Raw genomic sequence first — 72,089 nt, 5'->3', positions numbered from 1 at the left:
ATCAGGTACAATTTTCACCAAGAAAAAGTAAGGAGGGGAAGGGGAAATGCTTTTCCTTCTCTGTTTATTGAAAAATAAGGTACTGTCCAGCTTCCAAGATTCAGTAATCTAACGCTTCTCATTTCAGCATATCTGTCAAATGAGACTGAGAATTTCATTTTTTGTAGCACTGATTCATTTATCACTATGGCCCATTGGCAGCTTTGGAAAAAATATATGCAATGTCTATCCAGTTTTCAAATGGAAAAAAGCTATTTAAAATAATAATGATAATTTTAATGGATTTTTTGCATATAATCTGATCATCCTCCAGAACACAACCCACCATGCAACAATCACGGCAAAGAAAAGAGCATGTTTGTAGATGTGACAATTCCATGGACAAGAAAAAATAAACTTTAAAAATGGAAGATATTTAAGAATGTGATAATTCTGATAATGTGACATGATTAGAATTTAGCTGGGATAGAAAGGGGAAAAAATTAAATAAAGAATGTTATTATTAAAATCTAGAATGAGTTATAGAAACTAAGAGAAGGGGAAATATTAGTGTATACAACGTCATATAATAAAATAAAATAAGAAGAGAAAACATGGAATAATGAATAATGACAGATTGCAACCTAATATAAATGTGTATCATTATTAGAAATATATAAAGTGATTGAATGTAATAGTTATGATTAACTTTATTAATTGTATTTGCATTAGAAGATATGACACCCAGGTGCCACACTGTTCACACATTGATTTGATATCTTTGTAAAAAATAAAAACTTGGAAAAAAAAGAATGTGGTAATTAAAGTGTTTAGATTTGGGAGCAGGGGTGGGTTTCAGCCGGTTCGCACCGATACGCTAGAACCCGTTCGTGAAATTTAGCATACCTTTTGGAACCCGTTTGTCGGGTTTGCTCCCCCTGCCTGTCCAGCAACCGCTCGCTCGCTCACTCCCCCCATCCATCCAACCGCTGCTCTCTGGCTTACTCACCCCGCTTATCTGCATCATGCTTTCCCTGCCCGCCGTTCACTGATTGGCTGGCTCGCCAATCGCCCCACCTCTGAGAGGCAGTGGGGAGGCTTTCTCACACGCCTTCTTTCTTTCTTTGAAGGTGTGCGAGAAAGCCCCTCCATTGCCTGAACATGTGAAGGAAGGAAGCTGCAGGCTCCTTTGCCTTAGCTACATGACCTCCTTTCATTCTCCGTCTCCCTACTTCACTCGCTCGGGCAGCAGAGAACGAAAGGAAATCACATAGCCAAGGGCAAATGAGTCTGCAGCTTCCTTCCTTCACACATTCGGACAATGCCTTTCTCGCATGCCTTCGGAGAAAGAAAGCATGCGAGAAATCCCCCCCACTGCCCGAACGTGTGAAGGAAGGAAGCTGCAGACTCAGTTGCCTTGGCTACATGACCTCCTTTCATTCTCTGTCGTGACCTCCTTTCACTCTCTGTCTCCCTACTTCATTCGTTCGAGCAGCAGAGAATGAAAGGAGGTTGTGTAGCTGAGGCAAAGGAGCCTGCAGCCTCCTTCATTCCTTCCTTCCCTCAGCGCCCACAAAAGCGATGCCCTCGCTCGGCTGCCGTCACTGCTGCCACACCACCTCCGTGGACCCAGCCTGAGTGGTAGTGAGCGATAGCGGGATGGGGCAGCTGGCAGCGGCAGTGGCTACTGCTCCTGGGCTAGCTGTGGGTTGCGCTGTTTGGTGGGCAGCGCCCCGACTCCTCTACCGCCATCACTGTGCCACCTCAGCAGCAGCACCTCTTGCCCACAGAACCAAGGTGGGGAAGAAGATCAAGAGACTTGGAGCCACAGGCCACACCTACGGAATAGGTCTAACTTTTTTTGAAATCCACCACTGTTTGGGAGAGTAGATCTTGGAAAATCTTCCCTATAACTATACAAATATTATTGTACATATTATACATTATGCAAAAATTCAAACATATCAAACTTTTATTTTACATTTCGAAATAACTAAATATAAACCTAGGGTTCCTTGCTAGAACTGGAATTTCCAAAGAATTCTTTGATTTTTTTTTTTAGCCTGTATTGTGTTATTCTTGAATCACCAAGGTCATCGTCTAAGTCTGCTAACAAAGGAGACAAATCTGAAATTATCTTGAGCATATGTTCCCCATAATATATGAAGAACAACTCACCATAAAGAATATAGGTATTCGGCAATTAAAGCACCAACACCACAGAAAATCAGGGATTGTCTAGGAGATTAATTGCTTGGTAGATGACCAGAAGTCTGGGGAGACACATAATGGAACCCATTCCCTCCATTTAATAAATTATTGCTCCTGATCCTTCAGTTCCTTTAAATTATTAATAACTTAATAATTAGCCACTGTTTTCCCCTTCTACTATTTTCCTTACTTTGTTCTGCTTTTATAGAGTCCACATTTACAAGTATACATGTGGGCTTTGCAATAAACTCTTGTGTAGTGTTGTGTAAGCAGTAAGTAATTTACATCAAAACCATTTTGTGATTATGTGGGGGGGGGAATTCTTCATAAATTTTTTTTTTAAGTTTGAATTGTATTATTTTTGTAGAGTTTTACAATAAGAGCAGGACACAGATTATTGTTCCTTGTTTAATTGTTAGCTCATAATCTCTTGGCAAGAGGCACAGGGAAGAAAATATATCCCATAACAGACTTGCAGTCATGGTGATTGTAGCAGTTTTCCAAAATGTTCGGAACACCCCTATTTTTAGAAATGGACCATTCCGGTTGCAAATAGCTTTTGTTTTCCTACCAATAAGAGTGTGTGCAGCATCACACTTGTGTCAGTTATTTGGTGTTTTCTATAGAGGCATTTGAATTTGAGTTTTGGTCATTTTGACTGCAGATCTTTGTGAACATATTTTTTTTATAATGTTGGGGTCATGTTTTCCACCAAAAGGAGTGTGACTTGATGATCCAAACTTTGAATAACCTGTTCTAAAATGGTATAGAGAAGCAGAGAGTGATCTGAGTGAAGTGGAATCTGATTATGATGAAAATTTTGTAATGGATAAAGTGACCAGATTTTAAGATGGGTAAAGTGGGACACCATTGACCGGGGGGGGGGGATCAGAGCTGTAAAAAAAAAGAGGGCTGTAAATGGTACTTTTACAGCCCTCTTTGAACAGTTTACAGGATGGAAAGGGGAGGGAGGCGAAGGAAGAAAGAAAGGAAGGAGAGAGGGAGGGAAGGAAAGAGGGGAGGGAGGCGAAAGGGAGGAAGAGAAGAGAAGGGAGGGAGGGAGGAAGAACCCGGTTTTCCCGAGAACGGTCTGCTCTGGGCTGGGGAGGGCGAACCAATAAGTTTAGATGGGACTTTGCTGGCGGTTGCAAAGCAGCCTTCCCCAATTGCCTTCCCCCAATGCCCCCCAACCCTTTCAAAAGCCACCCCCATTGCCAGCCTTTCCCAACTGGATCCCTGCCTGCCTCCCCTCGGCTCACCTGGACCAGGTTGCTGATGGCAGCTTGCATGGCATGGCTGCAGGGAGAGCGGCACCCGAGAGAAGCAGGAAAAAAAAAACTTCTGACGGAAAGCTCCCCCCTGCCTGAGGCCGCCAGACAGCCATCGCAAAAATGGTGTGCGTCGGCGCGTGCATGCGCAGGAGGGGAGGGAGCCTTGCCCCTCGTCGGGCGCTGCAAGTGAGCCAAGCAGAGGGAGGGAAACCACTGCCCTCTAAAGGCCACATCGGGAACGACACTTCAGAGAAATAAAATCTTTTTTTTAATGGCGTCCTTTTTAAAATTGATGATTTGGCATCTTTTCTTTCTTTTGGAAAATCAGAACTTTTTTAACATGCCGCGGGATATGGGACAAATTTTGAAAAATCGTGAGTGTCCCGCCAAAAGCAGGACATCTGGTCACCTTAGTAATGGATGAGGAGGAGCCTACCGCCTTCACCGATTCTTACAACAGCAATGATGAAGCTCTCAATAAAGTTGATGACTAGGTACAATCTATGTCATGTAATAATTTATATGGCAAGAACAAATTCAAACGGTCTTCTGCACCTTTGGAAGCAATAGATCCAGAACCGCTAGTCACAATATTGTTATGCAATTACTTGGACTATGGCCAAAAGCTAGATATCTCGGAAATTCACCTACTCCTCTAGAGATTTGGAAATTATTATTTTCTAAAGAAATTATTAGTACCATCATTCAGTGGACCAATGTAAAAATTAGAAGAAAAAGATTGAAGTTCAAGGATGAAGAAACAAAAAGTGATGTGTGTGATGTGGATTTGATAGAGTTCAATACATTTTTTTTAATTACTGCTCCATACATCAATGTTTAGATCCAACCATGAAAACATCAAATGTCTTTTTGCTACTGTGGTCATTATGAACTCATGTCTGTAATAGTGTAGCTGAAATAGTACAACTGTGGTTAAGTATGTATGTGAATTAATATGTTGGGAGAGAAAAATGGTTTATTCTTCATGTATGAGAAAGAATCAAGAATGAAGATGATTTTTTTTAAAGGAAGCAGATTATTTGACACAATGGGATAACCTTACACCTCACTTACTTGACCAAATATTAATTATTTTAGGTCTGATTAGTAGCATGAACAGATGCCTGTAATATATTACTTCTCTCTCAATATTGACACATTCCAAATGTGAGTAATTCAATTCCCGGGATTCTGAGTAATGTCCATGATAGATGGAGAATTTTAAATCCACAGATATGGACATTGGAAAATGCTGTTACATTTTTCATAAGTAAATGCAAATCTTTGGTGGAACATGTCCAACCATGGCATCCTAAACCTGGTTACAAAATGAAGAGGAGATGTTTTTCTGACTAGTAGATAAAAAGTCATATTTGCCTGACCTTAAAACTCAGTGGCAAATTTAAAATGTCTATGTTGCATGCTGTTTATAGCATTACCTAGCTTAAACCTCATTATACCTGAGGTTTGTGACAGCAATGTACTGTAGATAAACACATGGCAGAGGTTCACCTGAGGAGATGCAAGAGGAAGAGTGGAGATGAACAGTCAAGGAGATAGAAAGACTACTGAAAAATTGCTGCTCCTGGCTGTTTTTCCGAGTCTTACTGATTTCCCATTGGGTGTGAAAACAGCATTGAATATTGGTAGCCTACTTGAGGCAAATTCAGTGGCTATATAAGGAAGCCAGCTCCCAAGAGAATAGGCAAAGAAGTATTTGGCATGGGAAGCATAATTTTTCTTGTGGCTCTTGTTTGATGTTCAGAGGAATGTAAAGGCAGAAATGGAACTATTCTTGTAACATACAAAGAATATGCCATGTTTGTTTTCTTCTCTGTAGTATTTCTTATTGGGTTCTTTTGAGAAATGGCACAAACCACCCCCCAAAAAAACCAAATTATTATCATCCCCATGCTACCTGGAAAGCTTTTGTTACACAAAACATATAACAAACTAAATTATTCCCCAACTTCTAATTTAACACATTACCAAATCTATCATACCTGTCTGTCTGTCTGTCTGTCCGTCTGTCCGTCCGTCCGTCCGTCCGTCTATCCATCCATCCATCCATCCATCCCATCATCTATCTTTTCCATCTGTTGGAATAGATAAATGTTTATGTCTGCATCTAAGTTCTGAATAAGCCCTTTTATTCTTAGGACCCTCTGGTCCTAAGAAATCATTTGTTGCTGTGTTTTAATAAAGTCTTTAGCCCCCAGTTAGCCACCTTCAAATTAGTCACATTTTGGTGTTTTGAACAGCTGCCAAAGAGTTAGCTTTGTACAGTGTCTGGGTAGGCTGTAGGTTCTCAAACAGGAGTGGTGCAGCTGTTGGGCTCTACTTGTTAATTTCATATTGTATTTTTTTGTCCTCCTCCATTATCAATAAACTGCACTTTATGTTAATAATAGCTCCATCCCTCAGCTACAAAGTACTCCCCTATTCAGCTACAAATTACCTCCTATCATACAATCTTTGCCCATTCTACACTCACCCTTAAGTGCTAATGGGAAATGAAGTGTGACCCATACTCTACAGCAGGGGTGTCAAACTGGATTTCATTGAAGCCACATCAAGGTTGTGTTTGACCTCAGGAGGCCAGGGTGGGCATGGCCAGCTCTATGTCACTTGTGTTGGGGGCGCCTGTGGTGGCCTGAGTGCCCTTCCAGCAAAAATGGAATTTGGCTCTCCTGAGCTCCACTTTTGCTGGCAGAAGCACCACAGGCCAGTCCTTCGCTGTTCCCATGGGCCAGATCTAAGCACCTTGTGGGCCAAATCCAGCCTGCAGGCCTTGAGTTTGACACCCCTGATCTACAGGCTACGTTAATGTTCCAGGGTGGAAAAGAAACCAAGGACATGGCTTATGCTGGCCACTGAAAGGTTTTATTTCCCCGGTGTACATACAACAAGCGCAGGTCAATTGCTCTCTTCAAAGAGCAGTTGAAATGTTTAGAGGCAAAACCCTCTATTGCCACCATGGCAATCACTGCACACCAGTTTATTGGGGAAAATAGGGATTTCTTGAATTTGGCTCGGAAAGTTCTAGCATAGTTACAACAGCACAAAATGTCTTCCAGAAGACAAGAAGTAAGCAAAGCGAAAGGCATCAAGAGATGGAGGAATATGACACAAACGTCCAAGCTGATGATGAGCATCTGCAACTTCAGAATTCATTTCTAGCCTTCCGCCACTGTTGATACTTTTGAAACCTTGAAAGAAAAGCACCTGTCACAAACCTGAGGGACTGAGGTCTAGAGAGTCTGAAATGGGAAGATCTCTTGTCACTTCCCTGAAGAGAAGGAAACAACAAGGGATTATGATCAGAGACACCATACTGAGAAAGACCGAATGTGTCAGCCAGAAAACCTATTAAAGAAAAGGATGATGCCTTCCTGGACATACATTTAAGATGCGAAGAAAAACAAATCCTCAAGTCTCTTTAAGTTGACTAAAAATATTCCTTCTTATTGATCCACATGGGGACAAGTGACACAATCAAATCTAACCTTGAAAATACTTCAGGAAATGTTAAAATATCGGGCAAAAGAGATGAGGAACTGAAGGCAGTGGTAGTATTTTCCTTAATCTTTCCTTCTGAAAGATACGGTCTAGAAAGAAAGAGAATGGTGAATGTGAATAATTTGTTTTGTAAATGGTGCCAATGGGAAACGTTTGGCTTTGATAGTGTTTCCATGATGAGGAGCTTCTAATGAGAGATGGACCTCATGAGAATTTGGAAGAAGGTATTTAAAAAGTGTTCTACTGATCCAAGGGGCTTTAAACTGAATCTTATGAGGTAAGGAGAAAAGAAATAGAGAAAATAGTGTGATATCAAGAATGGGACCCAGGACACCTATTAATACATTTTCCTATACAGAAAGGAATAAAACAAGTCTCTTGATTCGGGTATTCGGGAGTTAGGGTTTTTCCACCTTATTATATTGAAAACAAACCAAAGAAAAAGAACGAAGTTCTTAATAGGAATAGCATCTACACTTACTGTATACACCATCCTGTAGCAATTTGTAGCACTTTCTGGACAGTTTACAAGGTAAGCATTATTTGCATATTGCCCTGATAATCTGGATTCTCATTTTACCAGCCTTCGAAGGATGGAACTGTCAGGGTTCCAAATAGCATCCTCAATCAAATAAGAATCCAAGGCTAGAAGTTCTAAAAAAATTCAAATTTAATAAAGAAACCATGTTGGATCTGGGAAAATCCAAATCTGAAAGCTTCCAGGTTTTCCCCACTTAGTTGAAAGTTCAAGACCCTGCCCCAGCACCCACATGTCCATCACATGGCCCAATCAGCCACTGTCAAGAAGGAAAATTCCTCCCATCCACGTCAGTCCAGGTGTAGGGACAAAATGACTTTGACTTTCTGAGAAGGGATGTTATTATGGCTACATATTTCCCATGCTCCATACAATCTCCCCTCCCAATTTCCCACAGTAGAATATGTTTAAATATGTGGCAGGCTTGAGGCCTGCCACATATTTAAACATATTCTACAAAGATGGCTTCCAAGCCAGACAGGAAGGCTGAATCAACCTTGAGCCCCATCAGGATCAGACTTCAAGCTGTGAGCAGAGATTACCTGATAGATGAAGGTGAATATATGTGTCCCAGGATAATGTTTCCAGATCCAGTCTGGGTCAGTCACCGGGACCAGAGGTTTTGTCTTCTTAGTGTTCAGATTTGTGCTGGAGTCCATCTTCAGGGTACTTCTCTGTGTTGGACCATGTCTCAGTAACAACAACTAGCCACTCAAACTGTCAAAAAACCAAAACCAGATATGACTCAGAAGGACCCAAATAATAACTCTAATTATAATCTCCATCATACTGTACTTAACTACAGCCCAGCACCAACAGCTAGCCAATCAAACAGTATGAAATCAGACCATGATTCAGAAATATCCAAACAAACAACCTTCAGACGAATTTGCATCTCATAAAAAGGTATTTAAAAACCTGTGTTTTGACAGACGAGCACACTTCAAAACTCACTGATGATGTCTCCTCGAACTGTGATGAAGTGTTTGTAACCAAATTGCCAAGCTCGGAGCTCAAACTAACAGCCTAAGTGGTCTGTGTGCTTTGGGCTGTTCTCTGTGTGGTATTTATACGGTACCTGTTATGTATAGCTTTTTAAAGTTTGCCTGCAATACCACACTTAACCACTGTGGCCACCAGGGTTCATAGAACAGGAGGACAAATATAATTTATTAGTAATTTAGTAATTTAATAAATTTACATGCCACCCAATCCCGTAGGACTCTGGGCGGCATTATTGAAACTAATAGGATGAAATTAACAAGCAGAATGCAAGGAGTGAAGCAATCAACAGTAATAATAGGCCAACAGGATGGGGAAAGGAGTGGCATTGTTTATCGAAAGTAATAACATATGCCATGAGAAATGTTAGTTGGGTGAGATGTTAACAAAATAATTATCACGTTTGCAGATGGCACTGACGGCTGGGGCTGTAAACCCCTTAAGGGACAGTATCACATGTCAGGAGACCTTGACAATCTGGAACAGTCAGATCAACTTCAAAATGAACAATTGCCAAGTTTTAGGAAAAAACAAATATAGGATGGTGGAAATACATGCAGAAGGGATGTAGGTGTCTTGGTGCATGGTTAAAATGAACATGAGTGAAATGTAGCTGCAAAACAAAACAAAAATGCTGTCAGTACAAACATTGCAGTCTACTTTTACTTGAGCAGAAGTATGGTGTTAAGGCCACCAGTTCCTCTCTATTCTGAATTGGTCAGATCATATCTAATATACAATGGTGGGTTCCTACCAGTTCAGAACAGTTCAGCTGAACCGGTAGTAGTTTGGCGGCCTGGGTGGCTGGAACCGGCAGTGAGCCAGGCCTGCCACACCCCTGAACTGGTTCTCCAGGCAGCACCATAGGTGCCCCCAACTTTTTTCCAGTTCTGCACCTATGCAGAACAATTTTCATTGTAGTGTGCATGAGCGCCCACTGTGCATCAAGCGGGCACAGCATGCCCACGAGCAAACCCACAGTAGTGCCTGCCAGAACCCGCCCCTGCTAGTATACTATTTAAAGTACTTTCAGAAGAGAGAAAAAGAAATAACTGGTTATAATTACAAGGAAGTTGATTTTGGTTCAACATCAGAATAAATCTCTTTGATCCTTTATCTAGAAATAATTGTTCAATGATAGAACAGTCATTCCAGGAATTAGTTGGCTCACCTCTGCTGTAAAGTCAATGCAAACACTGTGTCCTGTTGGGTTTGTTGTAATAGTGCACTCCTACCTTGCATGGGAATGGTGGATCAGATGACTTCCAAGATACCATCCAGTTATTTCACTCTATGATTTACTTACTACCTATCTAACTAGCCATCATCATCTTATCTTCATTGATTTTAAATTGATTTTAAATCCCACTTAAAAAAAAAGAAAATGTTTCCCTACGTTCTGGGATCTCCCAGCTGTTCACACTCAGTTAAACACAATAATCACTTTACTACAATATTCACCATTCTCCAGTTCTTCAACAGTCATTCAATTGCCATATTTTCCCACAATTTCCCTGTTGACCAAGCAAACTTTCAAAATAATTGTTCAGTGTCTCGTAACAATTATATTTGTCAACTGCTGCATTTTATGCATTACGAAGAAAGTTAGAGGGGCCCATTCGGTTGTCTGTTTAAGACTGCAGCTTCCCCAAACAAGAGTTAAGAATTAAATACCCTTAATTATGACTGTGTTTGTAATCTCATCTTCCCAGGAGGGCCATTTTACATGTTTTTAAAGTATTATTTAAGCTTAAATATTTGAACCCTTAAGAACAGAATAACATCTACGCAGATTGGCCATGATTGAGAAACGCTCCTGTAAAATGGTCTCTGATGACATCCTCCATAAATATATGACTTAGATAATAAGAATCTACAGCTTCTAGCAAACAGCTCAAAGAACAATCCTCATCATGTAGCAATTCAATGCTATCATGTTTATTGCTTTATTATTTAAATATTATTGTGTATGCCATCTCAATAACCAGAATAATTGTTGAGTTCCCAACAGTGCAGTCATAAACATCACATCAAATGATTATTTAAATGTGTTCTCCATAGAACGGTCCTTGAAAAATCCAGAAGTTGAAACTGGAATAAAGTGCATCAGCTAAACTGTTAATTGCTACAGTATAGGGTGCAAAGATGTGGAACTGAATGATCTGTACCTTTTGCCAATTGCCTGCTGGGTAAAGTGTATTGATACTGACATTTAAAGCCTGAAATGATTTAGGATCTGCCTATCTTGCATTCAGCAGAGAAGATGCTATTCTTTAAAGATAGCATATTAGTCAGAGAAATCTCTCTCACACATGTGTAACAGCCTCATCCCATGTTGCTCACAGATTATGTTGCTCTTATTCTCTCACCATCAAAGACATCTATAGAGAAACATCCTTTTTATCCAATTTTTAATCAAAGATTTACACCATTTGGCATGGGCCTAGGAAGCCAAAGCATAGGGACTACCAATTCTGCCCCTCCTTTCAAATCTTCTTCTTCTAGCATATTCCTAGACTTCCCCAAAAGCACGAGGCACAGTCCTGGCCCCTACAAAACTCCTTTTATTAAATGAATGTGAATTCCTCTCATACACATTCCGCAAGGCCTGGCAAACAGTCTTTCAAAGGAATATTTAAGACTACAGACCTTATCTACCTTGGAAAGCTCCCATGTAAATATTTTCCAAATGAGGTGCAGTGCAAGGAAAGACTGGGCACAGAGTCTCTGTGATTCATGGACAGATCTTCACACTCCTGAAATGAATGAACAAATTGTTTCCCGCAAAAGCCCACTTCCCTTTCATTCCTCTTTTATTTCCTATGGGAGGGGCCAATCACCTGCCATCTGTGACTTTATTCCCATGTCTACCCTGATTTCTGAGTTGTTCTTTTCTTCTGACAGTTCTACGCATGCACACACTGGGAACAGGCTCTAGCTGTTCCTCTGCCTCACTGCTGTCTAGCTCCATATGCACCTGATCACTGCCAGATGGCCACGGCCTTGTTTCTACCTCTGACGTAGAGCCCTCTTCTGAGCCTTTCCCAACCTCCACAACTGGCCCATGCTCCTCCCCATCCTCTTCACTGTCCAACTCTGCTACCAGCTCTGCTGGCTGCTGGCTGCTGGCAGGCCATAACAGTATAGGGTCCATTTTTTTGATCATTGAGCATCACTTTGCATGATCAGCTGCATCTCCAGGGTGCAGAAACATGGCTTGCATAACTTTGTTGATGGTGTTTGTTGATGGTCTTGCCATCTTTGTTTGGGATGCCCACAAGGTCACTGGCCATTGACTTCTAGTTGGTAGGCAGTCTTGGCAAAGGTGGAAAGTGCTGCTCTCTGGACATGTCCATACCAGCGGAGGTGGCCTTCTTTCATCTCCTCTAAAATTGGTGCCACACCCAAATGCTGATGAATGGTGTCATTTGTGATGTGGTTAAGAAGGGAGAGGCCCAGTATCCAATGGAACATTTGCATTTCCATGGCATGGAGAGAGCTTTTGATCCCTTTTGTTGCTGCTCAGCATTCAGTGCCATACAATGCAACAGGGTGGATGGCTGTTTTGTAAATCTTTTGCAAAGCCCCTCCTTCAAAATCATTCTTAAAAAATTAAATCTTCACATCTGCAAGAGGTGGTGCCATCAATCAATGTGGCCAAGAGGAGTTGCTTTTAATTACCAATACATTCAATCCAATGGGGGCAGCATTGTGGCTCAGTGTTATGATCCTGGGCTTCTCAGCTGGAAAGCCTGCAACCTAGGCTTAAAATTCAAGTGCCATGTGATGCGGTGAGTTCCCAATGTCACCCCAGCTCCTGCCAACCCAGCAGTTTGAATGTATGCAAATGCAACTAGATAAATAGGTACCACATTGCTGGGATGGTAACAGCACCCTATGATGTCATGCTGGCCATGTAACCTCAGAAATGTCTTTGAAGAGCACAGGCACAAGGAGCTTGAAATGGAGATGAGCACTGCCCCCTACAGTCAGCAACAACTAGTGGAGTAAAATCTGCAGGAACTCCTTACTTTACCTATCAAGCCAATAAATCAAATTAAATCACATACAGTTACATAGATTATAATCCCTTTGTACACTTGCAAGCACTATAGAACTCAGTAGACCAACTATGAGTAAATGTGAATAAAATGTCATGCTGGCATTTATCTATTTATATATTTGCATGTCAAACCCCAACTGTGAACCTTTTAAATTGGGTCAAGGCCTATTGAACACAGTCTCACTTTTCAATAGGGATGTGTAGGGTTGAGTTTAATTGCATTTCAGTTCTCAGAGCAGTGAAGAATTCATCAATTTATTGACAGTTTTCAACCATTTCATATAGAAAAGGAATTATATTTATTTAGCTTTGAGACATGCATGCCTTTTTAAGAACATTTTTCAAATCACAATGCTTCTAATTTTGGTGGCAATGTTGTATTTGTTGTCTGACTTCAACTTCAGTTCCCCTGTAGCTGATTATAAGTCACTTCAAGGCATCATTGTAGAAGTGTCAATGAGTAAATCTATATGCTGATCAGAATGGATTTCAGTATGGTCCAAATCAAGCTCCATTTCTAGGATCATAGGAGTTTGGGCCAACACATACTATTGTCAACATGTACCATCTACTCATGTGCCACCATCTGCTCTGTTCTAGCAATCTTCCTGTTGATCCTTTTGGGATTCATAATGCAGTCTGCTTGCTCCAAGCATAGCTGCTGCCATTTTGGATCTCACCATCTCACTTGGCTTCACAGAAGAAAGCAACTCCATGATTGATAGTGTGAGAACTGTAGGTCTGCAGAGAATTCTCACATTCTGTCAGGAGCCTCTGTTGTCAGAAGCAAAAGGTCTTATTCTAACTGCTACTGGCAGAAATGCATTTATTAAATATTGTAATCCTCTGAAAATAAACAGATGGCTCCTATTCACGCAGGGCGAAGGAGTGATTACACACATCTGCACAACACCAATAAACACTAATATACCCAGAAGCAATTGGCTGCTCTTTCAGAGAAAAATCAAGCTTGTTCATTACAAATTTTGCTTTGTTTTTTTGTTTTTACATTTGATTAATTTTCCGTAACAACTATAATGACAAACAGAAGGGATTTGGCTATCTGTGGTGCTTGTAAAATGCTGCTTAGGCATGAAAGTATCTATTGTAGTCCATCACTTAACCAGTATATTTTATTCTCCCTAGGTTTTGTGTCAACATTTATCCACTTCTTCATAAAACGGTTGTCATAGTAGCAGTGGCTGCTTCTCAAAAGAACACCTGCCACATGGGGTAAGATATAAATCCTCATCTGGCTACCCGGAAGTAGAAGTGACACACCGAAAATAGAATAGCATTCCCTGGAGCTTTCATCTCATTTCCAGATCTTCATGCACTGCTATCTTGGTAAATTCCAAAGTGTGGATTTCATGCCCCTTTGGCACCCAGACAACAGTTTATCCAGATGGTCCGTGGCATTTCTAACTTTTAACAATCCATTCCATCTCACCAATCTTTTCCAAACATAAGAAATCGTACCCAAACTTTTTATCTGCCACATTTTCACTCCAAGAAGGTACAATGAAGAAAGTGGTGGAAATCTGTCTGACAGTCCAGTGACTTATTACTTTGTAGCTGCCAGCCACCAGGGATGTAAAAGATTTCCTCTAGATCAAAATGCAACAGTCTGCCAAAAAAAGCTGCACAGAAATGCAGAGAGCAGCAATAAATAGAACCCGTTTCTCAGTTAGAAAAGTACATAAAACCTGGCACATCTTTGGAAGAATTGTGTAAAAATAAGAAGACATTTGGGTTTTATATTATTATCGCAACAACAAAATTGTATCACAGCGGCCAGTTGTTTTGCCGGATTTGGCATTGATCACTAGTCGGGCCCCACCCAGGGACCTAGGACATCATAACGTATTTTCGTAATATGCATGCAGATCCAAGCAGTGCAGCTTTTTGCATTTGACTGATGGTGATTTTGTCAAATTTTAACTGTTTTAAATGTAATTCCAGTGCTTTTGGAATAGCACCCAGTGTGCCAATTACCACTGGAATTCCCACTGCTGGTTTGTGCCATAGTCGTTGAATTTCGATTTTTAAGTCCTGGTATTTTGCGATTTTTTCATGTTCCTTCTCGGCGACCCTGTTATCACCTGGTATTGCAATGTCTATGATTGTGACCTTATTTTTCTCAACCAGTGTGATGTCTGGTGTATTATGCACCAGTATTTTGTTCGTTTGTATACGGAAATCCCACAAGATCTTGACCATCTGATTTTCGGTGACTTTTTCAGGCTGATGTTCCCACCAGTTTGTTGCTGTTTTAATATTATAATTTTTGCACAAATTCCAATGGATCATTTGTGCTACTGAATAGTGCCTCAATTTATAATCAGTCTGCACATTTTTTTTACAGCAGCTGAGTATGTGATCAACAGTTTCATCAGCTTCTTTGCAAAGTCTGCATTTGGCATCATCAGAGGATTTTTCGATTTTGGCCTTAATGGCATTTGTGCAGATAGCTTATTCTTGCACAGCCAGGATTAGTGACTCTGTTTCTTTCTTTAATGTACCTGTTGTTAACCATAACCAAGTTTGTCCACTTTCCACTTTATCTTTTACTTTTTCCAGAAATTGGCCATGCAGTGCTTCGTTCTGCCAACTCTCCATTCTTGATTTTATCACATCTTTTCTGTATTCTTGTTTCGTCTATTGGGCCTTCAGTAGATTTTTGTTCTTTACTTCGATTAATAAATGTTCTTGACTTTCTTTTAAATAATCAGCCAGTGCATGTTTTTCTTCTTCAACTGTTCGCTTCACTTGTAATAATCTTCTGCCACCTGCTTTTCGGGGCAGGTATAATCTATCACTATCATCACGTGGATATAAACTGTAGTGCATTGTCATTAGTTTCCTGGTTTTATGATCCAAAATGTCCAAATCAGCTTGTGTCCAGTTAACTATACCAGCTGTGTATCTTATAACTGGTATTGCCTAGGTATTTATGGCCTTGATTGTATTTCCACCATTCAATTTAGATTTCAAAATTTTCCTAACTCTGTTGTTGTTGTTGTTGTTGTTGTTGTTATTGATTGTTATTATTATTGATTGTTATTATTGTTATTATTATTATTATTATTATTATGTTAATCTTTGGTGAGATTCACAGCCTTTGGGCCTGATTAGTAGCTCAACTACTAATTGAGTCCTGACCAAGGTCCTAGGAACTGTTAAGGTAACGTTGGAGGATATAAGCTGTTCCAAGTAGGGTGGTTTTTTTTGTAAAGTCAGAATGTTCAAGTCAGGTAAATTTAGAATTTCCAAATAGCAAGGTAGCCCTTTAGGTATTGCTCCAACGGCTCCAATTACAATTGGGAAAGCACACGATTTCTTTTTCCACAGTCGCTCAACTTCAATTTGCAAGTCCTGGTACTTTGTGATTTTTTCTTGCTGTTTATCTTCAATTCGTGCATCTCCAGGTATTGCAATGTCAATGAACTATACTTTTTTTTCTTTTCAGCTATTGTTATGTCAGGTTTGTTGTGGGCCAAGTGCCTGTCAGTCTGAATTCTGAAGTCCCACAAGATCTTGACTTTCTCATTCTCTAAAATCTTCTGAACCTGATGTTCCCAGTGGTTTTTGCTGTACTCAAATCCAAACTTTTGGCACAATTTCCAGTGAATGATCTTAGCAACATGGTCATGGCATTGTAGTAGTCAGTTTGTGAAATTTTGCTGCACTCACTGATCAAGAGGTCGACTGTCTCATCTTTCTCATTACAGAGGTGATATTTGCAGTTGGTGGTAACATGTTGAATTTTTGCCTTCATGCAGTTTGTGGCTAAGGCTTGTTCTAGAGCTGCCAAAATAAAGCCTTCTGTTTCTTTTTTCAGTGCTCCTGATCTTAACCAGTTCCAAGTTAGCTTTTGGTCAGCTTTGCCTTCAATACTTTTCAAGTATTGGCTATGCATAGCTTTTCTTTTCCAATTTTCAGCTTGCTTCTCAATTACTTCTTTCTTATATTCAGTTTTTGACTTAGTTGTCTTTAAAAGGTCTCCTTTATTTACTTCCTTAATCATTGGTTCTTCACTTTTCTGGATGTAATCATTCAAGCTGTGTTTTTCTTCTTCTGCTGTCTGTTTTACTTGTAGGAGTCCTTGACCACCCTCTGCTCTTGGTAGATATAATCGGTCAACACCACTTTTAGGATGCAAAGTATGATTCATTGTCATAAGCTTCCTTGTTTTTCTGTCCAAATTGTCCAACTCCATCTGGGTCTAGTCAATTATTCCTGCAGAGTATCAAGTCACAGTTCTAGCCCAGGTATTTATGGCTTTTATGATGTTTCCTCCATTCAATTTGGACTTTAATATCTTTTGAATTCATCGAATGTACTTGGCTGAAGTTAATTCCTTGTTTTTTATTATTATTGTTATTTTTATTATATTTATTATAGTTATTATAGTATAGTAAAAGAGGAAGAAGGAAGTAGAGGGAGGAGGAGGAGATGACCAAAAACTCCACCCTCTTTTCCCAATGTGATATAAATCAATCTATCCATCTATCCATTTATCCATCCATCCAGTGACGTGCAGTCAGGGGAGGCAGGGGAGGCACGGCTTCACCACTGTCATCATGAAAAGGAAAAAAAATTAAAAAGAAAAAGGCTGAGCTATTTGCTGCCAGAGTCACAGTGGATGACTCTGCTTAGTGCTTAACTGTTTAAAAAAGCCTCTAAAAAAATTGCCCTCTGCTCCTCTGCAGGAGGAGGTGAGAGAACACGTGCCTCATTTAGTCTATCTTTATGATCACTTGAGCAGAGTTAAGCAAGGGTTAAAAGCCGAAAAATTCCTCATGTAGATTAGGCACGTGGTTCTCTCGCCTCCTCTTGTAGAGGGCACTTTTTAAAGAGGCTTTTTTTAAACAGTTAAGCAGAGACATCCATTGGAGACACTGGCAGCAGCTAACCCAGCCTGACCTCAGCAGCTCTTGCCCTTTTCTTTTTACCTTTTTTATATTTTCATCATGGCAGACAAGAGCAGAGTTGAAATCCTGTGTGACACAGCTGGAAAAGGTATGTGGGTCGGAGGGAGGGGGAGGAATTCAAAATTAATGTAATTTGTAAGTAATTGTAAGTTGTATTATTGTAAGTAATTTTTTTTTTGTGTGTGTGTGTGTGTGTTTTACCCACCTCTGCTGGCGTGAGGGCTGGCACTTTATTTTTTATATGAGACATAGCGGCCGGCAGGGCTTTTGGACATAAGCAGCAGGCCAGGGCTTTAATTTGGATATAAAGGCAGGGCGGCTTTTGCCGCTACCGTAGATAAAAGCAGCTGATTTGCCTATTCCCGAAGCTGCCACTTTTATTTGTTTAATATAACATAGCACCGGCCTCGGGTTCTCCTAGTGCTCTTTGGAAGGGCCCGTTGCTCGCTCGACTGTGCCAGAGGACCCTTGCCGGCTCTTCCAACTCCCACGTCTCCGATCTTGCCTTCCCCCTCCAAAAATCCCACGGCCTTGGCAGGGCTGGCTCCAGGCGTCCAGGAGATGAGCGCCATCGAGTGGGACGCGTCCCGCTGTATGGTGGATGTGGTGCCAGGACTTTAAAGCCCTGTCGCCATGTCCACCATACAGCAGGATGTGTCCTGCTCTATGGTGGACACGGCGGCAGGGCTTTAAAGTCCCGGCGCCATGTCCGCCATACAGCGGGATGATGGACATGGCGCTGGGACTTTAAAGCCCTTCCGCCGTGTCCGCCATAGAGCGGCTTTTGCCTGCTTGCCTCACCAGTCATAAACCTCACCGCACGTCACTGCATCCATCCATCCAACTATCCATCTACCAATCTAGCAATCTAGCAATTAATCTGTCTGTCTGTCTGTCTTCCTATCTAAAATTATATCACATATAGACATACATACACATACAGACATATACTCACATATAGCTATATAACAATATATGCAGGAATTAGGTATGTCCAGTCTAATAAGGACTGGGGTGATATGATAGCAGTCTTCCAATATTTGATAGGCCACCACAAAGAAAAGGAAGTCGATCTATTGTCCAAAACATCAGAGGGAAGAAAAAGAAGTAATGCATGGAAGTTCATTAAAGAGAGATCCAATCAAAACCTGAGGACAAATTTTTTGGCAGTGAGAACAATTAATCAGTGGAATGGCTTACCTTCGGGGTTTGTAGGTGCTCCATTGCTAGATGTAGGGTCTTCTTCTTGAACTAGGAGAGCTCCAAGGTCTCTTTCAATCATATTATTTTACATAGCTTGGTTTTTGCTGTTTGAAATGTTTGTGGTGGATACGATCTAATTCTAAACAATAAACAATATGTTTTTACATGAGCTTAAAATAAAGATGTAGTTTGAAATCTGAGCTAATTGATATCTAAAAAAACCCTTTCCTTTGTCTAAAAAAATGTCTAGTCTTTCATAATGTCTTTTGTCATCAGCCCAATGTTTCTTGGTGAAAATGGGTACAAATTCAGAATAGCATAGTGCGGATCTTCTAACAGTGTTCTTGAAAATGATCAGTCTCAAGTGGGCAATTTGTATGTACTGTATTTACTTACTTGATGTTTGTTTATTTGTGACAGAAGCATCACAATTAAAATAAGGCATATTATACAATATAAAATACAAGAATAAGATTTGTACCAGTTAAACAAATCTTGCCCAGAAGCCAGAAGTATTAATTGTGTTACTTATTTGATGGGGCATATAGTATATACAATCATACTTCCAAGAATAATTCAAGATAAGACTCCATGCAAGTGAGGAAATTAACTATGCCATTCCGATTTGGACATCCACAAGATCCTGATGCCTCCATCAAAACAACGAAAAGAGCAAACAAACTGTAACCGATGTTGCTCCCCTTTGTGAGACAAAAATATATACAAATATGTTATAGACTACAATAATTGGAAACAAGATTTCCTATTTGTGTGCAAAACTGAAAACTACAGTGGCAGATGGACTCAGCAGTTCTGCAATTATTCCAGCATCCCTGCTTATTTATTTAAAATGTCTTATGCCTGGCACATTATAAATATTAGAGAGATTCTCACCAAATGTGAGAATATATAGGGTAAAACAGCGTTACTGGCTGCAGCTCTCACTATCCTCATTCTTTACAGTGCATATATCTGTATCTCTCTCCCTCCCTCCCTCCCTCCCTCCCTCTCCCTCCCTCCCTCCCTCCCTCTCCCTCCCTCCCTCCCTCCCTCCCTCTCTCTCTCTCTCTCTCTCTCTCTCTCTCTCTCACACACACACACACACCAGTAATGGTTTTCTCCTATCTTTGCTACTGGGATGTGCACATGGCACTTCTGCACATGCGCAGATTGTCTGTGATGATGTCTGGGCAGATGGGAGGGGGCCTCCCACTGATGCGGCTACCAGTTCATCCAAATCCAGGCGAACTGGCAGAATATCACCTCTGACACAAACCTATTAGCTTCTAGACATGCAAAGAAGTCTGAAATAGCATTAAGGGATCTTCTAATCCTAGTGGACAAAAAGGAAGCCAAACAGCTACACAGATTTCTCAGATTTCAAAAACACTGCTGGGTGGAGGGGCTTCCACAGCTGAAGTTGTATCTCTTATTTGGAGCTGCAGTTAAGGTTAGCATACCACTGATTGTCTCATTGCCAATGATAGACCGGGAACTTCTTGACATTATCCTGTGTATCTTTTCATGCCCTTGGGGTCAAGGCCCTTTCTCCAAGACTTGCCACCATTCCTGATTTAGGTAAAAGTAATGTTGTATGTCAATACATTTATATATTTTTTTGATATTACAAGATTTTTTTTGCAACTTTACTGGAAAATAGGAAGAAAGGATTGGATGCTTCTAAAATGGGTTGGGAAGATATTTGTGTTTTTAAACTGATGTAATAAGATTTTCAGAAAGTTCAAAAGCTAACCAGGATCCGATGAAATATCCAAAATAAATCCATGGGATTTAAAAACAAAGAAACAAATATCCCGGAAGAGGGCAGTGTTTGGTTGCCAAAACAACAACAATAACAACTATCAAATCACCAGCAATCAGACTCAACTTGCTCATTTTAATGAGATAAGAATTCATCCAGGAAGGATTATTGGTTTGACCTTAATCCCAGTTACCTAGCAAATGGACTCCTAGAGTAGCAAAGAATAGGAACACGTGGCCACTATATATATTCTGTATACAGGCTGACTAAATAAAGGGAGAGTACACAACCTTATTGCATTCCTTTGCCAACCTGGAACCAGATAATTATATTGGAGGACAGTCATACCTTTAGAAATATCTACTTGTGATCGCTTCCAAAGGACATTTGTAAAGCAACAGAGTTTACAATGGGCTTACAACACTGAAGAAAAGAAAAAATAACTCTAAACCCTAAGTCGCAAAGGTGCTTTTACAAGAGACAACTGAACCTTCTGTTGTTGTTGTTGTTGTTGTTGTTGTTTTTGAATATGTTTCACTTCTCATCCAAAAAGCTTCTTGAATAAGAAGCAAAACGTCTTTGAAGAAAAAACAGAAAGTCCAGTTCCTTCTTGAAAAAGCAATTTTGGGACAACCATGACCAGGATGACTGAGAATCTCCATAGATATCTAAACCCCAAGCTAACTCTAAACTAAAGTTGTACTGTCTTCAACTTCTAATGTTAATGAAATCAGAGGGCAGGTTGGAAGTCTTATACCAAAGTTAAGCAACCTTCATTTGTACATGATAACAATGATCTGTGAGCAGTTACCGTTCAGCCACCTTGTATTATATTTATTTCCTTGTTTGTTCATTCATGCCACAATCAAAAGAGAATCTTGAGAGCTTCCATATATCCATAAAAATGACAATTAACCTGTGTCAGAAATGTAAATATAAATAACAATTACCAAATACAGTAGCCATTTTATGGAACTCAGAAACAAAGAGGGCCCACCGCATAATGTAATAAGGAAACATTATGTGTAAGTATATGTATTTGTGTGTGTGTGTTTGTACCACCTGAAATTTGTAATAATGAGAAGTGGCATACAAATATTGCACACACACATACAATCTTCTTGACTAGTACCCAAATCACAATATATCATATTGTTATATGTTTATTTACCACTCCATTGGTTATTCTAAAGCTAGCAATAATACCAGTATGACCTTTTCTCTCTCTTTTTGTTTGTTTCATAATTTGCATAAGAAGCAAGTTCTAGCTTGTCTAAAAAGCCAACCTTGTGTTCTACCCGATGGACAATTAGCATGTTCATTGATAATAATTAATGCTGGCATCCATGGAAATGTCAATTTTGATTTAAGCACCATCTGCCTTCATTAGCATTGCATTGTGCAATTTGAAACAAATAGCCTTTATGCTGTTCTCTTCCACCTCCACCTCCAGGAATTAACTCATATAGCCCTTCTACCAAAAGGATTTTCACCTGTACTTTACACAGATACAGGGGGTTCATGAAGACTCATTTCAAAATCAGTACTAATTCATTGAACAAACCATTTTGCCTGAATTGGTTGGTCTTTAATAAATAGAATAGAACAGATGGAGTAGAGTAGAGTAGGGTAGAATAGAATAGAATAGAATAGAATAGAATAACAGAGTTGGAAGGGACTTTGGAGTTCTTCTAGTCCAACCTCCTGCATACTCAGGGAACCATGTACCATTTCAGATAAATCGTTATCCAATCTCTTCTTTAAAAGTTCTGGTGTTGGAGTATTCTGTGGAGGCAAATTGTTCCAGTTTTGGAGGCAAGTTCTTCCAATTTCTTGCATTCTGCAAGAAATTTGTAAGCTGCTGTACATATAAGGCAATTTATAAGGGTGTCTTCGACCTTTCTGAACTTTAAAGAAAGTTCATTCACAGACATAAAGAAAGACATTTACAGCACCATTGAAATTAAAATAATTGGTCTCAAATTCAGGAAACTGTAAGCAAATACTTCCATGTTACTCCATTAACAGTGAAAATATCTAACTCTCCATCAGATTGCTGAAAAGCTCATAGAGACAATCTTAAAAATACCTACATTGTTATAGAATACCTTGGTTCCAAATGAGAAATAGTTGAGTTGCTGAAATTCTTGTATCCTGATTAGTTTCAACTCAATAAATCTTGCCAAGGAAAATTCCCCAAGACTCTTGCCATATAACATTGGCAGAACAGTAATAAAGGATGCAACAAAGAAATAAAATGATTCAGCAAAGTTGGGAAAGAAGTAAAAGAAATTGTGATAACAACAGAAATGATTCAAACGTAAGTCAACAAGATTAAAAAATTGAAGATGGATTGCATGGGCTTTTGGTTTAAACAGCTGATAGGCCTACCTCCCTGTCTAGCAACCAGGTTGAATGAGTTGCTTCAAAGAACAAAAGCAAAATGATGAGTAAGTTGCTTCAAAGAATAAAGAACAAAAGCGAAGAGCCAATGATATCAGGAAGAATTTCTACAGTACACAAAAGGCAGGGGGAAAGGAAGTGACCTGACAACTACAAATCTATAATTTACCTGCTGACAACATTCAACATGTTTACTGGAATTCTAGCAAATATAATGTATGCCTATTCAGGGGAGGGGAGAGAACAAAAGGAATGTGTAAAATTCACATGGCACAAAAAAGCAAATTCTAGTTACAAATGCATTGAGCAGGAAGGCATTCAGCTTAATCTCTCATAGTTGCCTTAATGTGATATGTGGATTACCTGCAAAGTCTGCTAATGTAGCCTTACAATAAAGTAGATTTTGCTCATCTGGTCATATCTCCTGTGTGGTTTTTCCAGCCAATGGAAGGGCTGATATCAACCTTCTAGGTATGAAGGTACTCACTTCCTGCCACCACTTTTAATTGTCTGATCAATTAGCAATAGCAATAGCAATAGCAGTTAGACTTATATACCGCTTCATAGGGCTTTCAGTCCTCTCTAAGCGGTTTACAGAATCAGCATATTGCCCCTACAGTCTGGGTCCTCATTTTACCCACCTCGGAAGGATGGAAGGCTGAGTCAACCCTGAGCCGGTGAGATTTGACCTGCCGAACTGCAGCTAACAGTCAGATGAAGTGGCTGCAGTACTGCACTCTAACCACTGCGCCACCTTCTTAAGACAGGTCCTTCCTAAGTTTCTTTCTCTGGCCGTTAACTGACTGTGGATTCCTGATTCTTGAGTATGAGCATTTCCTAGGCAACTTTTCTTTTCCTCACCCCACCCCCCACCCCCAAGATCATCCATTCATTCCCTTATACTGCCCTTGAAAATGCTTGGAAATGTTTGGTATAAGCAGAAATATTTGCTGATTCCTGGAAGTGTTAATGAATGGGTTAATGGCTTCACGGAAAACCTACTTTATGGTAAATGAGAAATCCTTGGGAAAAATAAAAAATAAAATAATGCATATTCCAAGGAGATTCATTATATCTATTATTATTTGGGTTGACAATGTTTTGACTCTAGAGTATCCTGAACAAAAGTAATTGTGGGTAGAAAATCAGAATACAAACATACTCAAATAAATCATTTGCCTTATATGGATGACCAAAAACTAAGAGTAAATCAAAAGCTGAGATCAAGGCTGTATTACACAATATCCATACATTTAGTGAATACATAAGAATGAAATATGGATTGGATAAATAGCAGTGTTCCAATATTTGGACGCAGAAAGAAGAGTGAGTCAAGCTATTCATTTGTAATGCCTGGATGTTCTGATTTCCATGGTGCTTGACATGATTATGAGAGAGGAGGGAGGGAGGGAGGGGGGATAGTGGGATTCATTTTTTTTACTACTGGTTCTGTGGGCATTGACACTAAGTTTGTCAATCAGAAAGGTCGGCAGTTCAGCAGTTCAAATCCCTAGTCCCGCGTAACGGAGTGAGCTCCGGTTACTTGTCCCAGCTTCTACCAACCTAGCAGTTCGAAAGCATGCAAAATGCAAGTAGAAAAATAGGAAACACCTTTGGTGGGAAGGTAACAGGATTCTGTGCAACTTCAGCATTTAGTCATGCCAGCCACATGATCACGGAGTGCTTGCTCTTCAACTTTGAAACGGAAATGAGCAGCACCTCCTAGAGTCGGGAACAACTAACACATATATGCGAGGGGAACCTTTACCTTTACCTTTGCCTTAATCTTTTAGACAAATAGAAATAATGATAGGAAGAGGTGGTGTTTTTTACCACTCCTTTTGATATACTGTACAAGAAATAATCCAAGTCATTCAAAGATTACTGCCATGGAACAACCTAGCTATTATGCAAAATTGATATTTGTATCCTTACTTAATGTTTCAAAACAACATTAGGGAGTAGGTAGGCAGTGATTTTCACTTTACAACTTTATAAGAAATATATCCTGTATCTCTCACTACCTATAGTTACCAGCCGGTCAATTTATTGCTACAAGTGTAAGTGGGAATACACTTACACAACAAAAACATTTAGGCAATGAATGAGAAGAGAAAACTGAAAAGAATCAACATAACAGGTTGTCTCACCATGCTTGATCATAGAATATTATAGCCTTCATATTGTGTTATAGGAAAACTTTTCGTGTTACTAATGCAGTCTCTAGTAACATGGTCTGATTATTATCTATTATCCTTTGTCTTTAATAAAAGGAAATGTTCTCTGGAAATTTTCTCTGTACCTTAAATGGCTATGCTTTCTTATCACAACAAAGTGTTCTGAATTATTTTTTCACTGTCACCATTACTATTGGCAATCTTCCTCCTCCTCCTTTTTCTTTAAACTAGCTGTTAACCAGCTGCTGGCCGGGTATTTATTGATACCAACTCTCCTTCCATGAACGTTGCCGCAATTTCTAATTTTTCCCCTTACCAGAGGGAACCTCCTTGTGGAGTACTGTGAAGCCATTGCCATGGCAACTCCACAGTGCTCTACAGTAGAAGCCATTTTAAGGCAATACAGTAGAAGCCATTTTAAGGCACAACAGGCTGTATCCTAACAGAACACAACTTGTGTACCAAGTTTGGTTGAAATTGAACAATGCATTCTAGAATTATGCTAGAACATGCATAACACAAAGAGACAGCCTATATATACATACATACATACATACATACATACATACATACATACATACATACATACAGGCTTGTATTTCACTAAGATTAAACATTAAACAGCCGTTTACAATCCTAGCATGTGTAAACCGTAGCACAATAATAAACCAATTCAAAATGAAACCAGATTTACTAAGAAATATTTATTTCTGAACAAGGTGAATACAGCCTCATTTGATTGATGACAAAGGTTTCTGAAGCTTTGTTCTCAATTAGTTTTTATGTATCACTGTACTAAGGCTTTAATATGTATTTCTTTGCTATTCCCAAGGCCATATTTCTGTGCTCTGTGCATTTTCAGTTGTCTATGAAATATTTCCATTTTCTGCAGGGCTTTTCAAAAGCACAGATTTGTTTATAAATTATCCAAAATGACAGTTCAGATTGTATTTTAATATGAACATATACATGCTCCTATATTCTCACTCCCACATACAGAGAAACCTAAGTATATACATCCACATGTAGTGTAAATACATAGAAAACAGAGTGAGGATTTTATCATATGTGTTAGGAGTTAGAAATATCACCCATGGGTAGTTAAGCTTCAGAAGAGAAGGACTAATATTGAGCCATGATGGTGCAGTGGTTAGAGTGCAGTTCTGCAGGCTATGTTTGCTGATCACTGGCTGCCAGCAGTTTGGCAGATTGAATCTCACCAGGCTCAAGGTTGACTCAGCCTTCCATCCTTCCGAGGTCAGTAAAATGAGGACCAAGATTGTTGGGGGCAGTAGGCTGACTCTGTAAACCGTTTAGAGAGGGCTATAAAGCACTATGAAGCAGTACATACGTCGAAGTGCTATTGCTATTTGTTGCAAACTAAAAAGGAAAGTGTGGTGGGGGGAACTTCCTCTGCATACGTGATAGTTCCAGAAAATAATTTAAGAGTAAAGTCACATACTTTCCATAGCATAATGACTTGAATTTACAACTTATTTTAACAGGGCTGTCCATTCCAAAAGTTCTAGTTGCTATTAAAGTATATGTTTTAACATAGAAAGAGGCATGTGACCTTGGGTGGTGTATAAGGTGACCAGACGTCCCGCTTTTGGCGGGACACCCCCGCTTTTTAATGCATTTTCCCGCGTCCCGCCCGCTTTTTTAAAAAGCACGCTTTTTTTGGCGCTCGCAGCTCCCGCCCATCAGCTGCTACCTTGCTGGGCTGGCTCATCGTTCTGTTCTCTATCCTACCTACCTACAAATTTAAGCCAGCCCAGCCTGCCGCTCACTGATTGGATTGGCCTGGACTCCAGCCAATCAGTGAGCTGGCTGGGATGGGAAATTTTCAGCACGCCACGTGCTGAAAATTTTCCATCCCAACCAGCTCACTGATTGGCTGGACTCCGCTTAGCTGAGCACGCCTGCGCAAGTCTCCATTTCCTTTCCTCTTTTGGGGTTGCAGCTGCGCTTACTCACTGGTGAGTAATCTAATCTATTCTATCTAATAATCAGAGAATTTTCCGCTCGCCGCGGCAGGAGAAGAGGGTAGGGGCAGCTGCAGCCGCCCGCAGAGAAGTTCCTCTCGCTTCCGGGGCTCCCGCCGCCCGGCAGAAGCCCCTGAAGCACGTGGAAGTTCTCTGCGGGTGGCTGCCGCTGCGCCCACCTCTCCTCCTGCCTCTTCGTGAATGGGATCGCCGCCTCCGATAGCGTGGGCGCAGCGGTAGCCGCCCGCAGAGAACGTCCTCTCGCTTCCGGGGCTCCCGCTGCCCGGCAGAAGCCCCTGAAGCGCGGGTGGCTGCCCCCTCCCTCTCCTCCTGCCGCGGAGTCCGTTCGTGCAGAGAATTTTCCGCCTGCCCCAGCTGAGTGAATGAATTAAATTTGGGATCGCCGCGGCAGGAGAGGGAGGGGGCAGCCACCCGCAGAGAAGTTCCTCTCGCTTCTGGGGCTCCCGCCGCCCGGCAGAAGCCTCTGAACCGCGTGGAGTTTCTCTGCGGGCGGCTGCCGCTGCCCCCCCACCCTCTCCTCCTGCCGCGGAGTCCGTTCGTGATTGTGCGCCTCTGCTCTGCAGCGAAAATGCCACCGCCACCCCCTCCGGCTCTTCCCACCCAGACACCTGCCGCCCAGGAGCTGCCCGAAAACCTTCCTGCCCACCACCGGCTGCACCGCAGCTGACTCGCCCTGAGTGGGCTGGAAGGCTTTGGGCATCCAAAGAAGAGGCGCGAGCGGATGGCAGTGGGGTCGCCGCACGGGAGCCGCCAGAAGCCTTCCCCCCCTTTCCTTCCCTCGGCTGCGAAAAGGATGAGTGGGGGGCAGAGCCGCGGAGGGTCTGGACCGAGACGGGCCACGCTGAGGTGGGGAGACGGATAAGGCAGAGCTCCGAGCGAGTCGTGAGTTTCCTTCTTTGGAAAATCTCTGAAAACAGAGTGCTAGCTGGGGGAGCCGCCGCAGCAGCAGGAGCCCTTCAAGGGAGCCCCTGAGCTGCGAGGGGAGGGAAAGATGCCCCGACTTGGGAGCCGTGTAGTTTGAAAGAGAAGCAGCAGCTGCGCGTTTCCAAAAAGCTCTCCCGGAGCCAGCGTGTGGACTGAGGAGCGTCGGGCGCGTGTAGGATTTGCTGGAGAGGAGGACTTGGTGCTGGGTAGGCTCGGAAGGGCTGTAGAGAGCTTTGCGGGGCAGGGGGAGGGAGCGACGGGAGGATGCACCAAAGGTACCGGGGAGGGGCAGCCTTCGTGGCGTAGGTTAGCTCAGGATCGGTCCCCAGCCCCACCGCTTTTAGGGGCTGGAGGAGCGGGCAGTGATGGGGATGAAGTTGAAGAGTGCTGGCGGAGAGCCTGAGGAAGGGGTTACTTGGGGGGGGCTTAAAAGGAGATGGCCGGGTGGGAAGAGGGCGAGCACTTTGGAAAATCTCTGAAAACGGAGCGCTAGCTGGGGGAGCCGCCGCAGCAGCAGGAGCCCTTCAAGGGAGCCCCTGAGCTGCGAGGGGAGGGAGAGATGCCCCGACTTGGGAGCTGTGTAGTTTGAAAGAGAAGCAGCAGCTGTGCGTTTCCAAAAAGCTCTCCCGGAGCCGGCAAGGGACCTGTGCACTGAGGAGCGTCGGGTGTGTGTAGGATTTGCTGGAGAGGAGGACGTGGTGCTGGGTAGGCTTGGAAGGGCTGTAGAGAGCTTTGCGGGGCGGGGGGAGGGAGCGGCGGGGAAATACAGTCTTCGGGGTGGGGAGAAGAAGCAGTTAGTCTCTCGACGGGTCACCCAGAAACTGGGTTTGGGGCTGTGAAGTTCCGCTGTTGGGACGCGATGCATCTGTAGCGGAGGAGCGGGATCCTGAGGGAGGCTGTTGCAGAAGGGCAAAATCTGAGATTTCTTCGCTTCTGCGGCAGGATAACGATTGTTCTTTAGAGGAAGGGGGGGAGAGACCACTACAGTTGCATTTCTTTTCTTGCTGGGGATTTAGAAGTCTTATGTTCACTTTTATTCCTGGGGGAAAAAACAAACCCGAGCCTCCGCCGTTATCCAACCCTCGCGTTTCCTGGCAAGAAATCCATCCCCCATTATGACGAGGTACGCCGGCTTTTGATTGGTTAAGGCATCCTCGGCATCCCCCAGGTGATCTCTGGGCCCCCGGCTTCCCCATCTCCTCTCCTATGGGGAGACGTGCATCATAATGTTGTAAGCTGCCCTATGCATTTGTGTTTGTGTGCTGGAGAGAAAGTGAAAAAGAGAGGGAGAATTATATTAATTAGAAGCGGCGGTGGCGGACGTCGGCAGCGACTGTAACGACTGCTCGGGCGAGGTGCGGAGGAAGAACGGAAGGTCCCTCCCGCCCGTGACGACGGCTCCAGCCATGGATGAGCAGGCTGGCCCCAACAACAACAACGCACTGCTCTTGCCGCCACCTCCGGATGGGAAGCAACCACGCCTGTGCGGCCCCTGTGCTGCGGTGGGAAGCGAGTCTGCAAGGCATGGTTGCTTCCCACCCGGAGGTGGCGGCAAGAGCAGCGCGTTGTTGTTGTTGTTGAAGAAGACACCGGAGCCAGCCTGCTCGTCCATGGCTGGAGCCGTCGTCGCGGGCTGGAGGGACCTTCTGTTCTTCCTCCGCACCTCGCCTGCACGGTCATTACAGTCGCTGCTGACGTCCGCCACCGCCGCTTCCCTCGTCTGTCTCGATTGCTGGAAGCAGTAACAAACGGCGCGTCTGCTCCGCTGTCAGCGCCTTGACAGCCACCCCAGCCAGCGGCTACCGGGCCTCGCTGGAGTCAATTGCAAAACCGCGTTCAGCACTTTGAGGACCTGAGGCATCTTGGGAAATGCAGTTCCCTATCGGAAAGAATGGAGTAGCTGCGAATTTGTAACAACAACAGAAGATAATAACTTGGTGCTTCGCAGGTTACGAAAATCTCAAGTTTGATTTGCACACTGTTTTTTAAAAGTTAGATAAAGAAATTATGCTGTGAAAGCGACTAGAAAGCCTCCCCTCCCCTTCCTGTGTGCAAGAAAGGGAAGGAGAGGAAGGAAGGAGGGAGGGGGGAAGGAAAAGAAGAAGGGAGGGGGGAGAAGATGGAAGGAGAAAAGATGGATGGAAGGAGAAAGAATGGAAGGAGAAGGAGGAAGATGGAAGAAAAAAGAAGAAAAAGAAGAAGGGAGGGAGAAAAGAGGGAAGGAGGTAGGAAGAAAAGGGGAAGAGAGGGAAAGAGCAGAAAGACAAAGAGGATGAAGTTGATAGGCAAGAGGAAAGAGGAAGGAAGGAAAAAAGAAAAAGGGAGGGAGAGAGGAAAGAAGAAAAGATGGAACTAGAAAGGAAAGAAGGGAGGGAGGGAGGAAAGGGGAAGACAGGGAGAGAGCAGAAAAACAGAGAAGGTGAAGGTAGATAGGCAGAAGGAAGGAAGAAGGAAGAAATAGGAAAGGAGGGAAGGAGGAAGGAACAGAAGCGAAGAGGAAGAGAGAAATGGAAAGAGCAGAAAGACAGAGAAGATAGATAGGCAAAAGAAATGAAGCTGAAAGAATGGAAGGAGGAAGGAAGAGAAAAAAGGAGGAAGGGAGTGAGTGAGGAAAGAAGAGAGGATGGAAGGAGAAAGGAAGGAAGAGAGGGAAAGAGCAGAAGACAGATAAGGTGACGGTAGATAAGCAAGAGGAATGAAGGAAGAAGTGAGGAGTCTCGAGGAGGGGGAAAACATTTAGTGACCAAAGTTACAATGGCATTGAAAAAAGTGACTGATGACCATTTTTCACACTTAGTGACCGTTGCGACCATTTTTCACACTTAGCGACCATTGCAGCATCCTCATGGTCACGTGATCAAAATTTTGTTTGGCAACAGATTCGTATTTATGCTGGTTTCAGTGTCCTGGGGTGACCTTTTGACAAAAAAAAATTTTTTTAATCAACCCCCCCCCCCGGTCAAAGGCGTCCCTCTTTTCCAATCTGAAAATCTGGTCACCTTAGTGGTGTAGCAATTCTGGACCTGAAGCCCTGCCCTTGTAAAGTCTCATTTAGGATACTGTAGTCCTTACAACTACTGGCTACCAGATGTAAAATTTGCATCTGATTTTCCTGAACCAGTCTGAACCAGCTGAATACCACCCCTGGTCTCTACCCATCCTATTCAATGCAGCAGATTGGGCATGCTTCAGATCCCATTGACCAAAGAGTGTCAGCAGGAGGGGATTAGAATGTGGACCCTTTTTTTTGAGTAGCCCTTGTTCTGTGGAATATTCTCCCCTCAGAGATCAAAATGATCCCAAACCTGTTGGCCTTCCATAAGGCCTTAAAAATGTAGCTTAGTACATGAGCCACAATGTGTTGAGGTCCTTGCCTTCACTTAACTATGAATTGGCTAATTACCTTGGCTGCTGTGTGCATTTATTTTTATATATTTATATTGATTTAAATGTTTTTTTAAAATTGTCTCAATTGTTTTTATAGTTTTAGAACTGTAAGCCACCTAGAGTTACTGGTTGAGATGGGCAGCTATAGACATTGAATACATAAATAATAAATAATCATGAAAGCCTTTGCTTTTTATCCCATTATAGGTATACCAGGTATAACGCCTACTGCTCGAGCAGGAGGCTGGACTAGAAGATCTCTGAGGTCCCTTCCAGCTGTATTACTCTATGTTCCATGTTTTATTCTGCAGCAGATTGGTTGACAGCCTCTTTTCTCTGGTCTCAAGGATGATGTATGATCCTTTGCTTTGTAATATTTAAGCTATTTCTTCTCCTGCATTTATCTTTTGTTTACGGCAAACCTCCTATCATTTTTAATGGTTTCCAGTTAAATAGAAAATGAGACAATGCAAACAAACTGCTTGCTGGTGAGATTTTGAGAAACTCTTGAGATGGTGTAAAATAAACAGACATGAGGAAGATTGCATTTTTAAGGCGAGGCAAGGATAAACTATAAATTTGGTAGCATTAATTTAATCCACACTTGAATTTGGAGAATATACACAATAAAACTTTGTCTCTCCAAGTTTTCTGAAGAGTTGAACAAAGGAACTAGCATCTTCCCATGTGTAACACAAATACTATTGCAAATACTATTGTTAAAGCTGTATCTGCTTTATATAATCATATCTCACTATTTCTAATAACAAGTAAAATCTTTGGGTGACTGGCAATCTTTCAGAATTGCATATTTTTCCCTTTGGTAATGAATCCGAGGTTTCATTACAAACATTTGAAACTTTGATATGTCAACTGTGATAAGAGACATGGACCCAATATTTGATAGTTACCAGTTTTAGTGACCAGATAGTGCACCAGCCATAATAATTGCCTATAATCATTTCAATGTTTTCAGGTAAATGCTACTTTTTTTGGTAAAACATAATGTTACCAAATAGTTACAGTAATGTTTTTATTCATAAGATTAGATTTTTTAAAATAGGGCAATGTGTAAATATTGTTTTTTCTAGATAGAAATACAAGATTAAGAGTTTATAAGAATAGAATAACAGAGTTGGAAGGGACCTTGACAGTCTTCTAGACCAATCCCTGCTTAGGCAGAAAACCCTACGCCATTTCAGACAAATCATTATCTAATCTCTTCTTAAAAACTTCTAGTTTTGGAGCATTCACAACTTCTGGAGGCAAGTTGTTCCACTGATTAATTGTTCTAACTGTCAGGAAATTTCTCCTTAGTTCTAGGTTGCTTCTCTCCTTGATTAGTTTCCATCCATTGCTTCTTGTCATGCCCTCAGATGTTTTGAATAATAGTTTTTCTCCCTCTTCTTTGTGGCAGCCCCTGAGATATTGAAACACTGCTATCATGTTACCCCTAGTCCTTCTTTTCATTAAACTAGACATACCCAACTCCAGTAACCTCCAATCTTTAGCCTCCAATCTTCTAATAATCTTTGTTGCTCTTTTCTGCACTCTTTCTAGAGTCTCTCAACATCTTTTTTACATCATGGTGACCAAAACTGGTCACCAAGCTCTGTATTATGTGAGGGAAAAGAGGAAGAGATTGTGAACATAGGCATCAATAAAAAGGAACTTAGTTAAATATCTTACAGAGCTAAATTTATGGATACTTTATAGCATAACTGGAATTAACATTAATAACAAAAAATGGAAATGGAATTTTGAGAGGCCCCTTCTCTCTAGGCCCAGTGCTATAACTTTTTAAACTTATGCTAAACCTGGCACTGAATGGATCATGCAAAGTTATGACTAGTTGTCCTTAACTTCCTGTTGTGGCATATTTATTTGTTTATTTAATTACCAAGAAAGTCCAAAACACAGCAAATCCTCAAAAATAAATGCATGAATCTTGAGACCAAACAAGTTACAATTATTTCTTTGCAAGAAGAGTTAAAATAACTGACAAAAACTAACATATTCACACAGGCAAATATTTCTGTAAAACTTTAAAAAACATTCAGTCCCAATTATTTAAATTCTTTAAAGACTTCAGTTTATCAACAGTTCTGCTAAGCTTCAGCCTTGTATTAATCTATTTATGTCATGTAAAATACAAAGGGGGAAAAAATGCTTAGTTTCAAGTGGACATTTTAATGGAACCATTTAGTAGGAACAGAAGTGCTGAAATCATGTTCCAGAATGGATGTTTGGCAAATTATAAAGTAAAACATTCCTGTTAAAGTGTTTTAGAATGAGCTCTTTTTCACCCAAGTTCATGTGCAATTTTGAAAAGAAAATGAATATTAATAAATGCCCAAATATAATAGACATTGGCATTATACATTTATACAAACAGAATTAGAGCTGGATTTATTTTTCCACCAAAATATGTAGCTCTACTGTGTGTTTGGATAATTTGTATTTTCTTGGTGCCACTCTTAAGGTGTCTTCCCTCCATTTCTGTTCTGCATGTAACTCCTATCCAGGAGAATATAAGGAATATTCCTTCGCCAGGTACTTATTGCAGAAGGAAATAAATGACATCATCCTTTTGGTTGGCCAGGTCAACTCAAAAATGTTAATGAAAAATAGCTTTTAGAAAGAAATTGCCCAAGGTAGACAATGTTAAATGGTTGTGAGGAGGGTGTAATTATAAACTATCGCAGTGATGGTGAACCTTTTAGACAACGAGTGCCCATTCTGTGCATGCACACATGCCCAAATGGAAAGGTGTGTGCACAGACACTGACATGTGTGCACACATAGGCTGACATGTGTGCATGTGCATACATGTAAATGTGTGGACATGCAAGTGGAGCAGACATGTGCACATGCGCAAAGGAGACCCAAAGACCAGCTGGCTTGTGGGAGGCAGGGCAGCAAGAGGTAAGATCTTTTCTTCTTTCTTGAGCTTCTGTTTCATCATTTGCAGGGAAACAGAAGCTCACAAAAAAAATGCCACAGGAATCTGATCTGGGATTATGGTGCACGTGCCAGCAGAGAGGGTTCTGTGTGCCACCTCTGGCATGCATGCCATAGGTTCACCATCACAGAACTATGGTATAATGATATGAGACTCAAATAAAGGAGAATATTTGTAGCTCAGGATTGAAATGAGAGTTCCTTAACGCTCTCTGAGCTTGCTTGTTTTCTTGAAGACATTTCATTACCCAAACTAGGTAACATCATTTGTTGTGGCCCAGCAGGAGCCATTGGAGCTGCCTCCAGACTCCGGCAGCGAGGGGCCCTATGAGTTGGCTCTGGAGGATGTGGAGGACCCTGGACAGGGTTCCGACTCCGAGCAGGGCACAGAGAGGCTGATTGGACACCAGGAGGCACCTGAACCTTGGACCAGTGGGGAGGAGACAAGGGAGTGTCCTGATACTCTCGCCCACAGTTCGGCGGAGACTCTGGTTGCCGCCTGGCATTCGGCGGCGTCGGAGTCTCTTGATCGGATTGCGCCACTACGGCCCCTCCGGGTCAGTGGATCCCGGAGGCCTCCTTGGTTCACCGAGGAGCTCCGGGAGAAGAAACGCCAGAGGAGATGCCTAGAGCACCTGTGGAGGTCCGATAAGTCCGAGGCGAACCGAGCACTTCTGACCACCTGCACCAAGGACTACGTTAGGGCATTAAGAACTGCCAAAAGATCTTACATCTCTGCCTTGGTCGCGTCCGCCGAGTCACGCCCAGCCGCCCTGTTTAGGATAACCCGCTCCCTCCTTAATAGGAGGGATGCGGGAGACCCCTTGCAGGGTAGGGCTGAGGACTATGCTCAATTCTTGGCGGACAAAATAGCTCGGTTTCGATCGGACTTGGACTCCACCGCAGTAGATCCAGCCGAGACACAGGAGGACTACTTGGCAAATCACCTCTGGGTTGAGTTCCAGGATGTTGCCTCTGGGGATGTGGACAAGGCCATTCGAGCTGTAAGTGCCTCCACCTGCATTCTGGACCCGTGTCCCTCCTGGCTGGTTGCCAACAGCAGGGAGGTGACACATGGCTGGATCCAGGCGGTCGTGACCGCCTCCCTTCGGGAGGGGCACTTCCCCGCCGTACTTAAAACGGCGGTGGTGAGACCCCTCCTGAAGAAACCATCCTTGGATCCAGCCATTTTAAACAACTTTCGTCCTGTCTCCAACCTCCCCTTTATCGGGAAGGTTGTTGAGAAGGTGGTGGCCTTCCAGCTTCAACGGGCCTTGGAGGAAGCTAGTTATCTTGACCCCTTCCAGTCTGGCTTCAGACCTGGTTACAGCACAGAAACCGCTTTGGTCGCATTGACCGATGATCTCTGGAGGGCCAGAGATGGAGGCTATGCGTCCATCCTGGTTCTCCTTGACCTCTCAGCGGCTTTCGATACCATCGACCATGGTATCCTTCTGCGACGACTGCGGGAGGTGGGAGTGTTAGGCACTGTTCTGCAGTGGTTCTCCTCCTACCTCTCGGACAGGTCGCAGTCGGTGTTGGTCGGGGGGCAGAGATCGTCCCTGAGGCCCCTAACATGTGGGGTGCCCCAGGGTTCGGTCTTATCCCCCCTACTATTTAACATATACATGAAACCGCTGGGCGAGATCATTCGGAGGCACGGGATAAAATACCACCAATATGCGGACGATACGCAACTGTATCTGTCTGCCCCGTGCCAACTCAATGAAGCGGTGGACGTGATGAACCAGGGTCTTGAGGCCGTTAAGAACTGGATGAGCGCTAACAAACTGGTACTCAACCCGGACAAGACCGAGTGGCCGTTGTGTTTCCCTCCCAACAATTTGGCTAATGTACCAACACTTAGGCTGGGGGGTCAAATTTTATACCCCTCAGATAGGGTCCGCAACTTAGGAGTCCTCCTGGACCCACAGCTGACTTTTGATTACCAGCTGTCAGCTGTGACCAGGGGGGGCATTTGCCCAGGTTCGCCTGGTCCGCCAGTTGCGGCCCTACCTAGATCGGGAGGCTCTCGCAACAGTCACTCGAGCTCTTGTGATCTCTAGGCTGGAATACTGCAATGGGCTCTACATGGGGTTGCCCTTGAAGTGCATCCGGCGACTACAGTTAATCCAGAATGCAGCCGCGCGAGTGATAGTGGGCGCACCGCGGTTCGCCCACGTTACACCCATCCTCCGCGAGCTGCACTGGCTACCTGTCGGTCTCCGGGTGCGCTTCAGGGTACTGATGACCACCTTTAAAGCACTCCATGGTAGTGGATCTGGGTACTTGAGAGACCGCCTCCTGCCGATTACCTCCCTTCGACCAACTAGATCGCACAGACTGGGCCTCCTCCGAATTCCATCTGCCAGTCAATGTCGACTGGCGACTACACGGAGGAGAGCCTTTTCTGTTGCAGCTCCGACCCTGTGGAACGATCTCCCCGTTGAGATTCGTACCCTCACCACCATCCAGACCTTCCGCGCAGCCCTCAAGATCTGGCTCTCCCAGCAGGCCTGGGGATAGGTTTCCAAGTTACCCGCCCGAGTGTTGATTGCTGAACGAAAGTTGTGTTTTTTGTTTTTTTCTTTGTTCACATTTTGTTTTGTCTTTTGATACTGCACCCCCTTCCCTTGTGATTGTAAGCCGCCCTGAGTCCCCTCAGGGAAAAGGGCGGCCTATAAATCTTAATAAATGATAAATGATAAATGATAAATGAGTGTGTTCCTGATGTCAGCAGTGAGTTGTTCCTGGATGCCCAGCACGGAGGAGCTAATAGGTGTCAGGAACAGTTGCACAAATACAGGAGGTAATTGCACTCAGCTGGTGGTAATTAGGCTCCTCTTCAGACTATAAAAAGACTGCTTGTGCACACGCCCTTTTGCAGAAGTCAATGCAGGAACTAATGTCAGAGAATATTATTGTGAGCTTGGTAGGCTGGATTGCTGCCACGCCTTATCTGTGCCGGTTTGCTGCCAAGGACCTGTCTGTCTGTTAATTAAATGCCGTAACTTATTTTTGGCTCGGAGTGTGTGTTGGTGTGGGACAAGGGGGTCAGAACAATCATCAGTGCTAGTAAGGAGAGAGGTTCTGCCATCAGTTTATACATACAGTAGTGGCTTTTCCTGTCAGTGTTGGTGGAGTTGATCTTGGACCTTTTTTGGGGTGGGTGGGTGGGCTTTTTTTCTTGGCTTCGTTGGCAATTTCTTGATTGGGGTATTTTTTACTTGCTTTGTCAGTCATCCAGGTCATGGTTTTTCCAAAGGTGCTTTTTCAAGAAGCAACTGGAATGTCTGTTTTTTTTTCTTTAAAGATGTTTCACTTCTCATACAAGAAGCTTCTTCAGCTCTGATTTACTCTACTATTGGTCTGATGTTAATCTTGGAGTTAGTCTATGCTGATCTGGGTAACTGCTGGTGGAAAGGCATTGGGATCTTTTTTGTTACCTTTTTGGTTGGTTGATGGTCTCCTTTGCATAGTCTGCAGATGTTGTTAATGTCTATGTGTCTATTGATGGCTAATTTGTTAGAGTGCCAGGCTTCTAGAAATTCCCTGGTGTTTTTTTGGACTTGGCTTCATCAAGGATGGCTACAGTTTCCCAAATGAAATATGGATATGAGGCTCAATTTGGAAGAATCATGTAGTTAACCTTGGTTGAGCTTGAGAAGCTAAACAGGGTTAAATGAGGTCCATATTAGGACCAAGAAAGTCCTAGTTTATAAAATAGGTTGAGAAATTGATAACGATTCTAGTAAAGGATGATGGAAATAACTTTTGCAACTCCACCAAGAAAATTGCATGCATGTGTCCAAGTAAGCCATTAGAAGTTAACTTTAACCTGAAGATTTATTTCCTTCCTTCCTTTCTTCCTTCCTTCCTTCCTTTCCTCCCTCCCTCCCTCCCTCCCTCCCTCCCTCCCTCCTTCCTTCCTTCTTAGTGTGGGTAATCATTTACCCACCCTAAAAATTTTCATGTTACTTGCTAGCTGACCTACATGATTTGATCAGGTATTACTTGATCATGAGCCACAGTGGCACAGTGGATAGAGTGCAGTACTGCAGGCTACTTCTGCTGCCTGCTGCCTGCCTGCAATTTGGCAGTTGAGATCTCACCAGGCTCAAGGTTGACTCAGCCTTCCATCCTTCCGAGGTGGTTAAAATGAGGACCCAGATTGTTGGGGGGAAATATGCTGACTCTGTAAACTACTTAGAGAGGGCTATAAAGCACTGTAAAGCTGTATATAAGTCTAAGTGCTGTTGCTCTTGCTATTACATAGAGAATAAATTGTACAATAAAGTGGAAGGATGAGGATATTTGGACTAGCTATAGTGAGTGTGCCTGCAAAGAAATTTAACCCTGAAAGGCATGGCTTGTAGGATCCAAATCCTTGGGGACAATATGCTGACATTGTAAACCACTCAAAGAGTGCTGTAAAGCAATACGGGACAGTCAGTGGTGGGATTCAAATAATTTACCAACCAGTTCTCTGCCCTAATGACCATCTGGGTAGGTGGGGCTCGGTGGTCATGTGGGCATGGCCAAGTCAATGTCACTCAGGTTGATGGGCACTTTACCTTAGTTGTTACAATGGTAATAAAGGTTAACTGGAGAGGCAGTTTCTGTAAGCAGGGCAATAAAGAATAGGCTAGAAACAACAACAGAATGTTTCCTTCCTGCCTCCCTTACAGGATTAGCCCTGTAAAGTGGGAAAAAACAAAAGATTTCTTCCAACAACCGGTTCTCCGAACTGCTTAGAAAGTTACCAACCGGTTCTCCCAGATAGGTGCAAACCGGCTGAATCTTACCACTGGGGGCAGTATATAAGTCTGCTATTGCAATTGCATGCTCACTCAGAAGTTTGAGTAAATTCAAAGCAGCAAAGAGAAAAGACCATGGAGCCAGCCCCCACACATTCATTGATAATATCAATGAGTACAGTTAAGAAGGGGATTTCTGCAAATAGTACCCAAATAAATAGAGTTCTCTAGTACACCCAAATTATTTTTTACAGCAGGAGCACCAATGAAGGCGTAAAGTAAACAAAAAAGGCTGTTGCTTAAGCTGTTTATGTAGTCGAAGTCATGGATTGCTGGTTGAATGCCTTTGAACCAGAAGTGGAACACTTACAATCTCTTCTCTATTCACAGACATCTTGACATTAGGATAGCAAGCAATTCCAAAGCAAGAAACAAACACGCACAAACACACCCCTTGGAAGAATGTCTGAATCAGCAGTTCAGTATTACGCAGTTTGTTCTGGAATAAACCCAGTTGTGCTCAATGGGTTTATTGGCAGAGATTACTAGATTAGCCTGAAAGCGTGTTATCAAAAGCTAGACATAAACCAACATTTCAATTATAAATGAAAATCAATCCCCAGCCAGTCTTTAATTAATGACAGCACACTTGCTGATAAATTCACAGAGCCCCCTTAAATCGTTTTCATGCCGACGATGCCAATTGAGTGACAAATTGGGCAAGTGATTTTTGCTTAAGGCAAAATTTGTAGGATATTTTCTCCCTGGTTGTACACATATACACACAAACATACATATACACAGAGAGACATAAATGAACCACAAAGAGACTCCAATAGCTTTAAATTCTGGATCACCAAGTACCACATATTAATTGCCCATTAAATATTTTAAGTCCATAAAAATCTCACAGATAAACTGAAATATGCAATTGGCTCTATTCAATTCCGTTTCAGTTTTTTAAAATCACTTCTTCCAGATGCAATATCAATAAATGGGTAATGTCCAAGGCAAACATTTAATTATAACAGGAGAAAGTCATCATTCACTTTGCTCAATCAAACTACTCAACAGAATAGTCAGTTTCATTCATAACCAAGTCCTAGAATTCAAATCTCAAACTTGAACTTGCTCTTTCATATGCCATTTTATTACCAATGAATCCTTTAGCATAAAAGTTTGGAGATTTTATTGTTTCTTAAGTAAAAGTGAGATAGTAGAGGAGCTGCCATCCTTTCAAATGTTTAGTAAAATAGTGTGTCAACCTGAAGTGAAGCTGTCTGAGGCTGTCTTTACAGCTTCAGGGTTGCCACAAGACAAGGAGGGGAGAAAATAGTTAGCTGGGGTTTCCTAGTCAAAACAAAAAGTTTTCCTGTGGGAACCAAGGACATTTCAACAGGTGGTGGGAGAGAGGAGGAGTAAAGTAGCCAAGAAACCAGCCTGTACCTCTATTGGACAATGTGACTGATGACTGAGGGGAAAGGGTAACTTTCACTTTTTAATTAGGTGAAAACCATGGGAATCTTCAGAGTCGTTTTTTAACCTGTTGTGCCAATGTGATGGATCCAATAAATTGTTCTTTGAGGAATCTGCCTGCCTCAGAGTCCTGCTTTCAATGGTTGCATTACTTGAAAGGCTAACATAACGGAGACAATAATAATTTTGGTGAAGGGGGTGGGGTTTGGGGAGGCAAAAAAAAATGCTGTATTTGGTGTCTAAGACGCACCCAGATTTTCAGCCTCTTTTTTGAGTGAAAAGGATACTCCGAAAAATATGGTGAGATGGGTGGTAAATACTGTCTACTGTTGACCTCACCCCATTCCTAAGGGGTCTGTAAGGAGCATGCATAAGTGCACCAATGTGCCTACCATTCCTGTCCTACTGTCCCTCATTTAGTCATATCCATTTCCTGTATTCATAATCATGTTTATACTTATATCTGTTACCTTATACATGCTTGACAAAATAAATAAGGAAAGGGAGAGATGGAGAGAGAGATGGAGATTACCTCTTTTTTCCATTCTTCGGAATCCAAGAAAGGTGTTCTACTTTCCGATTCTGATATACACTTGTGAGATCAGAGAGCAAAACATGTCCTCAGATCTGTAACTGGTACAGAAAGCTTAACAGATATGGACAACTAATTTAAATATTCATTTTTTTTGCCTTTGTTAAGCGCTTCAAATAAAGTCTTTGTCTGAGGCAATGTCTCAAGTAGAAGCATTCAAATCGCTCTTTAGGAAAATAAGGCACTTGTGGCCCTAAGAAGAGATCTTCAATCAGAAATAATGCCAGCTGCAGTTGTAAATGTTCTCCTGCACATGTAGGACAGCCAAGATCGGAATGCTAAAATGGGCAGCTGGCTTTTTCTTACCCTACTGAAATATTTTGTACTTGCTGCTCTTCATTTTATGACTTTTATTTCCAAAGCAAGATAAATGCCCTCTTTGTTAGCGCGTGGTGCATTTTTCTTACATGGCAATTAGAACAATGAGTAATATATTTCATTTTAACTTGCACACCAAAGAGAAGCTGTTTTGTATTCCAGTAGGGAATAAAAAAAAGCAGTTCTTCATTAAATGGATAGTTGATCTAAAATCCACATAAAATTACTATGTATCATGAGGGACTGGATCTTCTAAGTTGATGGTTCCAAACTTGATCATTTCAGGCAAACTGCCAAGCAGAACCTAAGCAAAATATTACTTAAGAGCACTGATTCAATAAATATGTGAGGAAACTCAAAATACTGAGATTTATATTATAGCTGATATGTTTTAGTGACTTGAATTAAAAGGTTTTGACTTTTTCATCATTCCAAATAGTAAGCCATACTTTGAGTAGTCACATTTTGTCATATGTGAGGCCTGTGAGAGTTGCCTCCTTTTGTCTCCTAAAACAATTATTTGTAGACTAGGTGAGTATGACCAGGCACTCTGGGAACAACACATTCATACCTCATTATTGGATTGGATTGGATTGGATTGCTTTTATTTATAGGCCGCTCTTTTCCCTGAGGGGACTCAGGGCGGCTTACAACCTATAGGGAGGGGATACACGTAATGACATATACAGACAATACACAATTAAAAATAGAAGCAACATTCATTCATCATTCGGGTGGGGACGGATCCCAATCTTTAACCCCAGGCCTGCCGGGATAGCCAGATTTTAAGGGCTGTGCGGAAGGTCTGGAGGGTGGTGAGGGTACGAATCTCCACGGGGAGGTCGTTCCAAAGGGTCGGAGCTACTACTGAAAAGGCTCTCCTCCGCGTAGTTGCCAGTCGGCACTGGCTGGCAGATGGAACTCGGAGGAGGCCTAATCTGTGTGATCTAATCGGTCGCGAGGAGGTAATTGGCAGGAGGCGGTCTCTCAAGTTATTATCTGCACACTTCAGTATGTTTATATCAGTGATGAGATTCAATTTTTTTTACTAGCAATTCTGTGGGCGTGGCTTCGTGGGCATGGCATGTCTTGGTGGGCGTGACTTGGTGGCAGGGAAAGATTTTGTAAATCTCCATTCCCACCCCACTCCAGGGAAAGGTTACTTCAAAATCCCCATTTCCTCCCCACCCAAGGGGAAGGTTACTGACAAATCAGTGGTGGGTTCCTACTGGTTTGGATTGGTTCGTCTGAACCGGTAGTAGCTTGGCAGCCTGGGTCGCTGGAAGTGGCAGTGACCCAGTCCTGCCATGCCCCTGAACCATTCTCCTGGTGGCACTGTGGGTGCTGCCATCTTGTAGTCTCTGCCAGAACCAACCTCTATGCAAAACCCCCATTTCCTCCTAATCAGCTGGGACTTGGGAGGCAGAGAATAGATGAGGGGAGGGACAGTCAGATGTGGCATTCAGCAGTTGTCCGAACTACTCAAACTTCTGCTACTGGTTCTCCAGAAATGGTCAGAACTTGCTGAATACCACCTCTGGTTTATAGTGGAATATATTAGCCTTCTTGTTTCTGAGTTTGTCCAGATGTTCTGGATCTATAGCTCTCAAAATTCATGACAAGCTGCAAGCTTTCTAACACATCTAAGATTATACCAACTAGGGGAAGCCTGATAGAGGGAACGCATCCCATTTGAAATTGTTGTAAAACTCACCTGGAATAGTTCATTTGGAATAGTGTTGTGTCATTATCATGTTATGATTCTCTCTTCTTTATCAATTTGCATGTCCCAGCAATAGACAGTCATAGAATTTCTATGAATTGGGATGACATGACATATTTTAGTCACTTTAGACTGGTATGAACATGTCCTTCTCATCTGGTCCCTAGGCTCTGTCTACTTAAACTACTCTGCTTTGGTAATAGGACAGTCTTGCTCAGTATCTGATTGGTATTCTAACCAATTCTCCTTACATTCAGATAAACCTTTGAATTATATTATGCCAGAATATTGCTAAACCCATGTCCAAATGCAACTAGAATATTAGGTGGCATCAGATGATAGTTGGACTATCATTGAATATACCCGTACAAAAGCAGAATATGTTCTGCTCATATAGTCATCTGTGAAGGAGTGGTGCAGTGGCCTAGAGGTGGAGCTCTCGCCTCACAATCAGGGGGCTGTGAGTTTGATACTAGGTAGAAGCAGACATTTTTTTCTCTCTGGACACAATGGGAATATATCTGCTGAACAAAACTCCACATTGGCGTCAGGAATGGCATCTGGCCACTAAAACACTTTGATATTCAGTTGCCCAGACTTCACTCCACAAGGGATTATGGGGTTGTTAAATGAAGATGATATACTCATCTTAGTCCGAATTCTGTCCCATGTTATGAAAAATAACTGGTGGGTGCTTTCCTGTCTACTGATGGCATTTTATCTGCCTTATGTGGGAAAAAGCATAGTGCAGTATATTTAAATTGTCATAGTCTCTGCCACATTAGCATTGCTTTGTGATTTTCTTTAACATGAGTCATCTAGGTTAATCTCTGTGGTAATAACTTTCATTGCCTTCCCTCAGAGATTATCACTGCATTTATTAATTTACTGTAGGAAACGATATTGAGCATGATGATCAACACTTGTCTGTAAAAGATCAGTATCCCTGCAAAAACTTTGTCAGCTGTAAAAGCAAAGCATTCTCAAGAACATCTTAGGAGTAGCATTATTTAGATATGATGTAAACCACATGGCCAGTTATACTAAATAATGATGAATGTGCTGCTCATTCACTATTACTACCATCATATTTATCCATCTGAATGAGAAAACATAACCTTCCAGAATCCAATATTTCTATCTATAAGACACAACTTGTTCCATCTTTGTACTATTTCCTCCAAATTCCTGCTCTATCATTTGGTTCAGCAAACGTGACAGCAATTCTGTCAATTGTGTCTGAGGTAAATCCTCCAATTTTGCAGAAATCATGTTATTGTGATAAAGAGCTCAGAGTGCTCCATCGAAGTAGATATTCAACACTGCCTGCAGTGCACATGTCATGCTGTGTGTGTGTGTGTGTGTGTGTGTGTATTTTGCTGCAATAATGTACTTTTACTTTTCAGAATTCAGCATTTTTTCTATATCCTTTCCATGCGTGAGAATGGGAATGGCCGCCGAGTTTCAACGCTCCGGCTACTGAGAAATAATAGCGATAGATTCCAGGCGACTAGGACCCCGAACATGACAACGGAGGGGTCCTTGCAAGAGATCAACATTCGGGCTTCCCGGGGAGGTAATTATTTGAGGAGGGGGCTGCCTTCGGGTGGCCCCTGGACGGTATTACCTCCCTCGGTGATTTTTTCGAACAGCTGGGCGGCGGCGGTGGCGGCGTTGCGCGAGCGGCGGCGGCTTCGGCCCCGCTGCCTTAGGAGGCTGCCCCGCTACCCTGGGAGGCTTGATTTGTGCCCTGAACAGAGGGTAGGGAACTGTATGGAAGTGCCTGTTTGGACTGGAGGACTGGCTCTCTACCCCCACCGCAACTTTGTTGCTCTGTACTGCGGCCCTGCTGATTGCTTTCTTTCCCCCTGGCACGGCATCCTTTTTGTGTTTTGCCGTTGCTTCCACTGGGCTCTGCAACGTTTTACTTATCATCTATCCACCTGGACTGTGATCCCAGGATTTCAACGACAGGCTCTTTGTTGTGTTGGGTATCATCTGTTGCTGCTGCTGCCTCAGGAGGGCCACGTTAGGCAAAATCGTCCACCGGACCATTCTGTATTGGACGCCATTGCTCCGGAAAGGCAGCGTATGTGGACCTCAGACTCCCCCCAGTGGCCATTACTGGCACTTCCTCCATCCTTTGGCTGGTCTCATCATTTTTACCATCTTTATCATCTTTACCGCCTCTTTAATTACCATCTACCCACCCCTCCTATAATTACATCTACAATTACATCTGTTGGGCTTCTTCACGTACAAACAAATTGTACCCATCTGGTTAATATTGCCCCTCGTCGTCCCAGGGAAACCATCTCAACTACCCAGACTCTGCCTTCACTGACATTATTGATAAACCGGACTTTAACATCTTTGACGATTTCTTTTAATCGCCTGGACTTTTGGGACCTTCCCAACTACGTAAGAAGGGAAGAAATGCTACCTCCCCTTCTATATATATTCTTTTATAAGATCTACGCACGCTGCGCAAATTTTTAAATGGTATGGTGAGTGCATGTGATTGTATGTGTGAACTGGATGATCCCACTTTTATTATTCCATGATTGTTGTATTTTTTTTTTTAATGTGTTTTTAATTATTTCGTGGGGATTGCTTGAGTGTATAAATGAGTGTGCTTGATTCGGAGGACCTGCCGGGAATTGCGGGGGCTATGGGGGTGGTTGAGGGGACTAAAGACACGGGAGAGGGTCGGGGTATTGCGGTCGTAACAGGGAGGGGCAGATACGGCGGGGACTTTAGGGCAGGCCATTACCGGGGAAGGAGGGTTCGCTACATCACAGAGATCCCTCCTTCCGGCCCTAGGAGTCCCACTCCAAGACCAGATGGCGCAAGTAGTCAGGACCCTGGTCTCAGGCTGTTGTCGCTAAATGCCAGGTCTGTTGTACATAAAGCACCTCTCGTCCGGGACTTAATTTTAGACGAGAGGGCAGACCTGGCATGTATTACTGAGACCTGGCTGGGCCCAGAGGGAGGAGTCCCCCTTGTAGAACTGTGCCCAGAAGGATTTCAGGTGCTACATCAGCCGAGAGCCCAGGGAAGGGGTGGGGGTGTGGCCGTTGTCATCCGGGAGTCGTTAGTTCCTCGTAGGGTCCCTGCTCCGGAGATTGTCGGGTGTGAGTCCTTGCTGTTAAAGTTGGACCTCAAGGGTCAAGTGGGTTTGCTGCTAACGTACCTGCCTCCCAACAGCGTTGCAGCAGCCCTCCCCTCGCTCCTCGAGTCGGTAGCCGAGCTGGCAATTGAGTTCCCTAGGTTGATGGTCCTGGGGGACTTTAATTTGCCGTCGCTCGGTGAAAACTCTGATGGGGCGCAGGAGTTCATGGCTTCCATGACAGCCATGGGCTTGGCTCAAGTAATCCGAGGCCCAACCCATTCAGCGGGACACATGCTTGACCTCGTATTTCTCTCGGAGCAGTGGATGTGTGATCTTGGTCTGAGGGGGAGTGACATCATACCCCTGTCGTGGTCAGACCATTGCCTACTGAGGCTCGACTTCCGGAGGCCAAACCCCCACTGTAGGGAGGAGGAACCGACCAGGTGGTTCCGCCCCAGGCGTCTTATGGAGCCAGCAAGGTTCCAGACAGAGCTTGGGGTTATTCCTGACACTTTCGCCCACAGTCCGGCAGAGACTCTGGCTGCTGCGTGGCACTTGGCAGCGTCAGAGGCCCTCGACCGGATTGCGCCACTGCGGCCCCTCCGAGGCGGCGGATCCCGGAGACCCCCTTGGTTCACCGAGGAGCTCCGGGAGATGAAGCGCCGGAGGAGATGCCTAGAGCACCGTTGGAGGTCCGATAAGTCCGCATCGAACCGAGCAATGGTAACCACCTGCACCAGGGAATATACTAGGGCACTTAGGGCAGCTAAAAGATCACATATAGCCTCCCTGGTCGCATCCGCTGAGTCCCGTCCAGCCGCCCTGTTTAGGATAACCCGCTCCCTATTGAACAAAAGGGAGACGGGGGAACCCTTGCAGGGCAGAGCTGAAGAATATGCCCAATTCTTAGCGGACAAAATTGCTCGGTTTCGGACGGACTTGGACTCCACACCTGCAGTTCCAGCCGAGGCACAGGGGGACCAAGTAGAACAGCTCTGGGTTGAGTTTCAGGAGGTTACCCCCGGGGATGTGGACAAGGCCATGAGAGCTGTGAGTTCCTCCACCTGTGTCCTGGATCCGTGTCCCTCATGGCTGGTTTCTAACTGCAGTGAGGTGACACGAGGCTGGATCCAGGCGGTTGTAACCGCCTCCCTTCGGGAGGGGAACTTCCCCGCCGCACTGAAAGCGGCGGTGGTGAGACCCCTCCTGAAGAAACCATCCTTGGATCCAGCTGTCCTTAACAACTATCGCCCGGTCTCCAACCTCCCCTTTCTGGGGAAGGTTGTTGAGAAGGTGGTGGCCTTCCAGCTCCAACGGTCCTTGGAGGAAGCAGACTATCTAGACCCCTTCCAGTCAGGCTTCAGACCCGGTTACAGCACGGAAACCGCTTTGGTCGCATTGATGGATGATCTTTGGAGAGCCAGAGATGAAGGACATCCCTCCATCCTGGTCCTCCTTGACCTCTCAGCGGCTTTCGATACCATCGACCATGGTATCCTTCTGCGACGACTGCGGGAGGTGGGAGTGGGGGGCACCGTGTTACGGTGGTTCTCCTCCTACCTCTCGGACAGGTCGCAGTCGGTGTTAGTGGGAGGGCAGAGATCGTCCCCAAGGCCCCTAAAATATGGGGTGCCGCAGGGTTCGGTCTTATCCCCCCTACTATTTAACATCTACATGAAACCGCTGGGAGAGATCATCCATAGGCACGGGATCAGATACCATCAATATGCGGACGACACTCAATTGTATCTGTCTGCCCCGTGCCAAATCAATGAAGCGGTTGACGTGATGGACCGGGGGCTTGAAGCCGTCATGGACTGGATGAGGATTAACAAGCTTGTGCTCAACCCGGAAAAGACCGAGTGGCTGTTGTGTTTTCCTCCCAAAGATTTGGCCAATAATCCAACACTCAGGCTGGGGGGTCAAATTTTACACCCCTCAGAGAGGGTCCGCAACTTGGGAGTCCTCCTGGATCCACAGCTGTCATTCGACCATCATATAGCGGCTGTGACCAGGGGGGCATTCGCCCAGGTACGCCTGGTGCGCCAGTTGCGACCCTACCTGAACCGGGAGGCCCTCACAACAGTCACTCGGGCCCTTGTGACCTCTAGGCTGGAATACTGCAACGTGCTCTACATGGGGCTGCCCTTGAGGAGCATCCGGCGACTTCAGCTAGTACAGAACGCAGCCGCGCGAGTGATTGCGGGTGCACCCCGATTCACCCGCATTACACCTATCCTCCGCGAGTTGCGCTGGCTACCTGTCGATCTCCGGATGCGCTTCAAGGTGCTATTGATCACCCATAAAGCCCTACATGGCAGTGGATCTGGATACTTGAGAGACCGCCTTCTGCCAATTACCTCCCTACGACCTATAAGATCCCATAGATTAGGCCTCCTCCGCATTCCATCGGCCAGCCAGTGTCGGCTGGCAACCACAAGGAGGAGGGCCTTCTCAGCAGTAGCCCCGACCCTTTGGAACGAGCTCCCCGTGGAGATTCGTACCCTCTCCACCGTCCAGGCCTTCCGCACTGCCTTGAAGAACTGGCTCGCCCGTCAGGCCTGGGGATAAGGATTTCTACCCCGCCCGAATGTTGTATGCATGTTGCTCATTATTTTATTATGTGTTGTTGTCTCAATGTTGTATTTCCCCTTTCCCTGGTTTTCTGTGAGCCGCCCTGAGTCCCCTCAGGGAAAAGGGCGGCCTACAAATGCAAATAAAACCTCTAAACCTCTAAAACCTCTATATGTTGATCCAAAAAATAAGGTTACTTGAGACAAAATATGACCTCATAGATGACCCCCACACTGTCAAGGACCTTGGAGTACTCATTTCAAATGATCTAAGTGCCAGAACTCACTGTAACAGCATTGCCACAAAGGCATTAAGAGTTAAGAGTTAACATAATCTTGCAAAGCTTCTTCTCCGAGAATATTGAACTGCAAACTAGGGCATACAAAACTTTTGCTAGACCAATTCTCGAATACAGCTCATCAGTGTGGACTGCATCTCAGACATAAATACAATTGAACGAGACCAGAGATATTTCACAAGAAGAGTCCTCCACTGCTCTGCTCACAACAGAATACCTTATGCCATCAGACTTGAAATTTTGGGCGTAGACAATTTAGAACGTCGCCATCTTCAATCCGACATAAGCGTAGTACATAAAATTATCTGCTACAATGTCCTACCTGTCAATGAATACTTCCGCTTCAACCACAAGAACACATGAGCTCACAATAGATACAGACTTATGGTAAACCGCTCCAAACTTGATTGCAGAAAGTACGACTTCAGTAACAGAATTGTCAATGCCTGGAATGCACTACTTGACACTGTGGTTTCTTCCCCCAAACCCCAAAACTTTAACCTTAGACTGTCTACTGTCAATCTCACTCCTAAGAGTTCTTTAAGGGGTGTGCATAAGCACACTAGCGTGCCTACCATCCCTGTCCTATTTTTTCCTTGTATTTATATTCATTTCATGTATTCATAATCATGTCTATATTTATATCTGTTATCAAATTCATGCTTGATGAAATAAATTAATAAATTAATAAATAGTAAACATTCAAGCATTTTTATTCATATATGAAGTGCAAGCAGTCCACCAGCTGTGACCGCCCAACATCCCGAGGCTATGCTGTTGAAATTTGGGGAGCAAAATAATTATGTTTGGACAGCACCTTTTTATCTCTTTGGGGATGTTTTAAGGATAGGAATGGGAGTAGTTTGGCCCTAGGTAACTCCATAGTTAAACCTCATTCTGGATCTGTTCTGAAACATGTAATTGTTAGATATTCCCCCCACAAGCACCATGGTCCAGAATACACATTGACTTCGCTGGACCAGTCCATGGCCAAACGTTCTTCATAGTTGTGGATGCTTATTCAAAATGGTTAGAAGTAGTCCTGATGAGTTCCACTACAGCGGAATCAGTCATCAAGGTACTATGGAGACTATTCTCCACACACGGCCTCCCTGATGTCCTAGTCTCTGACAATGGGCCCCAATTCACGGCCATGCCATTCAAAACATTCCTAGCAGCTCAGGGAATCAGACATGCTTGCGCCATTCCATCCGACCTCCAATGGCCAGGTAGAACGAATGGTAAGATCTGCAAAGGAGGCCCTCACTAGGATGGACCCGGGTGATTGGCAAACATGAATTGATCACTACGTACTCATTCAACACACCACACCCAGTGCTACCACTCGAAGAAGCCCCACTGAACAACAGGTCCATCCGACTTGTCTGAAGGAAACACCAAGACTGAATTGCGCAGGTCAGGCAGAGCTATGCAAAAGCCTGCCTACCTGTGTGACTATGTCACCAGTTAGATTGTTCCATCCTAGAGGGGAGGGGTGTTAGATATGGGGATATCCCTTGGCCGGCAGACAGACTGACAGGTTTCCACCAAGGTCCTCTGTTCCAGCGGGAACAGAGATTGAATCCCATTGGCCAAGAGGTCTGACAGATCCCTTTTAAAAGGATGCTGCCCGACCATTCCTCAGCCGGATGTTTACTTGACTTGCAATAAAGAGCTGTTGTTACTGAAGCCTTGTGTGCCTCCTTTACCCGATCTAACAGTAACTACTGCAATGCGCTCTACATGGGGCAGCCCTTGAAGAGCATTCGGAGACTTCAGCTCGTCCAGAATGCAGCCGCGCGAGCGATTGTGGGTGCACTTCGGTACACCCACGTTACACCTATCCTCCGCGAGCTGCACTGGTTACCGATTGGTCTCCAGATACGCTTCAAGGTGCTAGTCGTCACTTATAAAGCCCTTCATGGTATTGGACCTGGGTACTTGAGAGACCGCCTGCTGCCAATTACCTGTCAAAGACCCATTAGATCACACAGGGTTGGCCTCCTCCGGGTTCCGTCTACCAGCCAATGCCATCTGGCTACTACCCGGGGGAGGGCCTTCTCTGTGGCAGCCCCGGCCCTTTGGAATGAACTCCCCGCCAAGATTCGGACCCTCACCTCTCTCCAGGCCTTCCGAAAAGCCGTTAAAACCTGGCTGTGTCGGCAGGCCTGGGGTTGATGAGTTCCCTTCCCCTCTTGATTGTGTGTCTGTTGGTTATTTTAAATGCTTGTCTTTGTAGTTCTTGTGTTTCCCTTCCCCTCTTGGGTTTGTGAGCCGCCTTGAGTCCCACTGGGAATAGGGCAGCATATAAATAAAATGAAACCTGAAACCATCCCACTTCTGTCCATATCACAGATTGGATTTTAGATTGCTTTCAGAAACCTTTTAAAAAGGTAACCCAGAGCCATCTGCAATGGGAGAGAGGAAGGGCAAGAGTGCTGACATGGCACAAACAACCAAGCATTAAAGCCATACCTTTCATATGGCTTTAATTTGCTCTGTGCCCTGCATTTTGGTTCCTTTCTCCCATGACTCTGGAGGAACCTCAACCATAGTCCATCCTTGCCTTAATGAAAAGAACTTTTATAGGAACATTCCTACTTCTTGAATATTTTGACAGAAATCTCCCTTGAAAAGGCATTTTAAAAAGAGTGCTTAGAGAAAATTTCTGATTAAAAAAAATTGGAGCTAAGTTATTTGAAAGCATCCTCGTTCTGTTATGATTGACATAATGTTGTCTATATTTTCACACAGTAGAAGTCTTTAATAATTATCCCTTGTTTAGGATTTGTTTAGATTGGTTGGTGTTAGAGTTTGGGACTTTTCAATGACAGCTCTTGTTTTATGCAAGTCCCTCCCTAGAAGTGAAAACTCTTTTCCTCTATTGCAATTAAAAATGCTTTAAAAAAATCCATTAACAATATTTTTCATGTTGATGTGCCTTACCATTCTTTTTGTACTTTCTGTCCACCCATTTATTAGTATGCTCCTAAGTGTTTCATATGCTGGTCATTGAAATAAATTAGGCTTCTCAATTTAAATGTTTAAGGATAATGTGCTGTTGCAGAGTGAAGTTTATTTTAGTTGGTGTTACACTTCACTTTGCAACTTCACAATTTATTTTTTCATGCTCCTTTCTGTAAAAAAACAACAGCAAAAAACTTGCATGCTATTTTTAAGCATTCTCACTTGAGTAAACATATGTGCAAGTCGTGCAGACTGGAAATAATCTGATTCATTCATTTCTTCTTACCTTGAATGACTACAAGAGAGAAGGGACGGTGAAGCAAGATAAACAATGATAAGCACAGGATGAAGTTATCAGAGAAAAGTTACTGCTTGTGTTCTTGTACCAAATATTATGATGCAAGTGTTCAATTACAATGTATACTCTATGATAGGATTCCCTGAGACAAGAGGTGTGATCTTGGTCACCTGGTATCACCAGCCATTTGGACATTGTTGACTTGTGATGCAGACAGAGGTCTAAGGACACTCTGGATTGTTATAGAAGGTTATGTTTCTTATTCCTGGGAAAAGGACAAGGAAATGAATGGAAATATCTCATGGACTATAGCTACCTTGTTTTTTTGAAAAATAAGAAGCACCTTTCCTTCCCTCCACCCCCCGAAAAAAAGAGGGTGAAAATCTGGATGCGTCTTATACACAGAATACAGCCATTTTTGGCCTCCCAAAAACCCACCCTGCACATCCAACTTTTCGCAAAAATTGATGCGCAGAGGGTTTGGGAGGCCTACAAAGTGCTGCTGGGGGCTGGGGAGGGCATAAACAAGGAGAAAATGGGCCCCTTTTTCATAAAAACAGGGCTGTTTTTGCCCTCCCACCCCCCACCCCCCAGGAGCACTTTACAAGCCTCCTACACTCTCTGCACTCCCCCTTTTTTTTGCAAAAAGGGCCCATTTTTGCAAAAAGATTGGTTTTTGTTTTTTGTTTTTTGCTATTTTTGGACCTCCCCGGCCCTCAGGAGCACTCTAAGGCCTCCCACACCCTCTGCACACCACATTTCTGTGAAAAATGGGCCTGGTTTTCCCTCCCCACCATGTCACATTTTTCTCTTCCCAAACCCCAGAAGCACTTTGCTGGCCTCTCAAACACTCTGCATGCCCCCTTTTTCACAAAAAAAACAGTGCATGCAAAGGGTTTGGGAGGCCTACAGACTGCTCCTGGGGGTTGGGGAGGGCAAAGACATTTTTTAAAAAATTTACCTTTTCAAAAAGGTAAATTTTATACTCGGGTGCATCTTATAGTCCAGAAAGTATAGTATATCCCATTCTGGAATCACAAACAGCTCCGTTTATTAAGTATGGTCATCTTTCCCATTGTCCAGGTAATAAAATGTTTAGGGATAATACTAGCATTTTTCCTACTTGTGTAATGCAGAAAAAAATGGGATCAAATGAACTCTTACAGTAGCAGCATATTTACTAATTTATCCTAGGTAAACGAATAAATGGGCAACAATTTGTCTGAAATGGTACAGGACAGAAATGGTGAATCTTTTTTGGCTCACGTGCCATAAGCGGGGGGGAGCGCAGGGGGCCATGCATGGGTGTGCTGCACCCATAATGCAATGCACATAGCCCCCAGTGTGCATGCATGAATGACAGGTGCTCCCCCCATTTTTTGCATGCTTTTTTCACCCTCCCCAGGCTCCAGAGGCTTTATAGGAGCCTAGGGAGGGCAAAACCAGCCTCCCCCGCTCCCCAGAGGCCCCCCGGAGGCTTCAGGAGCTTCCCTGAAGCCTCCGGAATGCAAAAAACTGGCCCTATGGGCAAATCGGAAGTTCAGAAACAGACTTCCGGTTCCTCCTGAAGATCCCTGAAGGCTCCGGAGGGCTTAAACTGGCCCTATGAGCAAGCCGGAAGTCTGTTCCTGAACTTCTGGTTTGCCCGTAGGGCTGGTTTTTTGTGCTCCAGAGGCTTCAGGGAAGCTCCTGAAGCCTCCGGAGGGCCTCCGGGGCAGGAGGCTGTTTTTGCCCTCCCCAGGCTCCTATAAAGCCTCTGGAGCCTGGGGAGAGCAAAAATAGCTTTAAAAAAGGATGGACTCAGCTGGCAAATGGCTTTGCATGTCACCTATGGTACGTGTACTATAGGTTCGCCATCTCGGGTATAGGGTTTCCTGTTTCAGCAGGTCGTTGAACTAGAAGACCTCCAAGGTCCCTTCTGACTGTTATTCTGTTATCCTGCTTAAGACTGAAGAATAACCCTGCAATCCATACTTTTCAACTTCATTGCAAAACTCTGACCAAATTCAGATTTTCATTAGCTCTCACTGCCTTCAAAATCAGTGATAAACTCTTCCTGTGTCCTTCTTAGTAGCTGAAGGATATTTTCATTCAAACAGGAGATGAGAAAGATTTGCAGGCATTCAAGAACTTTCATTTTGGTCAGACATGGATAAACTGTAGTTGCTGGGTGTGAAGATCCCCATTCATACTCATTAAGATAGCTAAATGAGTAACAATACTTTGAATACAAGAAAGGCTGAAAATTATCCAAGTGTCTTACATATATCATTTATCTTTTGAGACCAGCCAGCAATGAAAGACATTAACTTCTCTAATATCTCTTGGCTGTTTCTAATTCATAGTCCACTGCCCCACTTATTTAGTTTATTATACTATTCACATAAGGACTATTCTACCTTCTACATTTATGTCCCTTGGGAGAAAGAAAATATGCTCTTCCCTTGATAAGCCTTTCCAAAATTCCACTGGGAAATACATACACCCACCCCCACATTCATCTCTCTGTGTATACACAGTCTGATGAATAATCCATTGTTTCCAGGAAGTTTGCTTTTGAGCAAAAGGAGTAATGATTGCAAAAATCTACCGTGATAAATGAAACTCTTAAGAATTCAACAGTGGTAAAAACTTGACTTTCCTCTGCACTGCTTCATGTTATGATTAACAGTGCTGTGCTGAACATTTCAACGGAGTGCTTCTTTTTATGAACTTCTTACTAGTGGGGAGTCAGTTCACTATGAATGGAAGAGAAATGTGGGTCTTGCGATAACACATAACTTGGAACAGTATTCAGTTGGTGGGATCTAGGAGAACAACCTTTCTTGTGGCCTTCACCCTTTGGGACGTCCTTCCATTGGAGGTGAGTTCTTCTTCCTTCATAAAGATTATGAAGAACTGGCCCTGCCAGTTGGATATTTTTGAGACTCTTCAAGTTGGAAGTGGATGGTGATATGACAGAAGAAGACACCATCCTTGTTGTTCTGACCTAGGCTTCCTGAGAAAGCATAAATCACAATCTTAGTCCCCCAAACCCTCTTTTATTTATATGGCTGTAAATTATGGTCATTAACAGTCCACAAGGCTTCACCAACAGTCCGTGAAGGTTCCAAGAGATGTCTGCTTGAGTTGCCACAGTCTTTGAGGGGAATGTTGATAAGAACCCACCTTATCTCCCTTGGAATGCTGCCTAACTGGAGACCTAATTGCCAAATGCAGAGCAAGGCCAAATTTGGCACAGAGTCAAACAGAACTTTTCAAAACTTGAACCAACCAGATGAATTAATTGCTTCCTGCAAAAGCTCATGTCCCATGTGCTCCTCTTTTTTGTCTTATGGGAGGAGCCAATACCTCCAAGCCTTACTCCCAAGTCAACCCTGTTTTCTTAATTGTTCTTGCCTTCTGGCAGCTCTGCACATGCACATACTGGGAACAGGCTCCTGCTGTTCTTCTGCCTCGCTGATGTAAGGCTCCGGAGGCTCCAGAGGCAGCAAATAACTACCGGATGGCCTTGGTCCCCTCTCTGCCTCTGATGCAGAGCCCTCGTCTGAGCTTTCCCCAGACTCCAGGACTGGCCCATGTTCCTCCCCAACCTCCTTATTGTCCAAATCTTCTGCCAGCTTTGCTGGCCCCTGGCGAGCTACAAAGCTTGCTCTATGTAAGTTCTTGGTTTTTAGCTCTTTTTCTCTATTTACAAGGTATAATTTAGACTGTTATTATATTAAAAAATTACAATTTATATTCCTATTTTATTGCATTGTAGACTTTCCAGAGTCAATCTCCATGGTGAGATGGCAGCATATATATTTGATCAATAGAATAATTAGCAAACCATATACACCTAAACTAGTGGAATTCCTAGTGTTGACATTATTGTTCTACTACACTAATGCAAACTGAATAATTTTGAAGTTGTTTTTCTGTTCTCATTTCTATTCTCCTTAGGCTGCCTGGACCCTTAAATCATACATATTATAAAATATTCTCCAGAATCTTACCTAGGTGGCTGTTTAATACAGAAAGTGGGCACAAAAGGGAAAAGAGGTAAAAAAATATTGCAGAGGGGGTAGTTAAAATAAAAGAGAGTTATTAATGTACACTTCAAAAGCAATTGTGAAATCAGACACATATTTTTTTTAGAGCCGAGGTGGCGCAGTGGTTAGGGTGCAGTACTGCAGGCCACTTCAGCTGACTGTTATCTGCAGTTCAGCGGTTCTAATCTCACCGGCTCAAGGTTGACTCAGCCTTCCATCCTTCTGAGGTGGGTGAAATGAGGACCCAGACTGTGGGGGCGATATGCTGACTCTGTAAACCGCTTAGAGAGGGCTGAAAGCCCTATGAAGCGGTATATAAGTCTAACTGCTATTGCTATTGCTATTTATTTTTTTAAAAAAAAAAATTCAACAATTTAACATTGTTGAAGTGCTGGTTTAAAAGATAAGCCTAGTAGTAATCAGCCAATATTTATTACTGTCAGTCATATGTGCAGTAGTATGCATGTATAACTAACAGGTTCTACTGCCTTGTATAACACCAATTTAATATACTACTGCAGATATACAGTTGGTTTACAGAATGGAAAATCCCCTTCTATCTGAAGATCTTCACCTCTTTGAAGGTGAAGGTCTTCCACCACTTTCTGGAGGAATGTCTGAAACTTCAGTATTTCCATGATAATGAAAGGTCAATACGGAACATCCAGAATGTGACAACACATGTAGGTCACTATAACATCCTAGAGTGGACAAGCATTGAAAAGAAATACCAACCAAATAAAATTATCATGAATACATACCATGAATTAAAGTTTACATGGCTACTCTTTAGCAAGCAGAGAAACTATTTGAATATACACTTAAAAAATTTATCCAGAGCCAAAACTTTGCATTATCAATTCTTTCATTCATTGGGGAATTGCAAGCCGCAGGACTTCCAATTCTCACTCTTTTCATTATCTCTAATTTGACATAATATAATTTAAAGAGCAATCAGGGAAAAGCACATATTTACACAGTTTAAAGCATGCTTACCAAGAGAATTTTAAGAAGCCTATATTGTGCGGTTCTCTTCTTGGATTGATATCAGCATAAGGAGACCCTGGAAAGTAGGCAGAGAAGAGCAACAAAGATAATAAGGGGTCTGGGGATCTCAATCATATGATAAATGTTGAGGGATGTAGCCTATCAAATGGAAGGATTGTGAGGAGACATAATGACTGTCTTCCAGTACTTGAGGGCTGTCACAAAGAAGAGGGGATTGAGCTATTCTCTAGGGCAACATAAGGCAGGACAAGAGGTAATGGAAGGAACCTTGTCAAAAACTAGAAGTAAGGACAAATTGTATGACTTTGAAAACAATTACTCAATGGAATAATTTTCCTTCTGAGGTTGTGGATGCTCCATCACCGGAGGGTTTCAAGGATGGTATAAGGCTCTTCTAGTTGGATTTGAAGAACACTGGGGTACCTTCCTGGCCTATGATACTATGACAGCAAACAATCTTCTCCATTTCCCTCTTCTCTGTTTATATGTGTGCCTGTGTATTTTATCTCATGGTTCTAAATTAAATTTCATTTAATTTTTACACTCAACTCATCCGTTTGCTGAAGGGAACAAAATCTGAAATTTTCCATAGGTATGCATGTATGCATACACTCACTCACTCTCACACATACACACAATGTAGCAGGAGGTTGGGGGGAAAAAAGCAAGTGGCAGCACTTCCCAGCCTGGAAGATAATTAGTTTGGTTGAGCCAGATCTTGCTACTATGTTTGAATAGAAAACCTGACTGAAGTTAGGAAACATCCTAGGAAAATGATGTTCCAAACAATTACCAAGAATATCAAAATCAATGTTTTGTGCTGCTAAACTGTATGTAAAATTTGAGAGCTGTCCATTGCTATTTAATTTGGTGTAAATTCAGTGATCCAAGTATAAAAATTAACCATTTTTGCTGTTTCATGATGCCTAAAGCCAACTGCCCTGTCGTGCTAAATGACTTATTTATGTTTCATCCTTGCTTTAATTTTCCATTAAATGTTGATTTTTACACTCGTCATTTCCCTGCTGCCTTGATTAGATGGGGAGAAGATGGCTGAAACATTTATATTAAAAGGCTTTTTTTCAGCCTGCAGAATTTTGGCAGGGAGTTGCTTTCCAACATGCTAAAAACAACCTCAGTTCGAATGCTAAATTTGGAAATGGACTCTATTTGCTCCTATCTGTATGAGGCCAAATTCTTATCACTGGAATGTCCCATTTTATTTACAAGATGGGAAGATGGTGAGATTTTTCTACATTTTCTTTTCTTTTCAGGTTGATTCAGGTATCAGTTTATGCACCATATGTGCACAGAACCATCTGTTCAGGAGCAAATTAACACCTTAGACAATAGAGTTTATGTCTTGGGAAACTATGTTATTACAGCAACAACAATTCCCCCAAACAGGAAGTACACTTCAGTTCAGTTTCTCTTGTCAACATCAGCTGCTCTACATTTTCCATTCACATCATTCAAAAAAAGTGTCCTTGCTATTAAATAGCACTACAAATGTTACAAGTTGGGTTATGGTCATGTAATACATTCTCCCCCAAGGATCTTTGTCTTAACACTCTATATTCCTTGGTTGATTAAAAATAATAATCAACTGAAATGTGGCTTTATTTTATTGGTAACTCTTGGCAACCGGCACAATGCCACACTTGCCACCTGCTGCTAATTTACTTCTGTGAAATTCTTAGCTTAAGGAAGGTATGTTTTCTCTTGTCCCTTATCTTCCCGAAGAATGGCAAGCTTGCAAATATTTTAAAAGAGCAGGTGGTTGTATTACTACTACTTATTATTTACTATAAAAATATTTCTAATGGTTATTATAGTTCAGCGCACAGTCAGCCAGATGTTCAGACTGGATTTGGCATGTTTGACCATTTATCAAGTCCTTCCCAAGGACCTAGAATAGGTAGATGTGGTTTTTTTGATGGTGTTACAAATAACATTTCAGGATGGAAGCTGTTCCAATTGCCTTTTGCAATTGACTGATGGTGAATTTGTCAATACCGAAGACATTCAAGTGGTGCTCCAATTGTTTTGCACCCAAGGGACCTATTACTCTTGATACTATCTTTGCTTTCTTTTGCCACAAACCTTCTATTTCTATTTGAAGGTCTTTGTATTTTGTTATCTTTTCCAGTTCTTTCTCTTCTATTCTGCTGTCTCTGCACACTGCTACATGCCCTATTCAGACTTCTTTTTTTATTATTGACATTTGTTAAGTCTAGGATGTTATGAGTCTGTTTGATTTCTAAAGCCCCAGAGCAATTTACTGTATCTTCTTCATTTTCTATGACTTTCTCTATGTTATGATCCCACCAGTTCTTGCTTGCAGGCAAATCGTAATTCTTCCATAGCTTCCAATGCACCATTGTGGCTACTTTGTCAAAGATGATTATAATAATTATTATCATTATTATAAATGCATCCCTTTTAAAGTTAATAAAAATATTTACCAAATTCAAGACTATGCTAATTTTACTCAACTGAATTGTCACATTGGAAGTGTGAAATAATTGGCCAGGAATATTGGCCACAATTGAACTGCAATAGTCAGAATTAATTGTTAAACTGCTAACTGCAGCTCCTTCAGAATTCAAAGAATTGGCATTTTCATTCATTTAGTTCATGAACAATTTTGAGGTTATGCTATTTAATAATGTCTGAAACATCCACAGAAGGAACCAATTTTGAGATAAGTTTCCAGGCAAAATTTGTCACATTAGCATGGAGAAAGTTCATTTTGTCATATATTTAATAACGTTTGGAAAAGGCAAGGAAGGAATAAAATATGGGGATTATTTATTTATGAACTATTCAGCAGCTAGATAATTGGTCTTTTAATCTGTAGAACATCAAGTTTTATTATCACTCACTGTTGTGGATCAAAATAAACAATGTGATGTTTTCCAGACACCATGGACTACAGTTCATAGGGTCCATAGGATTTCATTACCCATGCTTCCTGGAATAGCTTAAATCATATATATGATTTAAGAAAAGATGTATATAGAAATGTACAGAAATATCTGTGGGTTTTTTTTCCCTTATGAAATCTTATATATGAGAGTAGATGGCTTAGTTAATATTTTTGAAATTAAAAATAAACAGAATTATTTATCCTTCCTGTGTACCAGAATAACACTGAACGAAGGTCATTTCCCCCAAAAAATACATCAAAAAAATTGGCATATGATCCATTTCTAATATCTCCGTGTAGTGTTTCAGAATAGGGTGGTTCTTCTGGACCTGTTGTTCAACTATTGTGAATCTACCTGTTACACACCTTGGAACATATAAGAGCTGTGGATCATAACTGTGTTCCATGGGAATGGTTTAGTGGGGGAGGCAACCAGTGGTGGGATCCTCTTGGTTTAACAACTGGTTCGGTGATTGCGTGATTTGCGCACACGCCTGCACCTGACATGCACTGCATGTGTGTGCACAGTTTAAAGAAATTAACAGATTAACAGCGTTGGAAGGGTCCTTGGAGGTCATCTAGTCCAACCCCTTGCCCAAGCAGAAGACCCTACACCTGCCTTTACCTAGAATTGAACTCACAACCTCCTGATAGTGAGGCGATAACTCCACCTCAAGGCCACAGCATATTCATTTCTGTGTTTCTTTGGAGGAGTAACATAGCTGATTTGCATGGCAATCTTCTCTGCTGCATGAATCAGCTGAGAAGATAAAGGTAGGAAAATAGCGCTTGTGGGTGGGCGAGTGGCCCGTCTGATCATCGTGGCAAACCGGTTCGCTCCCAGCTGATCGTCAGAGCTACTGTTTCTCCCGAACCAGTCTGAACTGGTTGAATCCCACCCCTAGAGGGAACCCATGTGTTTCTGCATATATATTCCTTGCTAAGGGTATTTAGAAAGTACACATTCCTGAGATTTTCTGCTAAGAATACACACAAACATTTTCCCTTTTTACTGCAGTGTTCAGTCAACATCCATTCTTAGAGAAAGAGGCTTGCATCTGTCACTTTGAAACAAGGAAATTAACTGCTGCCCCAAGATAAATATCTGAATTTGACAATGGGGTGAATACATTACCATGGAAACTAAATCCTTGAATTGAGATGTGTGTGTGTATCTATATCTATATAAAACCTGTAATTCATATAAATTACAAGAAAGGATTTGAGTGAGGTACATCTAAATTTAAACAACAGAATCACAGTCAAAAGGGACCTTGAAAATCTTCTACTGAAAGCCCTTGCTCAAGTAGGAAACCCTATATAATTTCATTCAAATGGTTGTTAATTCTTTTTTTTTTTTTGATAACCTCCAATGATGGACCACCCACAACTTCTGAAGGCAAACCATTCCACTGATTAATTGTTCTTGCTGTCAGGACTTTTCTCCTTATGGATTGCATTAGTTGCTGCTGGGGGGAAGGGTGCAGAACTTGTTACTGAAGCTGCAGTCCCAGGAATAAATTTATTGTTCTGGATAGGCAAGCACATGAAATATAAAACACAGGTTTGGAAGGCAAAGTAAGATTTTAGTGCTTGGATTCTACTGAACAGCCCATTATTTTAGGCAGCAACATGTAGTATTAGGCCTTCAAAACGTGTAACAGAATTTGAAGTGCTAGGTAGCATCAAGAATTTATGGTTTCAATGGAGACTGAAATGAAAAGATCCAAGAAGAAATCTAAGGGGTGTGTGTGTGTGTGTGTGTGTGTGTGTCCCTATCCCTGTCAGAAAGAAAGAAGGAAGGAAAGAAGAAAGTAAGGAAAGAAAAAAGAAAGAAAAAAGGAAGAAAGGAAGAAATAAAAAGGAAGAAAGGAAGGAAAAGGGGAGATAGATAGGGGGAGGGAGGGAGGAAGGGAGGAAGGAAGGAAAATAAATCTGAGTTAGTTTAAGATTTAGAATGCTAAAACATTCCATTGCAGATCAACTATGCTAAGATGAATGAAAAACAAATATTCCTTAAACAATATGACATTTTTATAAGCTGCTAGGAACAAATGCCCCAATCTAAAATGTTTACAACAGATTATTATCATCAAAATGGTGCAATATAAAGTATGTACCCTTTGGCTCTTCCATCTGGCCTTTTACCAAAAGGCTATAAAAGAGAATAGTTGAATAAAGTGAATTATTACGCAACAGAGAGAACATGCATTCTCGAGAAATTGGTAGACTATAGTATAAAATTGAGAATCTGTTTTTGCTGCTATTATTATTATCGCCCACAGTGCTATTATATTTGCCCTCACAATGGAGGAGAAAGTTGATGAGGATCCCACTATCCAGAAAATTACTTTTTTGTACTGTGTTTATTTTGTATATAATAACCCTGCTTAGGTATTATTGAAAAGGAATAATCCTTATCTACCAAAATTGCATCTAGTCTCCAAAGTACATAAATGAAGAAGGCTGTTTATAAATGAGTTGATTTTCATGCAGGTTTATGTTCATTTTCACAGTTGGGTTCTTTTAAACATCTTCTGTTCCCAGATATGATCTTTTTTTTTTTAGTGTATTCATTGTAATATCATGATGAGCTTCCTGTTAGTTCTCAGAAACCTTGACCTTTCAGGAAGGCAAAATAGTAGGTAGCTGTAGATTGTGCTGGAATGATGACATAAAATGCCTGTGAACCAGTGTGTTCAAATCTAGTTGGAAACTACAATAGTTCTTCAAAGTTTGGTTGTATTGAAAGTATACCAAGAGACTGTGCTATTGCTTTAACAGGGATAAATATACCATACTTTTCAGAGTATAAAATGTTCCAAGTATAAGACGCACCTAGCTTTTGGAGGGGGGAAAAATCTGCCTCTGCAGATTTGCAATTTGCCTCCTTGCAGCAAACAACAGCCTGTTTCAGTTTCAGCACACCCTAATTAGGACAATAAAAAAAAATCTGCCTCTGCCTCCCAGCAATTTGCCTCCTTGCAGCAAACAGCATGTTTCAGTTTCACCACAGCCTGATTAGCACAAGCAGCTGATTATCAGTTGGATCAGCCTCCCAATGATCAGATGTTTCATGTTGCAGGGATTGCTGCCTTCGTGCCCCATTTTTGGCCTCTGCACACCCCATTTTTGGCCACCATGGGCCCCATTTTTTGCCTGTTCCGGGCAGAATGGACAGAAAATAGGGCATGTGAAGGCTGAAAATGGGGCACGCAGAGACCAAAAATGGGATGCAGAGGCTGAAAGTGGGGAGCATGGAGGCAGCAGTAGGTAATGGCATTCCCTGAAGCCTGAAACACCTGATCGTCAGGAAGCCAATCCATCCGACAATCAGCTGCTTGTGCTAATCAGGCTGTGCTGAAGCTGAAACAGGCCATTTGCTGTTTGTTGCAAGGAGGCAAATTGCTGGGAGGCAGAGGCCAAATGGTGGGGGGTGGGGGGTGGGCAGGGCCACATTCAATGTATAAGATGCACCCACATTTTCACCTTCTTTTCTTTGGAGGGGGAGTGCATCTTATACTCCAAAAAATCGGTAATTGATTCCTTAAACAAGAAGCCCGTTCTTACATCTTTGCACAATTTGTTTCCAACAGGACAACAACTATATTGTTTCAATCAACAATAGATGGACCATGTAGTTATGACTAATGTCATTTGCTATGCTTCCTATGTTTCTGTCTTTGTTCTATGTTACCAAAACCAATTGGTCATGTCACTGAGCTTTACTTGAAATGTGCTCGAAACTTTCAATACATTCAAGAACCTCCATTTGCTGAATTATTTATATGCCACACAGAATTTCTGGGAATCAGGTAACACATAAATTTCATTTATTAGTGTTGCCCATGACGGCATAAGGGAATAAAAAGAGATCATGCACACCATGATACCTGTCTGTTATTTCATTCTAGTAGGTAGTAGCGATATTCTAGAGTTTACAGCATGAAAAACATTCATTCAGGTTCCAATTTTTTTACTTTAGCCTGAAAAGATCAGCTTCGAAACACCTCCTGCCTGCTCAAAGATAATGGAAGATATGCATATAAATTATATGTAGGGTTTAAAAAGCCACTCTGAGCTCATCTGTCCCTACATTTTGATCAGATGTGTTTTGAAAAGGCTTTAATGCAGGTGTAATTTTACTTGTATTGATTCCTTATTGAACTGCAAAATAATAGTGAAGCTGGAATAATTTCATAACAAGATTTTATTGATAATATCTGTGTTAAACTTCTATACACCAGGCATGAAATGATACCTGTTTGGACTGGTTTGCCTGAACCAGTAGTAAAAAAATGCTACTGGTTCAGGCATCAGTATTTCCGACAATCTGCTGTGACATGTGATTTATATGAGCTAAAATCATTGGATTTCCTGCTTTCTAGCTAATCAAAATTGCAAGGCAGAGTGGATTCCACCCACCCTTCTCGCTGTTCTACTTACCATTGCAGGTGCACTCAGTAGCAGGCTGATCCCGTATTGATGCTCTGCACATTCATGGAAGGTCCAGTGCATGCACAGAGGTGGAGTGTGCGAGCAAAGCTGGTGCGCACGGGCTCTCACATTTGCAAACCGGTAGCGAATGTAAGTTGATTTCATCCCTGCTGTACACTTATGCCATTTTAACTTTGTCTTTTCTTGTAACAAACTGTTTCACTAATCCAGTATGGGATGTAATCAGTCTTAATGCATTTTTTTCTCTGTTTCCACTGGCAAGAATCATGTGAACAAACTACATATGTATTACAGACAAAGATAAATGGACTGAAAATACTGATCTAGCTCTGTGATTTTAATACCTGTCAATTATAATGCCTAGCTATCACAAAACAATATGAACTCTGATTTTCAGGTCTTTATGCATTTTTTTTTCATTAGTTATTTTACTATTTTCTAAATGTAAAGGTAAAGTTTTATACGGTATAGATGATGATGCTATAAGCCTTGCTCAGCTTGGTTGTCCATAAAGAACTTGGGTGTGTAGAATATGACTTGAGAAAAATGAGGCTGTTCATTTTGTGATCTATTTAAAATATGTGCAAGCACATTATGAATTAGTTAGTTTTCTCTGACTTGAAATGCCTGCCAATAAAACTAAACCCCTTAGGGAGGAGGATCTGACGTCGTGATGATACGACCTGCGATCTCAAAGTCCCGAGATCGCACTTTTGCTGCTGGACGGTCCATATGGACCTAAACTGTCCCGCAGAGATGATGATCGGGAAGAATACATCTTGCTAATCTCAGGGACCCCGCAAATGATTGATCCAAGAGAAATTCTTCTAGATGGCGACAAAAGCTCAGCTACAAGCTGATGAAGTTGGGACAGCTCCAGAACAGAAGGAAACAGAAAGAGAAAGTGTGTACAGCTGGTGAGAAAATTTTATTGTTTTAAAAGAGACTGCCCCCCAAAAAACCTAAAGCTAAATCAAATTTGAGAACAGAAGAAATAAGCAGTGAAATTAAGCTACATTGGATTGCATTGGACAGTGTATTGTCTTTCTTTTTAAATGCTATTTTATGGATGGAATTTGCACAAAGCTTTTTAAAGTGAAAGGATCAGTTTTTCTTCTTCTATTTTTTATTTTTGTAACCTATGGATTGAAACTCTTTTTTCATTTCCATATGAGTTTTTTTTCCTTTTTTCTATTTTGCCTCATTTAAGAATTTTACTTCTTTTAAAACTGGAATACAAAAAAGATACAAAAGGTGTACAAAGAGGCTTGTAACATTAGGGGGAAAGGAAGCAGCACTGCCACTTGGAGGCTGGAAGTTTGAGCGTTGGAAACATTGTACTTTCACTTCTCTCTTTGATTATTTCAATTTTGCGCTTTAAGACCTTGCAGTTTGTTTACATCAGGGATGTGCAGTCACTAGAGGCAAGGGAGGCGGAGCCTCCCCAGTCTTCTGAGAGAAAGGAAAGAGTTTTAAATATTTTTTTTAATGAATTAAAGCCAGGATAGTTGCTACCAGATTTCAAGTCACAGTGGCTTGGTGTCTGCTCTCAGTGTTAACTAGGAGCAGGCGAGAGAATTCGGAGCCTCTTTTGCTTAAGGAATTTTTCGCCTTTTAAAAGTTAAGGCGGAGTTAAAAAGCAAAAGATTTAATATGCAAAAGAGGCACTGATTCTCCCGCCTCCTGATTTGGGAGCAGCGAATCATGTCTTGCACTTGAGCGACTGCGCAAGTGCAAGGGTGATTCTGGAGAGGTTTTTCTTTGACCACTAGCCACCATTTCTTCAGCAGCCAGCCCAGCACCGAGCGGGGAGGAGGAGGAGGAGGAGGAGGAGAAGAGCAGTGAGCCCTTGTCGGGTGGGGGTGGGTGGCTGGCTGGCTGGGAGAAGAGCAGTGAGTCCCTCCCCAGCCAGCCAGCACTCACCCCCACCCAACCTGCTCCCTGCCTGGCCAGCCAGCTGGCACAAAGACTCACAGCTCTTCTCCTCCCAGCCAGCCAGCCACCCGACCTGCTCCCAAGAATGTCAGCAGGGACGGAGGAGGCAGGGGGCGAGGCAGCAGAGCGCGGCAGCGGCGAGACAGCGGCGGGGACGTTGCTTCTCACCGCTGCCATGCTCTGCCGCCTCGCCCCCCGCCTGCTCCGTCCCCGCTGACATTCTTGGGAGCAGGTCAGGTGGCTGGCTGGCTGGGAGGAGAAGAGCGGTTTGTCTTTGTGCCGGCTGGCTGGCCAGGCAGGGAGCAGGTCGGGTGGGGGTGGGTGGCTGTCTGTCTGGGGAGGGACTCACCACTCTTGCCTCACCAACGGTATCCTTCACCGCACGTCACTGGTTTACATAAAGTGATAAGAAGAGCACGGAGTGTTTATGCAGATGTTATTGTGAGAGATTATAAATGAATTTGTGGTTAATCTAATAAAAAAGCTTTGAAAAACAGAGTGGCAGTGTTTACCAGTTGAAAGAATGGCACAATATCAACATCAAAAAGAAACTTTAATATTGCAAGAGAAAATGTTTGAAATTCAAAAATTATTAGAAGTATCAGAGAGAATTGAGAAGAAACTGGAAAACATAGAGCATATAACAGCAACATATGATGGAACTTTCAATTGGAAAAAGTGGAGACTAGAGTCCTAAAAATTGAAGAGAAAAATGAGCACAAAGACAAGAAATTTGTTGACATCTGCAGTGAATGGAGTGTGGTTGGAAATGAAGATAGTGGAATATGGAAAGGGGAGCTATCTGGCCAGGAACTCTACCACAGATGACAAGGTATAGAAGAAGAAAAAGAGAAGAATTGATGGCTTTAAGGAGAGAAATCTTATTAGAAGCACTGTTGATGACCAAAGATATGCTGATTAAAGAAACAGATGGAGGTTATCGAGATTATAAAAGAGATGGAACAAGCAATGATCTGCGAAGAGAAGTCTGCACAAATATTATCAAGGAAATAATGAGAAGATTAATTCCACAAATGGCAAAAGACATAAGATTGCATTATTACTGGAAAGATACAGGTTGATATATGAAAGCTTATAAAAAAAATAGTTATATTTAGTTAAATTTAGAGCATTATGTAAAAAACTGGATATGGTTAAATAATTGGCAATGATAATAAGGTATTCAGATGTAGTGGTTTGATAAGAATTAATTGGATATGAATGGTAAATGGTGACTATGAAAGGAAGATTAGAAAATTTGTTATGACATAAAAGCTAATAATAAAAATTAAATTAAATCTAGTTAAACTTTGAGTATTAGGTCAAAATGTTATGATAATGGACATAGTCAAATAAATGATTCATAATGATAATAATAAAACATGTGTGTGTGTGTGTGTGTGTGTGTATGTATGTATTGGCTTAATAAAAGGAAATTGGATATAAATTATAAACAGTGATTTGAAAAGGAGGACTAGAAACTTGGTTACTAAATATTATTGATTTTTATTTAGAATAGGTCAGAAGGATTTAATGTTATTGGATGATATTGGAAATAGCTAACGAAATGCCATTATGTGGTTATGTTTTAAACTTGGAATATTCTATGCAAAAGGACGTTAAAACAATTATAGTCAAATTAAATTGAGGTATGATGATAGTAATATCTATAAATATATTTGATTTAAAACATATGATTTGATATGAATTATAGGTGATGACTGTGGAAGAAATGCACAAAAGCTTTTTGTAACCAATTGACACACTTTCTATAGTATGTAAAGAAAGAAGATTCTTTGTGTTGTGTTTCTTTGTGTTTATGCAAAAATTAAAAAAGAAATTAAAAAAACTAAACCCCTTCTGAAAACATGGATTAATAAACAGGGTTCTTTAAAAAGATGACCTTTCAGCGGAGTTTCACTCCTTATTCAACAAAAAGGAAGTCAGTTATCATTGTTTTACTGCAATATTGCCTTAGATTCCCTGTCTTATATATGGATGTGAAAATTACTTCCAATGAAATATTAAGAGATTTGGGGTATTAAGATTGGTGAGCTACCACTTTCTGTAAGAATACTAAGGAAAGTGATCTTCAAAACATACCTTCTTTTGGAAATACTGTGTTTAAGAAGAAGAAGAAAATGAAATTAAACTTTGGAATGGAAAAACAGTGACATTTTGCAGATAATTTTTTGTTTTTGCATTTTTAATGGAAAGACCAAAGGGTCTCTTAAATTTTGTAGTAATTAGAAATTTTCAGTTAAGTGTAGGTCCACAAGAAGAGTTGATTTAAAAGCCAGCTTGACATTTAGAACTCATCAAGAGTTTTCATGAAAAGGAGCACTAGAAAATACCAGTTGAAGGGAATATATCAAAACCAAGAAATGACTCACCATCCGCCCCCCATTATTATTCATCAACCAACAAACAGAAATGGACTGAATTGATTTGTTAGCTCTATAGAATTAACTCCTGAGGTGGTGTTGCCAACTGAATGAAAGAACAGATTTTTTAAAACAATATTTTAATATACCTTTCAAAATATCTCAAATAAGCATAAATGTTTGGTATTTAGAATTGCCTTGCATGTTCTCTCAATCAGGTGACCTAGCATGCAAATCTAATACGTGTAAGCAGGAAACAATGTATATTATCATACTTATCATATATAATATGAAATGCATTATCCTCTTTCAGTATTGCAGGATCTCCTATTTTGATAGAAATTCTGCTTTCATAACTCTGCCCCTTCACTTCAGAATTCAATCTTGAGCATCTCTAAGTATGTAAATGGAGGCTGCTCTATAATCCTCCATTATAGAGGAATGTATTCCCCTAATACATTCTCACCTTGATCAGACACAACCATTTCATCCAACAGAGCCATCAGTAACTGAATTTTAAATTTGGAGGCCCTTAAGTTGGAAAAGTCAATACAATAATGACCTCCCATATGTATTTATCCTTGTGTGTATTATGGCCTGGCATCATTTGACTTCCTTTTGTTTTTGTTATTGTTTTAAAGGAAGGCTCACAGTGATGCCATTTTTTACATAGCGGCTGATATATAACATCATTAATCAGTTTTGATTTTATCACATGTTGAAGGCTAACCAACAGAGAACAGTCAAAACACACATCATTGATTTAATTATGAATGACTATAGTATTAATGCAGATTAGTTATGGTGATATAAAAAATTGGCTACTTATACATTATTCTTTCTGCCTCTTCTTTGCTTCTGTCTCTTTGATTCCCATATTCCATCCAGTTATTCTGTTTCACACCTCATATTTCTCAGTTACTGAGTTATTACATGGACGATGTGTCCATGTAATAACGACTGTGACTGCACAGCAACACCAACAAAAAAGAGTTCCTTCAAACTCTGTTATTCCATTCCATTCTATAAACCACTTCTGAAAATCTTACCAAGAAAAAAGCAGTGACTATTCAAGGCAGTCAGCAGGAATCATGTCTGACTTAGAGACAGGGGAAAAAAGTGAGATTATATTTCTATATCAATCCAAAGATACATCAGAGACATAGTTCCATTAGAATTTGCACACAGCATGGTTGCAATTGCACACAGAACTGTTTTTATAGTAGTGCTTTAGATATAGAATTTTCCCTCTAGATATTTGTTCTCTCATCCAATTGTTCACTTCTTGGCAACTAGATTTTTTTAAAATAATAATTCTCAGCCCTTTAAGCCCACTGATTTTATTAGCATGCTTTCTTCCCTGGTTTCATTTTCAGTGTTAGTTTTGCCTCTCATCTTTAACACCTATCCAGTCAAGGGCACAGGTATTGTGTGCAACAATGAGGTGTGCATTGAATTGTGTATCAACAGGGGGCTGAAGATTCTCATAGATGGCATTGCATACGGAATGGAGGAAGCTGTTTCAGAACTCATCCTTTAAAAGTTCATCCTTTATGATCCTTTGGGCTGTCAGCGTGATAAGCTTTGCCGTCTACTAACTTCAGAAGAAACACAAGCGTTCTGTTTTAGCTAGGCATGAAAGCACTGCCTTTGTATGTGACAGTATGCCTCAGATTACTGTGCCTGTTTTTAAGCCTTTCCCACAGAGAACTGAAATGTTGAGCGGTAGGAGTTCTAGGTCCAGAAAATTAAGAGAATTGAGATAGTAAGTATTGGCAAACTATTAAAGGGACAGACTGCTCTCTATAGTGTTTGCCTTCTCTGAACTCTGGGTAAATTTTGCTATGGTTCAGTGTAAATAAGTTGTTCTGTCCCTTTGTCACTGTGAGTGCATGTTTATTTCCTTCAACTGCTTATTTTAGTGACAGGATAATTCTCCCATTTCTTAAACTGAATATTTCTCCTAAAAGCTCCTAATTTCCAAGAGCACCCCATATTTGCTACTTCATTATTTTTTCTGACAAGTTAGAAACAAGTTCCCACTAATACGGAACTCAGTTTTTATATTTAGATGCACACAGAGACAGACAGACAGACAGACACACACACACACAGAGACAGACAGACAGACACACACACACACACACACACACACACAGAGAGAGAGAGAGAGAGAGAGAGAGAATAGTACCTTGGTACTCTGTGTAAATTGGTTCCAGGAGGTACAATGAATACAAAACAACAAGTACCAAATAAAATTTTGCATTAGGAATAATAGTCAGGAGGCAACTGACATTGACAAGTTCTAGTTTTAAATACCAAGCACCAAACAATGAGTACCAGGGCAAAATTTTCACATCAAAATGTGTCAAATACCATATTCAACAGGTTACAAAGCAGCCATGTTCTGAAGTACCATTCTATGTGTGTTCACGGGAATATCAATGGGAATGTTTGTGTGTGTGTATAAAACAGAGAAATGTTAAATCTGTCCAACTGTCACATCCATATATATTACAGTGTGTGTGTGTGTGTGTGTGTGTGTGTGTGTATGTATATATGTATACATACATACATATAATGATGTGAACACAAATCCATGTTCACTTTCAGCTTTTTTCAACATTATCTCATAGAATATACTGTTCCTGCATCTATAGAGATTGCCATTGCTTTTCAAACTTAAAATAAACATTTAACTTTGCAAACGAACACTAATATATTTAAAAGCAAAGTCATTCATATTTGATGTGATAAGAAAGATATCTTATTAAAATGATAATATACTTTTTTAAAGGTTCATTGTGGAATATGACCTTTGGGGACAACATTTGCATAGTGCAACAAGACATGTAGCAAACAATTCAAGATTCAAGCAAATGTGAT

The sequence above is a fragment of the Thamnophis elegans genome, chromosome 11 (assembly GCF_009769535.1).
Source record: "Thamnophis elegans isolate rThaEle1 chromosome 11, rThaEle1.pri, whole genome shotgun sequence".
NCBI lineage: Eukaryota > Metazoa > Chordata > Lepidosauria > Squamata > Colubridae > Thamnophis > Thamnophis elegans.
This window is presented reverse-complemented; position numbering follows the sequence as displayed.